The sequence below is a fragment of the Lepidochelys kempii genome, chromosome 1 (assembly GCF_965140285.1).
Source record: "Lepidochelys kempii isolate rLepKem1 chromosome 1, rLepKem1.hap1, whole genome shotgun sequence".
Lineage (NCBI taxonomy): Eukaryota > Metazoa > Chordata > Testudines > Cheloniidae > Lepidochelys > Lepidochelys kempii.
In genome coordinates, this window is record NC_136380.1 from 314,958,711 (window position 1) to 315,030,799 (window position 72,089).

At 42.6% G+C, this 72,089-nt stretch overlaps 2 protein-coding genes across 4 annotated transcripts in view; one reads left to right on the forward strand and one right to left on the reverse strand.

Moving 5' to 3' along the window:
• Positions 1-8,946: 8,946 nt before the first annotated feature.
• LOC140905283 (transcriptional regulator QRICH1) lies at positions 8,947-37,217 on the forward strand. 3 transcript variants are annotated; one of them, XM_073328301.2, is made up of 9 exons: positions 8,947-9,178; positions 11,372-12,366; positions 26,659-26,815; positions 28,143-28,297; positions 29,570-29,684; positions 29,773-29,881; positions 32,631-32,782; positions 35,575-35,659; positions 36,024-37,217. In XM_073328301.2, the coding sequence occupies exons 1-9, from the start codon at positions 8,947-8,949 to the stop codon at positions 36,208-36,210; spliced, it is 2,187 nt and encodes a 728-aa protein (XP_073184402.1). In that variant the 3' UTR covers positions 36,211-37,217. The 3 variants fall into 3 exon arrangements, with proteins under 3 accessions (XP_073184402.1, XP_073184403.1, XP_073184404.1); XM_073328302.2 differs by lacking the exon at positions 8,947-9,178 and adding an exon at positions 9,189-9,426; XM_073328303.2 differs by lacking the exon at positions 8,947-9,178 and adding an exon at positions 10,429-10,768.
• A 22,119-nt stretch (positions 37,218-59,336) lies between these two features.
• The window catches only part of MOV10L1 (Mov10 like RNA helicase 1), an 83,427-nt gene continuing 70,674 nt past the window's right edge, over positions 59,337-72,089 (reverse strand). Inside the window, exons 22-27 of the mRNA XM_073331779.2 lie at positions 67,031-67,204; positions 66,570-66,719; positions 65,205-65,312; positions 63,325-63,462; positions 60,442-60,533; positions 59,337-59,747 (exon numbers count right to left, since the gene is read on the reverse strand). Of these exons, the coding sequence (XP_073187880.2) occupies positions 59,675-59,747; positions 60,442-60,533; positions 63,325-63,462; positions 65,205-65,312; positions 66,570-66,719; positions 67,031-67,204 (735 nt within the window). The 3' untranslated portion in view covers positions 59,337-59,674. The remainder of the gene's footprint in view (positions 59,748-60,441; positions 60,534-63,324; positions 63,463-65,204; positions 65,313-66,569; positions 66,720-67,030; positions 67,205-72,089) is intronic.

Below are 72,089 nucleotides of genomic sequence, written 5' to 3' on the forward strand. Positions count from 1 at the left end.
CCCGCCCCTTGGTTCACTCTACTTCCCTGTAAGCTTACCACCCTCCCCTCCTCCCTTCAATCACTGCTTGCAGAGGCAATAAAGTCATTGTTGCTTCACACTCATGCATCCATCACACAAATAGGGGGATGACTACCAAAGTAGCCCAGGAGGGGTGGTGGAAGAGGGAAGGAAAATGCCACACAGCACTTTAAAAGTTTACAACTTTAAAATTTATTGAATGACAGCTTTCTGTTTTTTGGGCAATCCTCTGTGGTGGAGCGGCTGGTTGGCTGGTGCCCCCCCCCCCCACCGCATTCTTGGGCATCTGGGTGAGGAGGCTATGGAACTTGGGGAGGAGGGCGGTTGTTTACACAGGGGCTGTAGTGGTAGTCTGTGCTCCAGCTGCCTTTGCTGCAGCTCAACCATACACTGGAGCATACTGGTTTGATCCTCCAGCAGCCTCAGCATTGAATCCTGCCTCCTCTCATCACGCTACCACCACATTTGAGCTTCAGCCCTGTCTTCAGCCCGCCACTTACTCTCTTCAGCCCGCCACCTCTCCTCCCGGTCATTTTGTGCTTTCCTGCACTCTGACGTTATTTGCCTCCACGCATTTGTCTCTGCTCTGTCAGTGTGGGAGGACAGCATGAGCTCAGAGAACATTTCATCACGAGTGCGTTTTTTTTTTTTTTTTCCCTCCTTTCTAATCTTCACTAGCCTCTGGAAGGAGAAGATCCTGTGATCATTGAAACACATGCAGCTGGTGGAGAAAAAAAAAAAGGGACAGCGGTATTTAAAAAGACACATTTTAGAAAACAGTGGCTACACTCTTTCAGGGTAAACCTTGCTGTTAACATTACATACATAGCACATATGCTTTCGTTACAAGGTCACATTTTGCCTCCCCCCACTGCGTGGCTACCCCCTCAACCCTCCCCGTGGCTAACAGCGGGGAACATTTCTGTTCAGCCACAGGCAAACAGCCCAGCAGGAACGGACACCTCTGAGTGTCCCCTGAAGAAAAGCACCCTATTTCAACCAGATGACCATGAATGATATCTCACTCTCCTGAGGATAACACAGAGAGATAAAGAACGGATGTTGTTTGAATGCCAGCAAACATACACTGCAATGCTTTGTTGTACAATGATTCCTGAGTACGTGTTACTGGCCTGGAGTGGTAAAGTGTCCTACCATGGAGGAGGCAATAAGGCTGCCCTCCCCAGAAACCTTTTGCAAAGGCTTTGGGAGTACATAGAATATCAGGGTTGGAAGGGACCCCAGAAGGTCATCTAGTCCAATCCCCTGCTCAAAGCAGGACCAATTCCCAGTTAAATCATCCCAGCCAGGGCTTTGTCAAGCCTGACCTTAAAAACCTCTAAGGAAGGAGATTCTACCACCTCCCTAGGAAACGCATTCCAGTGTTTCACCACCCTCTTAGCGAAAAAGTTTTTCCTAATATCCAATCTAAACCTCCCCCACTGCAACTTGAGACCATTACTCCTCGTTCTGTCATCTGCTACCATTGAGAACAGTCTAGAGCCATCCTCTTTGGAACCCCCTTTCAGGTAGTTGAAAGCAGCTATCAAATCCCCCCTCATTCTTCTCTTCTGCAGGCTAAACAATCCCAGCTCCCTCAGCCTCTCCTCATAACTCATGTGTTCCAGTCCCCTAATCATTTTTGTTGCCCTTCGCTGGACTCTCTCCAATTTATCCACATCCTTCTTGAAGTGTGGGGCCCAAAACTGGACACAGTACTCCAGATGAGGCCTCACCAATGTCGAATAGAGGGGAACGATCACGTCCCTCGATCTGCTCGCTATGCCCCTACTTATACATCCCAAAATGCCATTGGCCTTCTTGGCAACAAGGGCACACTGCTAACTCATATCCAGCTTCTCGTCCACTGTCACCCCTAGGTCCTTTTCCGCAGAACTGCTGCCTAGCCATTCGGTCCCTAGTCTGTAGCTGTGCATTGGGTTCTTCCGTCCTAAGTGCAGGACCCTGCACTTATCCTTATTGAACCTCATCAGATTCCTTTTGGCCCAATCTTCCAATGGGTCTAGGTCCTTCTGTATCCTATCCCTCCCCTCCAGCGTATCTACCACTCCTCCCAGTTTAGTATCATCCGCAAATTTGCTGAGAGTGCAATCCACACCATCCTCCAGATCATTTATGAAGATATTGAATAAAACCGGCCCCAGGACCGACCCTTGGGGCACTCCACTTGATACCGGCTGCCAACTAGACATGGAGCCATTGATCACTACCCGTTGAGCCCGACAATCTAGCCAGCTTTCTACCCACCTTATAGTGCATTCATCCAGCCCATACTTCCTTAACTTGCTGACAAGAATACTATGGGAGACCGTGTCAAAAGCTTTGCTAAAGTCAAGATACAATACATCCACTGCTTTCCCTTCATCCACAGAACCAGTAATCTCATCATAAAAGGCGATTAGATTAGTCAGGCATGACCTTCCCTTGGTGAATCCATGCTGGCTGTTCCTGATCACTTTCCTCTCATGCAAGTGCTTCAGGATTGATTCTTTGAGGACCTGCTCCATGATTTTTCCAGGGACTGAGGTGAGGCTGACTGGCCTGTAGTTCCCAGGATCTTCCTTCTTCCCTTTTTTAAAGATTGGCACTACATTAGACTTTTTCCAGTCATCCGGGACTTCCCCGGTTCGCCACGAGTTTTCAAAGATAATGGCCAGTGGCTCTGCAATCACAGCCGCCAATTCCTTCAGCACTCTCGGATGCAACTCGTCCGGCCCCATGGACTTGTGCACGTCCAGCTTTTCTAAATAGTCCCTAACCGCCTCTATGTCCACAGAGGGCTGGCCATCTCTTCCGCATTTTGTGATGCCCAGCGCAGCAGTCTGGGAGCTGACCTTGTTAGTGAAAACAGAGGCAAAAAAAGCATTGAGTACATTAGCTTTTTCCACATCCTCTGTCACTAGGTTGCCTCCCTCATTCAGTAAGGGGCCCACACATTCCTTGGCTTTCTTCTTGTTGCCAACATACCTGAAGAAACCCTTCTTGTTACTCTTGACATCTCTGGCTAGCTGCAGCTCCAGGTGCGATTTGGCCCTCCTGATAACATTCCTACATGCCCGAGCAATATTTTTATACTCTTCCCTGGTCATATGTCCAACCTTCCACTTCTTGTAAGCTTCTTTTTTATGTTTAAGATTCGCTAGGATTTCACCATTAAGCCAAGCTGGATTTCACCATTAAGCCAAGCCACATCCAGGAGAGCTGCGAATGCCAGGGCAAATTAATCCTTTCACATGCTTGCTTTTAAACCATGTATAGTATTTTAAAAAGGTACACTCACCGGAGGTCCCTACTCCACCTGCCGGGTCCAGGAGGCAGCCTTGGGTGGGTTCAGGGGGTACTGGCTCCAGGTCCAGGGTGAGAAACAGTTCCTGGCTATCAGGAAAACCGGTTTCTCTGCTTGCTTGCTGTGAGCTATCATCTCCTTTGTCCCCAAAACCTGCTTCTGTGTTGCCTCCATCTCCATTGAAGGAGTCAAACAACACGGCTGGGGTAGTGGTGGCTGAACCCCCTAAAATGGCATGCAGCTCATCATAGAAGCGGCATGTTTGGGGCTTCCACCCGGAGCGGCTGTTCGCCTCTCTGGTAGGCTTGCCTCAGCTCCTTAAGTTTCACGCGGCACTGTTTCGGGTCCCTGTCATGGCCTCTGTCCTTCATGCCCTGGGAGATTTTGACAAAGGTTTTGGCATTTCGAAAACTGGAACGGAGTTCTAATAGCACGGATTCCTCTCCCCATACAGCGATCAGATCCCGTACCTCCCGTTCAGTCCATGCTGGAGCTCTTTTGCTATTCTGGGACTCCGTCATGGTCACCTCTGCTGATGAGCTCTGCATGGTCACCTGCAGCTTGCCACGCTGGCCAAACAGGAAATGAGATTCAAAAGTTCGCGGTTCTTTTCCTGTCTACCTGCCAGTGCATCTGAGTTGAGAGTGCTGTCCAGAGCAGTCACAATGGAACACTCTGGGATAGCTCCCAGACGCCAATACCGTCAAATTGTGTCCACAGTACCCCAAATTCGACCCGGCAAGGCCGATTTAAGCGCTAATCCACTTGTCAAGGGTGGATTAAGGAAATAGATTTTAAGAACCCTTTAAGTCGAAAAAAAGGGCTTCATCGTGTGGACGGGTGCAGGTTTACATAGATTTAATGCTGCTAAATTCGACCTCAAGTCCTAGTGTAGACCAGGGCTAAAGGTAGCTACAGCACTCAACCCAAGGTTTAAGAATCTGAAGTGCCTTCCAAAATGTGATTAGCATGGGCTGTGAAGCATACTATCAGAAGTCTCAAAAGAGCAACACTCTGATGTGGAAACTACAGAACCCGAAACACCAAAAAAAGAAAATCAACCTTCTGCTGGTGGCTCAGATGATGAAAATGAACATGAGTTAGTCTGCACTGCTTTGGATTGTTATTGAGCAGAACCCATCAGCATGGGCACATGTCCTCTGGAATGGTGGCTGAAGCATAAAGAGATATATGGCACATAAATATGTGCACCTGGCACATAAATATCTTGCAACACTGGTTACAACAGTGCATGCGAATGCCTGTTCTCACTTTTAGGTGACATTGTAAATAAGAAGCCGGCAGCATTATCTCCTGCAAATGTAAACAAACTTGTTTGTTTGAGTGACTAGCTGAACAAAAAGTAGGACTGAATGGGTTTGTAGGCTCTAAAATTTTACATTGTTTTGGTTTTGACTGCAGTTATTTTTTGTACATAAGTTCAACTTTAATGATAAAGAGATTGCATTACAATACTTGTATGAGGTGAATTGAAAAATACTATTTCTTTTGTTTTTTACAGCACAAATATTTGTAATAAAAATACAAAGTGAGAACTGCACACTTTGTATTCTGTGTTGTAATTGAAATCAATATATTTGAAAATATAGAAAACACCCAAAATATTTAAATAAAATGATATTCTATTGTTTAACAGTGCTTTCTTTTTTTAATTGCTTGACAGTACCACTATAAATGTTATCTTCAAAGAAGAAATGTTACCTACACCCCAAAAAATTCTTGTTTTCCTTTAATATCTTCTAAATATCAGCTTCTTATAGTCTCTTCTTTGTTATCCCAACTTTTTTTCTTCTTTTGTTTTGGTGTTTCAATCCTTCTGTTGCTAAAATGGTAAAAAAGCTGCTTCTACAAACCTATGTTTTGAGCTAACTTTTATAAAATGGATTAACCAGAGCCCTAACTAGGCATTTTAGCACTCAGGGTGAGCAAGCATATTTGCGCCCCCTAGGGGCAACATGTGGGAGGGACCCGTAGGGTCATGTTACCCTAAAATTTAGATGCTAATTGAATTACCTACAAATTTGTTAAAATTAGACAAAAGGGTAAACAAGGTTGTGGCCTATTCTAAAGGAATTGCCAGAGTGTTACCAGGGGGCTTGTCTCTGACCTGCAGAGGGCTCTCCAGAGCAAGCTAGTCTTGCTAACACCTGAAAGGACATGGGTACAGCCTTCCAAACAAGAATGAACACACAAGCAGTAATTCTTCAAAAACAAAAGAATACTTTATTTAAAGAAATAAATTACTGTGTATTTAGGAAAGCAAGAAAGAAGGTATAAAGAACAGAGTAAAATGCAATAGAATTACAATTGAAATAATTTAAGCGGGGCAGCAAAATCCAAGACACAGACTACAAAGGATATTTAACACATGCAGGAAATACAATCCTTTCAATGCAACAAGCCTATAGAGGTCCCATACACCCAGAGGCCTTTAGTCTTAATGTTACAGTTTAACCCTATATTTAATACAATGTGATATATGCAGGCCTCTTATAGACACCCATGAGAAAACTAACACTATATTCACAGATTAAAACACTTGTTTATATTCAACATCCTGTAAGCGCTGGCCAGGCAGTTACAAGATGGGTAGGAGAGATCTCATTCAAGACACAGGCATCCAGCTTTATTTACAGGCAAAACCCATACACTCTTAAATAGTAGATAAAAAAGAGATCAGACTTACACTCTTCCTTCAAGTTTCCCTCTGCTTTGTCACAGGGTCCTTCTGCTCTGTCTGAAATCTTTAGGAAGCACAGTTTCTTCAGTTGTGCTACTGCCCCATGGTGGTGGCAGCAGCAATTGCTGGTGGTGGGGCGACTGCTGGAAGGCATATCTCCATTGCCAAGGCAACCTCAGGGTTCTTTTGCTGCTACTTCTTCTTGAAGGTGGCTAATTTTCAGATAGCTTCTTCTTTGCAGATGTCTTGCAGCTTCTGCTCTTCTCCAGATCCCAAACCCACTATAAGTTCAGCCTGCTAGCTGTTGGCCTTATATACTGGTTGTGCTCTCAAGGTCATCTCATAAACATAATTTATTAGCCTAATTCAGCCAATCAGCTTCTAGGTATTAGCATATTTCCTCTTCCTGTCTAGATCCTCCCCTTTTATTAGCATGATGTCACGTAATTAGCATGCTGTCAATCTAGGAGTGCTCCTCCCCTCATGCCATCTTGGAATCTAGGATTTTGCTGAATCATTCCCCATTACTACATCCTCCCTATATCTGCCATCTTGGTCAGCCTTAGTGGATTTTCTAAATGTAAACTATCATTAATTTCTATTTATTTAAAGCCTAAATCTTACAACTAATTACTGTTTTATGCAAACCAAAGTGTCCGGATACTGTCACCACTCTTTTTACGTCCAATTGAGAGAAATATAATGAAATGAAAATTTAAACCCCTTCCGTGTTTTTACTGCAAACCTCTACTCAGAACATTCAAGGCAAAAATCTCTCACTACAACGTGTCCCTCCAGATTTCTGTCTTCCACTTAGCACAAAACTGGCAAACTTGAAGCTGATGGGAGCCGCCAAGCCTGCTCAGGCCCCTGGCTCTCTGCACTGTGGGATCTGGGGCACGAGCCAGCTGCCCGGCAGTCCTCCTTGCCCTGCTCCCCAAGCTAGGCTGTCTCTGTGCGGCCAGCAGCTCCCCAGGCAGAGCAGGCAGCAGAGCTCCTAGCTAAGTCCCTGGCTAGGGTGACCAGATGTCCCAAATTTATAGGAACAGTCCTGATATTTGGGGCTTTGTCTTATATAGGCGCCTATTACCCACCACTTGCTGTCTGGTCACTCTACCCCTGATGTGCTCTTGCCTCTCCCCCATAGCAGCCCGGCACCAGCTGGTGCCACCACCTGGAGCCAGCCTCTGCCCATAGTGCCTGGCTGTCTACAGGGGGCAATGTCAGCAGGTACGCTCTAGGTAGTGGCCTGGCTCAGAGAGCAGGGTATGGAGGGCTGCCAGGCAGCCAGCCCATGCCCATGCTCCCACAGCACAGAGAGCCAGGGGCCTAAGTGGCTCCCCCACCTTCCAATCCACTGGCTCCTGGCAGAAGATGACAGTTTTCAAACTGGGGGGCGGACATCCCCCCCAGTTTGAAAACCTCTGTGCTAAATGGAAGGCAGAAATCTGGGGGACATGTGACCCCATGGGCTCCCTCTATGCCACCCCATTTCTTCTGCTCCCAAGTCTTCATGCCCTGGATGACTACCCCGCATGCCCCGCCCTAGTTATGGCCCTGGAATTACCATCTTGAAGAAGTCATTACATCACTATTTACTATGGTGCAGATCCACAAAGGTATTTAGTCTCCTAATTTCCATCTGCTTTTCTATTACAACCACAAGGAAACACTTATCTATGGTTTCTAAAGTTGAAAACTGCCATCTGAAAGACATCTGGTGTCAAGCATAGCAGCTCCCACACAACCTCAAGACTGTTGAAAATGGTGTGGACAGGGTGAACCAGTTGCAGCACAGATTGGCTTCTAGCACACTTTACTACGATGTTGAACCCAACTGACTGTCCAGTAGGACCGCTGTATCCAGCACTGGCTTTGGGGATGGAGGGAGAAGGAGACAATCCTCATTGAACACATGTTTTTCAAGCGTAGGCACAATTAGGGGGGTTCTAATTATTAGGATGATGGGGTTCTAGAATTAAAGAGCTAAAGAGGGTCATCCTTTTCTTTAGCATGGACCTGACACACATACACAGACCTCACAGAGCTTTCCCCATAGTGTAAATGGTAGAGATGAAAATGCTTCATGATCACTGGCCTACCCAGTGCTAAAAATGTTTTAATCTCTGCCCTTCTGTCGGGAAATGTTCGAACTAATTTTTTTTCCCTGTGTTCTGAACTCCATCTGTGCTGCCTGCTCTTTTATTTCAGGGAACCCAGAAAGGAAAAGTTCTCCCTCCTGCTGTCCTCTTCCCCTGCTCATTGGTCCAGTTAACCACAGTGTAGAACAATGGCAGAAGCAAGGGCGTCTGACTTTGCCTCCAAGCTGGATTTGGCACTTTTCCAGGAACGAAGGGCTGCACATTTCCCCCCCATACAAAAGGAGTATGTCACCGTGGTCTTCACTTTTCATATGAGAATAAGACTCTAAAAGACTAAAGGTCTTAGTATGCCACGTTCCATTTTGGTTTGGAGTATCCAGGCTGCCACATTGCTCTTCTGTACCTATAGTTCCTCTTTGTTAAAGACAACACAAGATTAAGGCAGATGTGGGTCCCACTTTGGGTGCACAATGCAGGCAGTTACAAGGATTCTTCCCACAGATGGCTGAAAGGCCAGTCGGAAGGAACTAGCTAGAAGTCCTAGGCCTGCAGCCCTATGGCACCCAAAGGCACTCTGGCACTCCATTTCCAGAGTGGCACCAGCTGGGACGGGTGATAACAATGCTCTAATAAATATGTTACTCTCTAAGGCGCCACAAGTACTCCTGTTTTTTTTTTGCTGCTGCTCTGAAAACTACTCTAAGCTGTTCCAGAAAGAGGGAGGCTTTGTGAAAATAATAAGGGAGACTTTTAATGAGAAAAATTCTAGCTAGATAAATAGGAGAACAGAATTTCTTTGCACACCGGCCTGAGGCATGCACACCTGCGTACGCACACACCCTGTCCGAGGCATGCACACCTCCAGACACACCCAACCCCAGGCACGCACACCTCGCCTGAGGCATGCACGCCCGCGTAAGGCTCGCACACCCAACCCCAGGCGTGCACCCCCGCCCGAGGCACGCGCACCCGCGTGCACACCCATTCTCAGGCCCGCGCACGCGCCTGCGCCTATCTTCCCCTCAGCTGGACGCACCTGGCCCCCTGGTAAGCGCCTTGTCGCGCGCGCCGGAGCTCACCGGCACCGGCACCTGGGACCACGCTGCCCTGGGGCGGGTCGCCCTCTCCCTGTGGCTCGGGCCGCTGTCGCTCAGCCGGGATCCGGGCGGCAGCCACAGCTGCAGCAGGAGCTCTCCTTCTGCAGCGGATGCGTGAGGGGAAGGCTGCCCCAGAGAGACAAAGCCCGGCGTGGGCGGCTCGGGACTGCCGGTGCCGCGGACTCCCCTACCCCAGAGGTAACGCGCCTGGGGCGCGGTGCAGTGGGGCCAGCCGCCCCAGCTCCACCCCGGCCGCTCGCCCTCCTCTGCCTCTCGCTGCCTTCCCCTGCAGCTGCTCCTCATCCAGCCCCGTCTCGCCGCGCCCCCAGCCCCTCTTCAGGCTCCCTCCGCCCCACCTGCCCCTTTGTCCTGTGACTCCTCTTCGCATCCCTCCCGCAGGGGCTCCGAGCCAGGCAGGTGCCCAGGGGCCCTTAGGAGAGTTGAGCCCTGCTGGGGAGTGGGGTCAGCTGCAGCGGCTGTTGTGTGCTGGGGGACCCGGAGGCGCTGCCCCGTGAGGGGCTGAAGTGCCTGCGAGGATCCGGCAGCGCGTCCAGTGCTGTCTGGTTCTGGATCCCTTGCAGGGTACTCCGCTGGGCAGCCAAAACGGGTGGGGTAGGGACCCTGGGAAAATGACACCGCCGTTTGCTCGTCCTCACTGCTCTGGGATTGTAGGTGTAGCCGCCGGAGTTACGGGGGGTAGAATCGTGCTCACGTGGAAAATATTTTTTAGCGTGTAGTGATTGAGTGCTGGACTTGAGGGGAAATAATGCACCGAGTTAGCACACCGGAGGTTTCTTTTGGTCTCAGAAGTGCAAGTATGTATGTTTACTTCTTGATAAGATAAAGGGGGAGAGGGGATGGGGAAAATTCCCCTACCTATTCTACATACAAAATGACAGCTTCAGGACAGAAGCCGTGTCCCTCTCACTGAAAACGACATCGAAAATAAAAGCAGTTACATGCCTCTTAAGATCTGAAGAAGAGCTTGGTGTGGCTCCAAAGCTTATGTCCCTCACCAACAGAAGTTGATTTGATAAAACATGTTACCTCACCCCCCTTGTCTCTCTCAAGATCAGTCAATTTTACAGTTTTTAGTGTTACCTCATTTTGTAGATAAAATTACAGCTAAATAATCTGTTTAAACAGTTAATTTTGACTAAAGCCAACTGTTTTAGGAATAACTATCTGGTCATTCTTTATTGCAGATATCAGATGACTAAGGGAATAGCAAGGATATAGGGAGCCTTTAATCTTTAGGTTCCTGCTTCAAAAACAGACACTGACAGTAACTAAACAGGTTCCTGCTGACACCTTTTTTAGTTAATGGGACTTGGTCCACTGTTTAGTGGCTTTGTCTAGATTACAATTTGCTTTCTTTTTTGCTGTACACAAACTAAGGATATAGTGGACATGGTGACTGAACAATCCCATCATTTAGAGAGCGTCACACCAGAACAAGGTTGAGGCTTATGATTAAGGCAGTGGTAAAGCTCATATTATCCATCTTGCAACTAAAGCTTTCCATTTTTCCATATAACAGGTACAAGTATTATCCAACCATTCTCTTTCATTACTCATAAACTGAAGTGACTAGTGCAGTAACAATGTTTACTCTGTTGTTTATGTTTTGCACAATGTTTATAGAAATGTTTTTGCCCTCTTATTGTTACTCATGTATAAATATGAACCTATAAACTGTTTCCTCTACACCTTTTTTTGTAGTAGAAAAATTGAAAACTAAGGCACTGATCCTGCAGTGAGCACCCTGCACATAAACCTCCATTGATTTCACCGGGTTCCACATGAATGTCCACATGGCGATTAGGCACGAAATAATTTCAGTTGTTTTCTGTGTTCATATTCTCTCACAAATATAAAGTAGCAAAAGCTTATAGGGAGCAATGTGCATAGGAAAGTAGCTAAGCACAGCCCGGCTGTCATCTTTTCAGGGGTTTGAGGAGTTTCTGACTTCCTAAATATGTAGGTACCTAGTCCAAACATGCAATAATGCTCATTAATGTTGTTGGGAATTATAAATGTCTATTGAATGAAGAGCAACCAGACTCGTTTAGGTGAGTGTCAGAGAATGTTGCTTCTACAGTAGCTCTAGTCTAAACATACATTATTTGCATGACTTTTTCAGTTCTCAGAAGGATGCACCATTCCATCCAGTATGAAGATCACCAAAGTATGAAAGCCCATTCAATACCTCAACATCACATGAAAGTATTTCTAGACTCATTAAGTAGTCAAGGGCCAGAAGAAGTACAGCAATTTGTGCATTCTCCAATCTCGGTATACCAACAAGGAAATCATTATATATACATGGGCAGCACCGATGTATCAGGGCCTTTGTTAGAGTTGGTGCATCCAGTTACATCTCCTCTCCAACATCCAGCACTAAGCTACTGTGGACCACTGGAGCATCAGCATATTCAAGTGTACCATACACAGCCTCAACAAGGCCATCAAATAGAAATGCAGCAAAATAATTTGATCAAACAAGTACAACTGCAGATAGAGGCTCAGCCCTCCCCTGAAGGGCAATTTAATACACCAACTTCTGAATGGGAAAGAAGACTGTCATGTATTTCTCAACCTATGAAGAAAAGGAAAATTGACATGCCAGTAGAAGACAACTACAGTAATAGTCAAAGTTCTCTGCAGAATATACCTATTACTGTACTAACAATGCCTAGCCATACCCAACAGCAGGCTTACAATTCTCTTCAACAAGAACTGCTAACAGTAGATAGCAATCAACTGTATGGACTTGCACCTGCTACAGGAACAAATGGCCATCTGCCTGATGTAGAATCATGGGCAGTTTGTCCTCATGCAATTTGCCCTGAAACTCAGAATATGATGAATACCCCTGTTTATCGGGATGCCTGTGGTATTATTCAGATTGGTGAAATGGCTATGAATATGACTAGCATTAAGTTAGAAGAAAGCAAGGATAATTTTCAAGCTGTTTCAGAAGCTAGAAAGAGTATTCAGGAGAGTCCTATTCCTAGCACACCCTGTTTCCCAGTGCAATGTGTAAATAAGAATGGAAATACACACCTTCCTCTTGCTGTACAGAGTGGAAAGAGGATGTATCAATCAGCTGAATACTGGGATGAGCAACAGGTGCAGGTGAGCACAAATATGAAGCTCTGTGGTGGGATGTGTGTTTGTGACTTCTCTGAGTCCAATTTGCTTCTCCAAGTTGGGTTTCTTATCACTCGTATTAACTCCTTCTCAGGCAAAGGTGTGTTCAGGTGGGATTATGTATTGAGGCCAAGATAGTCTGAAGCTTTAGCTGCCTTTCATCTGCCTAAAATATACATGCACAAAAACTTCCTGAAGAGTTTAACAAGTGTATAAATCATAACTGTACAGGCTTCAGAGATACAATATTAAACATTGCAAAATTAGCTTTTCCTGTTTTGTCATTGCATAACGTACTCTAATAATCAAACTTCCCTATTTGATAGGATATTACCATGTTAAAAGACAAAACATTACACCACCAGGGCATATTTGTCCCAAAATTTGAAACGTACCCATGTAGATTCCCCCCCCCCCCCCTACCTTATAACAAATTTAGGCAAAGTGTTCCAGGTGGATGGTCTTGTATCTGCATGCAGCTCCACGGCCCTATGCTCATATTGAACCTCAGTTGCACTGCACAGGTCGCAATGAGGGCAGACCAAGGTGTGGGTGTGTATTTTGTTTTTGAGAAACTAGGGATCCTTGTCAAAACTGTGGCTTTGGGACTATGTCTAATAAAACTGTGATTCTACAATGTATAAATAGTAGAAAAAGATTTCTCATTCAGGCAACTGCCCCTACTTCTGAGTATTAGACCAAATAATTCTCTATTAACTTAGTTCTGGTATGAACCATACTGAAAAGCAGTAATTACAGTACATATTCTATATTGCAAAGTAACTTGGCCAAAACCAGTGTGTCCTTTAATTAAAAATCTTGTTTGACTATAGATACGTTGTAAGGAGCAAGCTTGTCTTAATTTTCTTGGCAAAATTAGCACAATATTTGTTTACAAACCTTAATTTAGCTGACTGCATGAACAACACTAATCAACCCTACTTGTTTTAAACTTGGTCTTCTCCCTCCCTTAAAATGTAGCTGAATGTAAACCTAAAATTGTGGGATTATGGTAGCATTGTTTTGGGACAGAAATGGACAAGGGCTGTAATAGTAGTAGTTTATAGTCCTAATTTTGTTGTTGTTGCACCCAAAAGTTTTGAAAAAGTTATAAATAAATAAGGGGATTCCAGAGGGATACACCAGTGTAGCAATGAAATGACCTAGGCACAATGGTAATACTCATATTAAAGAATGTAAATATTATTAAAAGAAGAGGTCTGTGTTTCTCTTTCAAACTAAATCTTAAGAACTGAGTAACCTGATCACTTTTTTTTTTTAAAGCCATACATCAGTATAGAGAAGGTTAAAAAACTTCTACTTGACAGATTTGGAGGTTACCCTAGAGAATTACTCTTTCCTCATTCTAGAAGCAAAAGCCTGGTTGAATAGAATGAGTGATCCGCGTTGTTCTTCTTTTAGATCAGATATTGGTCTCAGTGACAACCACATGATCATTTATCATGTGGAGGTCTTGCCAGTTAGGACTTTTCTGTTTCCTTTTTGTCAATCCATCTCTAATCCAAGATGTGATATTTTTATTTAATTGATATTTATTAGGGCAGTCAAGCGATTAAAAAATTAATTGTGGTTAATCGTGCAATTAAAAATTAATAGAATACTATTTATATAAACATTTTGGATGTTTTTTACATTTTCAAATATTGATTTCAATTACAACACAGAATACAAAGTGTACAGTGCTCACTTTATAATAAAAATATTTACATTGTAAAAATAAAAGATAGTATTTTTCACTTAATACATAATGTATTCACTTAATACAAGTACTGCAGTGAAATCTCTTTATCATGAAAGTTGAACTTACAAATGTAGAATTATGTACAAAAGAACCCTGCATTTAAAAATAAAACAATGTAAAACTTTAGAGCCTACAAATCCACTCAGTCCTCCTTCTTTCTCAGCCAATCGCTCAGACAAACAAGTTTGTTTACATCTGCAGGAGATAATGTTGTCCACTTCTTGTTTACAATGTCACCTGAAAGTGAGAACAGGCATTCGCGTGACACTGTTGTAGCTGGCGTTGCAAGATATTTATGTGCCAGATGCACTAAAGATGCTTCAACCACCATTCCAGAGGACATGCGTCCATACTGGTGATGGGTTCTGCTTGATAACAATCCAAAGCAGTGCACACCAACACATGTTCATTTTCATCATCTGAGTCAGATACCACATGCAGAAGGCTGATTTTCTTTTTTGGTGGTTCAGGTTCTGTAGTTTCTGCATGGGAGTGTTGCTCTTTTAAAACTCCTGAAAGCATGCTCCACACCCTGTGCTGATCAGATTCTTAGAAGGCACTTCAGATTCTTAAATCTTGGGCTGAGTGCCATCTTTAGAAATCTCACATTGGTACTTTCTTTGCATTTTGTCAAATCTACAGTGAAAGTGTTCTTAAAACGAACAACATGCTGGATCATCATCCGAGACTGCTATAATATGAAATCTATGGCAGAATGTGGGTAAAACACAGAGCAGGAGACATACAATTCTCCTCCAAGGAGTTCAGTCACAAATTTAATTAATGCATTTTTTTTTAACAAGCAACATCAGCATGGAAACATGTCCTCTGGAATGGTAGGCCAAAGGGAAGGGACATATGGACGTATGGAAGGGACAAACGAATGTTTAGCATATCTGGCATGTAAGTACCTTGCAATGCCAGCTACAAAGGTGCTATGCGAAAGTCTGTTCTCACTTTCAGGTGACATTGGAAATAAGAAGTGGGCAGCATTATCTCCCGTAAATGTAAACAAACTTGTTTGTCTAGTGATTGAGCAAGAAGTAGGACTGAGTGGACTTGTAGGCTCTAAAGTTTTACATTGTTCTGTTTTTGAGTGCAGTTATGTAACAAACCTACGTTTTTTGCACTTTCACGATGAAGAGATTGCGCTATGGTACTTGTATGAGGTGAACTGAAAAATACTATTTTATCAATTTTACAGTGCAAATATTTGTCATAAAAATAATATAAAGTAAGTACTGTACACTTTGTGTTGTGTTGTAATTGAAATCAATATATTTGAAAATGTAGAAAAACATCCAAAATATTTAATTTCAATTGGTATTCTATTTAACAGTGTGATTAAAACTGCGATTAATCACAATTAATTTTTTTTTGAGTTAATCACGTGAGTTAACTGCGATTAATCGGCAGCCCTATTATTTATCCATTTACTTTATCATGATACAGTTTTGTTTTTTTTTTAAATGATTTGGTGAAATGCAAGTATACGTACCACCCTTTTTCTATTACTAGTAAGTCTGTTATATTTTACACAACTATATTAACAAACTTATTGTAGTGGTCATTAAACATTATTCTTCTAAACATTCATATCCTGACCCACTCAATAATTTTTGACTGTGATAAATATCAATATGACAGGCTAGTAGTACCCAGCTTTTTCTTCCCACTCTTCTTACAGATACCATGTTTTCCCTCTTTCTAACTGAGTATTTATGGCTTCCATTAAGTATATGCTGTGAATATGTATTAAAAATAGTATATGCACAAAGACTAAGGGGGAGATTTGCAAAGGCACAAAGTGTAGTTTGATGCCCAGCCCCCATTGAGATTTAGTGAGAGTTGTGCACCTTGTTTCTATTTGTGTATCCCCGCCCCATGTTCTCAAACTAATACTGAATTTATTTGAATAAGCATTAACTTGCATCAACACAGCTTGCTTATGCTAAGTATGAATACATACTGAATATACAGTATTAACTTTACTCTTCTCCAACAACTAGAGAAATATTTTTGTGGGGGAGGGGAGATGGAACTTTCCCCACCTAGCAAGGAGGCTTCAGAACAACTTCCCTATCCCTTATATGTGGGTTGGTCTAGCATCTGCTGTAACCTCAGACAACTTGTGTGGGATTGGATCTGCAAATTGGGCAGACTGCCATGAACAGCCTATTCCTCGATGAGCAGCCATGGAGGAACTCGTTACTCCTTGTTGTGTAGGCTGCACAATGGGGTTTATGATATCTAGAGAGGGTCTTGCATTACCCCCAGTCCATGTATGTCATTAAGACTATACTGGGTGTGAAGGAACCTTGGACTCCCATGTTGGAATCTGTTGAATCTCCCTCAGCCCAGGATACTGTAAACACTTGAAATATTAGCTGTAAATATTTTTCATATTATATAAACACTTGTGCATAGAGATTTTTTTTTAGAGTATGTGACTCTTGGACTGATTATTTTTTCCACTGTTTAGATCCAACACTGCAGTCCTACTAAAACAATAATGCAAGGATTAAATAACCTCATTCACTAGGTATGGTACAAAATAGAAACCTGGGCCTGTTTATATGGTGCAAAGTTGATGCAGGGAGAGAAGACAGAGTGAGTGTGTGTGTGTGTGCGCATTGCCTCCTCTTCCTAGGAGTGTACCTCCTGAGCAATAGGGAAAAATTAATTCATTGTGTTTATAACTTAAATCTTAATGTACAAGTACAAAACATAACGATTGGTAGAAAATACATAGATTTAAACCAGTGCTGTATCCCTCACAGCAGTCAGGCTCTGTCTGCTGCCACCTTCCTTACCCTATGAATCATTTGTTACATTCCTTTACCAAGTACTTGTCTTGGGGCAGAAACTTCCCATAAGGCCTCATTTTGTTCTAGGCAAGAGGTAAAAAGTAACCAACATATATGGCAAAAAATAAATTGCAATTGTGATCTATTTCAGTTTATGTATTTGAATGTTTACAAAAAAAAATTTCCTTACGCTTAAAAAAAGTCTTAACCCAACAATGCCTCATTAAAGGTGTTGTACCAATAAAATAAAAACCAGCAGGATCTTATTAAAGGGAAAAAGGCAAAATACCACATTTATTGTGAATACAGAAAGAATCATAGTAAGCAGTTAGTTAGTTATAGCTATAACATTCCATTCAATCTCATATTTAGTCACACATTCATTCATACAAACACACACACACACACACACACACACACACACACACACACACACAGGTTCTGCAAGGTTGTTATCATAGTTACCAGCCTTAGAGTTGCTCATGCCAAGCCACTGGCCAGGTGGCCTGGACATGAGGAGGGAGCAGGGCCTTGTCAGATGCTCATCTGATGCTCCTGGAAGTTGGTTTGCAGAATCAGACCCCAAAGTTCTCACTTTTTAGAGTCTATTTTTATAGGAATTTCTTCCTATGCCAGTCTATGGGAATTGCTTCATCATGCTGTTGCTGAATCAATCAGCAGATAGCACATTCCTGACGGCTCCAAGATGTTATCTTGTTCTTTGGTTCTCCCATTCTTGAGGCTGTTGGGTGGATTCCAGTCTGCCCTCCGGGGTGGGGGGGGGTCCTCTGGTTATTTCCACTTGACGCTTTCTTCAGCCGACAGACACTGGATTCTTAGGCTGGCACCTCCCTGATCATTCAGTTATTATCCACACCAAGCATCCATCCACATACATCCTCTATCTCTATTTTAATCACAATTGTTAATACAACAAAAGGGCATGAAAGTCTCTGGGTGCTGTTTCTGTTGTTAGAGTGTTGCTTTGAGTCTCTCTCTCTGTGAATTGCTTTGAGAATAGACTCTGTCTTAGAATGTACTAACACAATTAGCAGCTTGCAAGTTTCACACATAGAGGGAGAGAAACAGTACCAAAAACCAAGAGACCTCTTAATTAGTAATACCCTGGAATTTAAACTCTGGGGAATCAAACTCATTTGTGATTTTAATACAGAACTTCTTTAATATGATCCAACAAAGGAAGCCAAGACCAAACAAAAAAGGAGACAAGTGAATCTGAATTATTCAATATCGATTATTCGATAGTGGAACTAATAAAGTTTCCTTAATAGGGCCTTGTTTTATCTTCCAGGTGATCACTGTAGCTACTGAAACAACTATTTTGAGATTCATCTGCACACAAGATTTCTAAATCACCTTTTTGATGTTGCCTTAGGAGCCTTCCTTAGCTGCTTTATGTTAGTGAACTGTGCTGTACCAGCAGAGTCATGTTTGTTGTAAGTATTCTTTTGCAGCTGTACAGTGAGAACTCTTAATGTGCAGTGCTATATTTCAGTAATTAATGGAAATGATTATTGAACTATATCACTTCACGTTACTTAACAAGTTTGTGTTCCTCAAGGATCAGCACTTGTTTCACTCTACAACTATTCCTGCAGGTTCCTCAGACAGTAGCATAAAAAATACGAACTGATTTGTCACACTTTCATGCAGTGTTAGGTTCTTAATGGCTCCACTGGTCTCCTGGAAATTAATATAAACAGCGAGTTGAAAGAATTACCTCTTCTAAATAGTGAAGTTCAGAAACTGAAGCAGTAAATAGCAAGCATGTTCCAGTTAGCTCTACATATGCTAGCTAGTCATTAAAGATCAGAGAGGGCAGACAAGAGCACTGAAGTGAGGCCAGTAAAGGTTGGGAAGGTTGTTTCTCTTCTTTTCTCCTGTTTGTGGTGATGAGGGAGAAATTCTTCTCCTTCCTTTCATTTTCCTTGTTTTCTACTTGCAGATTGAATTCTTCTCTTCTCCCATACTAACCTCTCCCAACTTTTATCTTCCTTCTTACCATTAAGGTTCCCCGATAAGAAGCTTTACACTTCATTGTGGCTTTTCATAAGAACGGCCATACTGGGTTAGACCAAAGGTCCATCTAGCCCAGTATCCTGTCTTCCGACAGTGGCCAATGCCAGGTGCCCCAGAGGGAATGAACAGAACAGGTAATCATCAAGTGATCTATCCCCCATCACCCATTCCTAGCTTCTGGCAAACAGATGCTAGGGACTCCATCCCTGGCTAATAGCCATTAATGGACCTATCCTCTATGAATTTATCTAGATCTTTTTTGAACCCTGTTATAGTCTTGGCCTCCACAACATCCTCTGGCAAAGAGTTCCACAGGTTGACTGTGTGTTGTGTGTGGGGAAAAAAACTTCCTTTTGTTTGTTTTAAACCCACTGCCCCTTAATTTCATTTGGTGGCCCCTAGTTCTTGTGTTAGGAGGAGGAGTAAATAATACTTCCTTATTTATTTTCTCCATACAGTCATGATTTTATAGACCTCTATCATATCCCACCGTAGTAGTTTCTTTTCCAAGCTGAAAAGTCCCAGTCTTATTAATCTCTCCTCATACAGCAGCCATTCCATACCCCTAATAATTTTTGTTGCCCTTTTCTGAACCTTTTCCAAGTCCATATATCTTTTTAGAGATGGGGCGACCACATCTGCATGCAGTATTCAAGATTTGGGCAGACCATGGATTTATATAGAGGCAATATGATATTTTCTCTTATTATCTATCCCTTTCTTAATGATTCCCAACATTGTTTTCTTTTTTGACTGCTGCTGCACGTTGAGTGGATGTTTTCAAACAGCTATCCACAATGTCTCCAAGATCTATCTTGAGTGGTAACAGCTAATTTAGACCCCATCATTTTATATGTATAGTTGGGATTATGTTTTCCAATGTGCATTACTTTGCATTTCTCAACACTGAGCTTCATCTGCCATTTTGTTGGCCAGTCACCCAGTTTTGAGAGATCCTTTTGTAGCTCTTCGCAGTCTGCCTGGGACTTAACTATCTTGAGTAGTTTTGTATCATCTGCAAATTTTGCCACCTCGCTATTTACCCCTTTTTCCAGATCATTTATGAATATGTTGAATAGGACTGGGGACACCACTATTTCTCTCTCTCCATTCTGAAAACTGATCATTTATTCCTACCCTTTATTTCCTATCTTTTAACCAATTACCAGTCCATGAGAGAAGTTTCCCTCTTATCCCATGGCTGCTTACTTTGCTTAAGAGCCTTGGGTGAGGTACCTTGTCAAAGGCTTTCTGAAAATCTAAATACGCTATATTCGTTGGATCCCCCTTGTCCACATGCTTGTTGACCCCCTCAAAGAATTCTAGTAGATTGGTGAGGCATGATTTCCCTTTACAAAAACCATGTTGACTATTCCCCAACAAATTATGTTCATCTATGTGTCTGACAATTTTGTTCTTTACTATGGTTTCAACCAGTTTGCCCGGTACTGAAGTCAGGCTTACCGACCTGTAATTACCGGGCTCACCTCTGGAGCCCTTTTTAAAAATTGGCCTCACGTTAGCTATCCTCCAATCATTTGGTACAGAAGCTGATTTAAATGATAGGTTACAGACGACAGTTAATAGTCCTGCATATCTCCCCTCCATTTCAAGTAATCCTTTTATTCATATTCTTATGAACTCACTAATTCCACACTCTATCTCTTTGATTCCTGCTCCATTTACAGTACTTCTCACTCACTTCATTTATCTCTGTGCTCTTGCTGTGACTCTCTCTAGCTAGGGGTTGCATTTTCACTTGCCACTCTTTGCACTAGGAGCTTTCTTCTTCTGTGAACGGTTTCCTCTTTAAAACTGGTCTCCATCTCTTCCCTAGCTCATGGACTGACTTTCCCAGTAAACTCATTTTGTGCTAACATGGAAACAATGTATTCTAAGCTACAACAATCTAAATTGGTATATTGACAGGTTTCAGAGTAGCAGCCATGTTAGTCTGTATCCGCAAAAAGAAAAGGAGTACTCGTGGCACCTTAGAGACTAACAAATTTATTTGAGCATAAGCTTTCGTGAGCTACAGCTCACTTCATCGGATGCATACAGTGGAAAATACAGTGGGGAGATTTTGTATACACAGAGAACATGAAACAATGGGTGTTACCATACAGACTGTAACAAGAGTGATCAAGAAAGGTGAGCTATTACCAGCAGGAGAGCGGGGGGATGACCTTTTGTAGTGATAATCAAGGTGGGCCATTTCCAGCAGTTCACAAGAACAGTAGGGGGAGAAATAAACAAGGGGAAATTAGTTTTACTTTGTGTAATGACACATCCATTCCCAGTCTTTATTCAAGCCTGGGTTAATTGTATCCAGTTTGCAAATTAATTCCAATTCAGCAGTCTCTCATTGGAGTCTGTTTTTTGAAGTTTTTTTTGTTGAAGAGTGGATGTCATTACACAAAGTAAAACTATTTCCCCTTGTTTATTCCCTCCCTCCCCCCCCCCCCGACTGTCCTTGTCAACTGTTGGAAATGGCCCACCTTGATTATCACTACAAAAGGTGTCGTCCCGTGTCCCCCCACGCGCTCTCCTGCTGGTAATAGCTCACCTTCCCCCCACCCCCGTGCTCTCCTGCTGGTAATAGCTCATCTTTCCTGATCACTCTTGTTACAGTGTGTATGGTAAGACCCATTGTTTCATGCTCTCTGTGTATATAAAATCTCCCTCCTGTATTTTCCACTGTATGCATCTGATGAAGTGAGCTGTAGCTCACGAAAGCTTATGCTCAAATAAATTTGTTAGTCTCTAAAGTACCACAAGTACTCCTTTCCTTTTTTTAAAATTGGTATAGAAATTGAAACAATATCTCCTTTGCAAAATAATCCTTTTATAATCTCACTCTTCTTCACTCCCCAGAAAAAAAGCTCAAGTAAAACGCAATATTAAAAAATATATATTGATAAAGACGACCACTATTTTTAGAGGCCCATGCTGTGTGTCTGCAGTGGGTAATCCTAATAAAACTGAGACAATTGGATTGTTCCTGATCTGGAGGGTCAATTGTTTTAAATTACAAACATGTAAATCTTTAGAATAATCTTTCTTAGCTTCTAGAGTACTCACTGCCTTGGCAATGTGATACAAAATAAAAATAAGCAATACAGTGCTACTGACACTTTTAAATAATACTATTGCCCACAAAAACTATATTAAAATAACATTATTTAGGTTGCAAAGTCAAGCACTCAAAATCTGGGAAATGCCAGATATATGGTTGCCTCTTCAGTTTTAGTTCTGTGCCCCCTCCCCCCCCCCCGTGTGTATAATTACATAATAGTATAGTGCATACAGATGGAATGGGGGGGCAAAACTAAGGTTTCTGAGGCAACCATACAACTGGCATTTCCTAGTTTTTTGAGTAATTGGCGTTTTGTGTGTAATTGTCTTGGACTTCTTAAGAAAAAGGGGGAAAAACAAATTTTATCATGTGATTCAGTAACAAAATGGATAATATAAAATGTTCCCCAACCTAAAGATAGGGGGATCTGGTGGCACCCTCTATAATAACACAGATGAAAACTTTATCGAGTACTAAAACCAAAAAATGAGTGCTTTAAGCTTGTGCTCTGAAGGCTGCCAGACTTAGACTCTAGGCTGGGGAATGAGTTCCCAAGGTGAACACCCTTTACTGGGAACTCCGCTGCTAGTCCTGCAGAATTAAACTCCAGGAACTAACTGTAATGATCTTGGGGTTCATTAAACAAACCAAATAAATGTGAAAGGAATAAAACTGGAGAGCTTCTGTGGTAAGCTGCTGCACACAGCCCTGGTGGTCCCAACCCCTGCTTCCAGGGCACAACTCCAAACTCCTATATTCATAATACTGTCCCTTATGAGGGACCATCTCTAAATTATAATCTTCTACAAACACATCTCTACATCTTCCCTCTTAAAGAAAAACAAATTAACTCTTATATATAAACAACTAGCCATGCTCCAATAACACATTCTCAACCCATCTAGTACATTTCCGAAAACGCAATGTGTCTACTACCTAGAGAGGAGAGGTTACCAGCACATCATTCTTGAGTGAGTCTTTACCACTCACTTTCCTCAAATACCCACTATCCAGGCAGGTTAGCAAGCCTCTCTGAGGCTGTGTCTACACTGGCAACTGAACGACAAAACTTTTGTCTTTCAGAGGTGTTTAACCTCCTCTCTCCTCTCCCACCCCCCCAAAGAGGAAAAAAAAGACAGACAAATGTTTTGCCATGACAAGCACCAGTATAAACAGGAGCGCTCTCCTGCCAGCAATGCTAACGCCACTTGTTGGGGGTGGAAGTTTTTTGTCGGCAGAAGAGCCCACAAACCGTGGCTACACTGTGTGACTTTTAGTGACACGGCTGTAGCAACACAGTCTTGTCACTAAGAGCTGTGTAGTGTAGACATACCCTTAGTCTTTCAGGACGTTTAGTCTCCCACTCTCATCTTCTGAGTATCATCCTCTCATTACCATGTGAGTTGTTCTCTCGTTCCTTTGTGCGTTGATGATAAAGGATCAGTCAGATGGGAAACCATAATCCACGTCAGCTATCAATGTGTTAGAACTTTCTGGGATTACTTGTAGATCCCTTCGATTACATCGAAATGTGTCTTCCTGATCTGTCCGGACTACATAAGGCCTTGGATGCAGCTGTTCTTTAATAATACCCCTTTGGCCGCAAGTATTAGAGGTGTGATTCCTCAGGGGCACACACCATCACCTGGGTTAAGAGATGGGAGATCACAGGCCCTGTTTTCAAAATAATAATTCTGCTTCCATTTCTAATTTTTTTTGTATTCCGCATGGTTTCATTGTTATGTGATTTCATAAAGTTATCAGAAATTGGTAAATTAAATCTGATCCTTCTTCCCATTAACAGCCGAGCTGGAGAAAAGCCCGTTCTCCAGGGATGAACTTCAGTAAACCAGTAATGCCCTAGATAAATCACCCCCCACAGTCAAAAATCTTTTTCATAAGGCTCTTTACTGTCCCTATAGACCTTTTCACAAGTCCATTTGATTGGGGGTAATTTGGACTTGATGTTTTGTGATGAAAATCCCATCTATGGCAAATTGCTCAAAATCTGCACTGGAACATTGCAGCTCATTATCACTAAAGACAATTTGGAATTCCATGTCTGGAGAAGATTCCCTTCATACTGGCTATCACAGACTTACTGTTAGTACTGTGCAGTGTGCAAATATTTGGATACAGAGAATAATGTGACTATAAAATAACCCTTTGATTGCCAGGTAAATAAGTCAGTGCCTACCTTCTGATAAGGCCTTTGTGGAACTGGATGTGCTTGACTTCTCTGCATTTTGGATCTTCAGCATTTTGCAAAATGATTATTTTCCCCACATTTGTGACAGTGTCTTGCCTTTGGAAAACTGTTTGGGGCCATGCTGTGATCCACACCTTCCACATATAACCGTCTGTACCCAGTCTTCCCCCTAGCAGTGGTTTTCGTAGCAAGTGGTTCCACTCTTTGATTTGACCTATTCTGGCTATATTCTTTTGTATTCAGTACATACCCTTCAGCTGTTTGGCTTGTGCTTTCACAGTTTCTGCTGCCTGCATATTTGGAGAGCTTTTTCTAAAGTTAAATCTCCTTCATGGAGCATTCTCTCTCTTAACACATTGTCTTTAATGCCACAAATGATTCGGTCTCTGTCAGATCACTAAAGTCACAGGTTTTACTGAGTTTCCTTAATTCTGTGACATATTGCTCTGACTATGGTGTCATCAGTTTTTTGCATTCATGTAAAAAATTCATCTCTCTCAAAGGTTTCATTCGTTTTTGGCATGCAGTGTTCCTCAAATTTAATCAGTATTTTATTTGTCTTCACTCTTTCACCTTCTTCAAACTTAAAGTTGTTTATAAATGTCCAATGCTTCCTCCACAGCAACATGCAAAAAGATAGATGAATTCATTCTATCGCTTTTTTCCCCTCTGCCCACTAAATACAATTCAAATCTCTGTCTGAATTTTTTCCAGTTCTCTGCAGCATTGCCTGACAGTTGAAGACTTGAAGGAGGTTGCAACACATCCATTTTTGGCTTTCCCTGTCCCCCTTTTTAAGCTAGTCAAGCTACTAGTGTACTCAACAAATACATGCAAAAGCCTCTGTGCCTAGGGCTCTACATGCGTCTCTGGTGCCCCCCTTTGACTCTGCTTTCTGTTCCAAACACAGGAGTTAACTTCAAGATGACTGTAGTTTCCTTCTCATTTGGCTCTTCTGACGCCATGTAACAATCATGGGGTTCATTAAACAAACCAAATGAAAGAGAGGAATAAAACTTTTCTGAAAACAAACTGGAGAGCTGCTGTGGTGAACTGCTGCACACAGCCATATGGTGTTCCCAACCCCTCCGCCTCCAAGGCACATCTCCAAATTCCTGTGTTCATAATACTGTCCCTTATGAGGGAATGTCTCTAAATTACAATGTTCTACAAACACCTCTCTACACTAGCAAGATCACCTGGAATGCTCTTAGATAGCTCTGGCTGGGTATAAAGTGGAACACTCAAGTTGCTGGGTTCCAAACTATTCAGACCTTTAAAGAGCATCACCAATACTTTGAATTGACACTAACAGGTCGACAGTAACCTGTTAGCTGTTTAACGGTCCATCAGACTTAGAATACGGGCAGCTGACTTTTGTTCTTTCTGAAGCTTCTTTCAGTTGCACCATTCTGTTCGGGTTTGATGCTGTAACCAATTACTATTATGCAAAATGACCTGGGACTTGCCTACTTGAGAGACTGCCTCTCTGTGATATTGCCAAAGATGTAGTCAGTGGAGGCACTTGAGATCAAGTACCCATAACATAAAAGAATGGTTAGTGTAGCATTCCCATTGTGGGTTCCTTGGCTTTGCTGCTCACTCTCCCTGCCTCCTTTGGTTAGAAATATCTCTTAATTTGTTCTTCAGGGCATGCTGAGAGGTTTTGATGCAGGTGGCAAGGGATATGAATTAAGGTATTAAACTCTGTTTGGAGACAGCTGTTTTTGTAAACAAATGAAGCTGATTGGGATAGGGATTATACAAATTCTACAAGATTAAATAATGGCAGAGTGTACAGAGCTGGGATGGGCCCTCTTAAACATGTATCTTTATAAATTGAAAGAAAATAAATAAATTTGGCTTGAAATCACTTGACTGGAATATGTTAAGCAGGGGTCCCTGTCTGTGCACAATAGGGCCTGCTTCCTAAAGGCAGTGTCCTGCATATGCTTCAGCACTTGGCTTTTGTTCAATGTATTGTTATGACACAGATTCAATAACTGCTGCAAAATAGTAAAGCTTTAAACGTAAAGACATTAACTTCTAAAAACCCTTTCTCTGCCTTAAAAATTTAAATAAACTTCCCTAATCACTGACAAAGCATTCTTCAAAATAGTGGCCAAAAAGACTTGAAACAAGGCATCAGTATTGCCAGATAGTATTGTAAAGCATTTTGGAGAAGGATAATCTTGTTTTGCATATCTAAAAGCAGGTTGTAAAAACTGCTGAGATTATACAATTTATAATGGAAATGCTAAGAGAACTTAAATACTGTTAAGTACAATATCAGCATATACTTAAGGTTACACTCTTTCTTTGCCTATAATACCAAACTTCTTTTTTCTCAAATGGCTTATTTTTTTTTCTTCTGGTTACACAGTGTTCTCAATCACTGCCACACTTGCAGATACAGACTGATTTACATCTTCCTTTCAAACTCAAACCAGAAGAAGGAGCTAATTTCTGGAAGAGCTGGGCACAAATAAAAAATGAGGATGTATGGAAAGATGCTGGAAAGAACCCTCAGGGATTTGGAAGTATGATTTTTAACTTACTTTTCACCATTCACTGAAAAGTAATTTTTTTCCACTGAATGCATCCGATGAAGTGAGCTGTAGCTCACAAAAGCTTATGCTCAAATAAATTTGTTAGTCTCTAAGATGCCACAAGTACTCCTTTTCTTGAAAAAAAGATGTCCTTGTACATCATCTAAAGATTCAGGGCCTGATTTTGTTCAATAGTATCTTTCTTCACAAGTCATCCCATTGAAATCCATGATTAAGGGTTGCAGAATTAGGCTATTAAATATAAAACAAGGCTCTGTGTAAATCATGATTTCACAGACTGCACAGAAATGGTGAGATTAGCTCAATACTGTGACTTTTGCAACAGTGGGGAGGCGGAAGGAGGCATCCCTGTTTCTGCCTCCCCTCTGTTGGAAAAATCAACGTATTGGGTTCAGCTACTGCAGTTGGGGGTTGGAGATTGAGATGTCTCATCATGTGGTGCTAGCTGTCTGGCCTAGACTGCTACTGTTACTTTCTGTCTGGCCAGCAGGGAGACGGGAAAGGTGCTGACAATGCATGGGGATTAGGAGACCCTGGGCTGGCCTAACCTACGCCACAGGAGTCCCTGGCTGGCTTAGGGGAGACACCGCAGGAGCCGAGAGAAATTTTCTGCTTGGAGCATGAGCATGTGTGTGAGGGGGGCCAGAGCTGGGATGGATAGCACCATGTGATGACACACACCCTGCCCCAGTTTGCCATGTCCACTCCCACCACTGGCCCACCACTTACCTGCCCTCCCCAGGATGTGATCAACCTACTTAGCCCGCCCATAAGCAGCCTCTGCCTCAGCTGGGAGGTGGAAGCTGGGATGCCTGCTTTCTGCTGTTGGAAAAATTGCAGCAGTTCAGCGGGGCAGGGAACTCAGCAACTGTTCATATTCTGGTATTCCATGAAATTCCAACACTTACCCCTGAAGCTGTTGTGATTTAATACAAAAAAAATACAGTTTACACAGAGCCTTAGTTGGAAACTGCTCATTCAGAATATTTCAACCTATAGCAGTTTCCAGAAACAGTACCAGAGCTCTTTTCTAGCAGTGTACTTGGTTATGTAGTGGTTTGTCACTTATAAAACCCCCAAACTTCTCAGCATCAAAAATATCATGAAAGATTTCCTCTTCATTGAAATCACACACGTATTAGAGAGAAGAAAGGTTTATGCTAACTTGACAAAGAACAGGAGAAAAATAACTTGGCGTAAACTTGGCTTTGAGCAGGGGGTTGGACTAGAGGACCTCCTGAGGTCCCTTCCAACCCTTATATTCTGTGATTCTAAATATGCTCTTTTCACATTATAGGAAGAAAACCAATGACTTTTAGGGAAGATGTCCTTTCAGTGCCAATAGCAGAACTGAATTATGGGCTGTGCCTAATGATCAAAGAAGCTAGAAAGCAAGATGGTTCCTCTTATGAAGCAGACATGTTGTATTATTTATTTCTTTGTATTCAAAAGGTAAACATAAAATTCATATTGGCTGTTGGACTCTTACTGTACACGGAGAATTAGATCTTACATGAAAAGTATTGTTTTCCCCTTCAGGACAGAACCCATGAGAGCTAGTTGCCAAAGAAAATTTGAGAGAGCTGATTGTAGATACTCATGCCGAGTTGAAAAAGCATATATTCCCTTTCCTGAAACCGTGTCACTAATGCAGAATGTAATGTGTTCTGCGCAATCCCATAAAATAGTTTGTTAAAATATAGAATTAAACAGTGGAAGCTTAAAATTTTGAACCTGAGGATGGTGGGGGTTGGAATTGGAGGGGTTTGGGGAAGGGCACAATTTGGGCTTTTTCAGGCATAATAGGATTCCTCAATACTCAGCATACTAAAGCTTTCATGATAAGAGATCCAAAATAGTTGGGTGGCTGGGGGAGGGTGGAGCGGGAATGGGAATGGGACGACCCACAGCTTGTTGTTCAGTCCATCCTTCAAGATGTGTTGCTAAGCGAACTTAGTGTGGAGCAGGTTTTAGCCTATAAAATAGATAGGGCTCAGGTGCAGGTAGTGTTAACAGCCATCAGTTGAACTGTTAGAACATAGGTATTAATTTTGTTAGCGTAGACGAGGCCAGTGATAGTAAATTTGCACACACTGTTCCAATAAGTCTTAAATACCTGTATTGCTGATACCTGATCAATAGGACTAATGAGCTTTATATTCTTGAAGTGTTTCTGAATTCACTGTGTCCTTGCAAAACTCACTTTCCAGTTTATTGTTCAGATGACTAAAGTCTAAATGGAGTAAGTTGATGTATATGCTTGTGTCACAGGCATTATTGAGACAGACTATTTGGGTGGAAGGGAATCTGGTTTCATTTTTCTCCCTGTAATAATTTAAATAGAACAAACTTAAAATCCAATTTTTTAAAAATGTACTAGTTTATGGGAATGGCGCTCTCATGCAAAAGTCAGTAGAACTTTGTCAGTGGTTCATTTAAAACATGAGATGATTGTAAAAAAAAAAAAAAAAAAAAGAATTTAAATTCCAACATGCTAGGCCAATCCACTAGGGAAAATGTTAGTGTGAAATGATGAAGACTTACTGATGTTCCTGTTCTTCTGTACTGAGTGAGTAATGTTTTTGTAGAGTTTACATTCTGAGCCATTTTATGGTTGAGACGACACAGAGGTTAACTAACTTTGTTTTACTAGATCTCATTTTATAACTAAGCTTTCATTTCAGTTGTTATCCTACCAACATCTGTTTCTTTTTTTATTCATAGTATATGTTTGACAATGACAGAATTGACAACATTTTTGCTGATCTTTATTATGTGAAGTTTTTGGAAAGGCTTCATGGCGTGATGAAGGGATGGTGTCCAAGAGTGAGCCCCTCTGGTAAGTGGAGAAACATTGGGGGGGAAATGAAGTCTGTACTTGACTATGTTCTGACATGAATTTATTAGTATCAGTATTTGTTTTCCAGGGTATGTTCTGTCTAGTTGTATCATGGAGGAAATGTTATGGGACTGCAAACAACTTGGAGCACATTCTCCTGCTACTCTCCTGTTCACACTGATGTATTTCAACACTAAGTAAGAATGTTTTCTATAAAAGTCTTCCATGTCTGAGTTTATGTAGCCTACCAAATGGCTTAGTTTTTGTAACTTGCTGAAAAAGATTTCCCAAACTCCTTCTATCCCCTGCATACCAAACAGATGAATTGGTAAATATACTTTTAATGCTTGCCAAAACCTTACTATTTGTGTTTTGCTCAAATTCTCATGATCTCTTGATGAATAGTGCACACGGTGAACTGAAGGGGGCGGGGGAGTAGATAGTGCATGTTGGGAGTAGTCATTCGATTTCGCGGTTCACCGTTCCTGGCCAACGGGAGCTGTGGGAAGCGACGGCCAGCACATTCCTGCAGCCCACCGCTTCCCACAGCTCCCATTGGCTGGGAACAGCAAATTGTGGTCACTGGGATCTGCATGGGGCCATGCCTGTTGATGGTCAATGTAACCAAAGTGTCTTATGGCCTGCCAGCGGATTACCCTGATGGGCCACGTGCCGAAGGTTGCCAATCCCTGCATTAGTGTCTTAAGCTTTTACACTTCCCTCCCTCCTCTTCCCCCCACCACTTGCTTACCCTAATAGTATAATTTAGAATTTTAATGTACTTAATTACATTGGCATTGAATTGTTCATCTCAAATTGGAATTTAACTTTCTAAAAACAGGTTGGAATCCAGAAGTCCTATAATATATGTTGACTTATTCTTCCTTTGTGTAAATATATTCTTTCTCTGTATAAAACTAAATATTCTGATATTTATAAGGTAGATATTAAATCAATGATTCTTCCTGACCGCATGCTGGTTGTATTCAATTATATTACAAGATGATCTTTGACTCTATTTAGGATGTGTATTGACAAAAGCATTAAGATAAACATTTACTAAAATTTTAAAGTAACTGTTTCAATTCATGTTGGTCTGAATTTGACTTCCCTTTAAAATTATCTGGTAAATAATATCCTCTTAAAATATTTGTTAGTGCCTTTACTTTAATAAAAAAAAAATCACTGTTCTGTGCAAGGCAAGTTTTGTATTTTTCCTCTGTTACTGCAGTTAACAAAGAAATACCATTCCTAGTTTTTTTAAATAGTTTTTCTTTCTGCACCAGAATCAACAAAAACACAAAGCAGTATTAACATTAATTACAAGATGTGTCCAAATATTAGGGGGTATAGAGACTTAAATGTTTTGCCAAAAACAGAAATTTAAAATAAACTTCATTTTGCAATCTCATAAAAGACAGCATTACTCTTTTTATAGTTGAAATGAATTTCAGTGTGTAATGATTTTAAACAGATTGGAATTAAATAACATCACAATAGAATGTGCATTCCTAGGTCACTGTTACGCACTTTTGATCTGTCATTAGGCTAAAGATTAAGGCCCCAGTTCTTCAAAGCACTTAAGCACTGATCCAAAGTTCAATGAGGTAAATGGAAAGACTTCCCTTGAGTTCTGTTGGCTTTGGATTATGGTTTTAACCATGTGCTTAGCTTCAAGCACATACTTAAATGCTTTGTTGAATAAGAGCTGGAGAGTATGTCTACACAGGGATTAAAGACCTGGTTGGCCTAGGTCAGTTGCCTCAGGCTAATGGACTCAGACTGCAGAGCTAAAAATCGCTGTATAGATGTTCAGTCCCAGGCTGGAGCCTGAGCTCTGCGACCCTCCCCCTCACAGAGTCCCAGAGCTCAGGCTCCAGCTCAAGCCCTAACATCTAGGCTGTGGTGTGTTTTTTTTTTTTTTTTTTTTCAGCCCCAGAGCCCAATTCAGCTGATGTGGTCTAGCTGTAAGTATTTTATCCCTGTGTAGACATACTGTAAGTGCCTTCAACTACTGAAAAGTGTACCAATATTTTAACCTTCCTCTCATTCCCCAAATAAAAAAAGTTTGAAGCATTCAGAACGCGTTTATTTTGAAAGATTATTCTGTTTACTATGCCGTAATAAATAGCTCTCAGAATCTGATTTTGGGTTGTTACAATTATTTTTTAGTCTGTCTTCCTGTTTCTCTTTCATGTTGATTTATGTTCCTTTTATTTATGGTGGTGGAAGGCAGAGCTGATTATTTGCTATTAGAGATTCTTTATAATGTTGCTTAAGACTCCTTGGTACAAATTAGGAGTATACAGCAAGTGGAGTAAGATCTCAAACAACCCTTGAGTTTTCACTAAAGCTCCAATCCAGCTGAAACTTCAGTGAGACGACTCACAATGTGTAAAATTAAGCATGTGCATAAGTCTTTGCAGGATTAAGTGATGTTTTCTAACATAGTATTGGATCCTGCAAATACTCACTTTGCTCACATGAGTAGCCCAACAGAGTTACTTCCAGGATCAAGTCCATAGATTAACCTCCAAAAGGAAACACCTGTATAGTGAGATATTAGGGAATGTTTCAGCTGTCTGCCCTCACTTCTGGTTTTGGTACAATGCAGAAGTGACCTTTTTAAAATTTGATGTGAGGTCTAGATGAGCTCAAATAATTAGTTGAAGTCAGAATGTGACTTTGAATAGATTGGATTATATTCTGAATTCTTGTTGTGCCATAAAACAGTACTAGTGAATCCAATTACTCTGGGTTTACACAGGTATAGCAGGTCAGGATTTGGTCCACAGTCCAAAGCTATACTTTTTATTGAGAATCTGGAAAGCCTTTTAAAAAATATTTCTCCTCACTTTTTTTTTTAAGTACTCCCTGCCGAGTCTGCCAACTCTTTCTCTCTCTCCAAAACTGAGTTATAATTGTTTTTCTCTTGTATGTGAGTAGGTATTTCATATTGAAAACTGTGGAGCAGCATGCACAGCTAGCCTTTTCCAAAATTCTGAAGCAGACCAGGAAAAATACAGGCATCGGAAAGGACAAATGTTCTATAATACGATTCCTGAGGCTTTATGGACAGATTCTGGGAGGACGAAAAGGTTTGAACTCATTAGACTAGGATAATAACCTTTAAAATGATTGTGTACCATTGTTTGCCACTAAGATTGTGAAGGACATGACAAAAAAGCCTTCTTGGCAATTTGTTTGGAATCTGAGCACTGCTGTTAGTGTACATATATGCTTAGACCCTGTTCCTGCAGAGATAACTGTAGGTGAACCCCTCCAACTGTGCAGAGCCCCATTTAAGTCAGTGGGGTTCTTAAAGGAAGCAGAGGTTAGCTGGTGTGGAGTCAATCTCAGGACTGGAGCTTTAGATTGTACTCCCCAGCCCTAGTGATGCACATCTGGGTTGGGACCCTCAAATGCACTCATTATTGGCCTAACTCTGCACCCACTGAAATCAACTAGAGCAAAGGTAGGCCAGCGCTAAATACAGGGTATTCTTAAAAATTCCAACTTTCATGTTTTTGGAGATAGTAGATTTTTTTCAACTTTTATTAAAGCTTTTTTCCTTTCTCCTCTCTCCCTTCATGTTTTTTTTTTTCATCTTTTCTACATCTAGTTCTTTTAGAAACCCAGACATAGGATTTCTTTCATAGATGGCGTTACGCTATGTATATTTTAGATCACTTATGCTCAAAATGCTTGGGCCATTTCCTTGCTCCCTGAACTCCTCCTAATTTACAAACATGCACACACACCTCTGCCTTGGTGAAGCATATCTGCCCTCTTCAGTGTGTGTGTGTTTCTCTCCTTAAAACTATAACCTGTCATCAATCTGTGTGTGGAGTTCACATTGACAGTCTGTAGGGGAGAGGATTTTTGTCTCCAGCATACTGGCAGGCTATTGTCCCAGACATTTTCCAAAATGGCTGGAGCCATGGAACTAGCCTATTTAGAAGTTTAACAAACTACAACTCATTCTGTGCTCTGAACTGTCAAGTGATTGGCTTCATTCTCCAGTTACTACAGGTCTACTTTACATACGCTCTGCCCCATAATGGTTGAGTATCTTCTCTGTGGCCATAAGGCATAGTAGATTGCTTAAAGAAACAGCATCAGATATATGCTCAAATGAAATCCCTGCGTCCACTGCCTGAGAGGATTGTGCATGTACAGATGAACTCTTGAGGTGATTCCTAAGTTATAGAATGAGAGGGTACATTCAGACTCTACAAGAGCATCAAACACTGGTTACTATAACTTTTCTGAATAGAGTTGGTCTCCAGAAAGGCTGGATGCATATTTTATTCTTTTGGGCCACTTTCTGCAAGTATTGAACAGCGCATGGCTTTCCATAAAACTTTCTTTATGCTGCAAAAGTTTGAGGCACCCCTATTATATGCTTTGTGGGAATAACTTGCACAGCTTCCCTATGTTACCATGTGATCTTACTGACATTTCTTTCAGGTTGCTTGGTGGTTGCTTGTTACAGCTTGTCTTAAATTGAGGCAGGGACCCTCATTTTTTTTGTTTGCCTGGGGCTGCAACGCTGATTGAGGCCTCTCAGTGCGACTTTAATATAAACCAGTAGGCATCCTGTATACGACAGTCAAAAATGCTAACCACTTAAGTTTAAGCATTTCAGATTATTAATGAAAATGAGTTTGAATAGTTGGGTTGCAGCTATTCCTAAAGAGACTATGACTTGGTTTCCAGAGGGTCTAAATCAACTTAAATGTATATATATATTAGTTAGGACTTCATCCAAAGAAATTGTATAGGATTTACTTAAAAGAATGGAGGATTTGGAGTCCTTAGGAAGGTTGACAGTATTGCCTCTTCTCTGTCTCCCCCTCATCTCCTTTCTCCTTCTGCCAGTTTGGGGAATGACACTTTGTCTACTTATCCAGTGGAAGCTAAACACTACCCACCAAGACATGCAACAGAATTTTTACCTGTTTACAAATCAGTCCCTTCCACGATGCCCAGGCATTCACTAGGCTAGTGAAATGGCATCAATCCTAGTGATCCAGCTCCTGGAGCCGTTGAGCGGATTGCAAGGGAAAAGTCCTGTCTCTTATACACTTCTTTTTGCAAAGCATTTTAAAATGGTTCCTAGCTCAGAAAGCATATGTAATTTTTGAAAAGGATTTGCAAAATCAAGTAATTTAAGAAGCAATCACTCAGTCATAGGTTGTTTTAGTGGATTTTCAGAGGTGCATGTATGCCCATAAAGTCAGACTGCTTTAGACTGGATCTGCAACACCTATGATGGGGTTCTGCAGACACAGTGAATGAAATCCTGGCCCCATTGAAATCAATAGGACTTTTGTTGTTGACTTCACGGGGGTCAGGATTTCATCTGATACATTCAGAAAACTCATCACTGGTAAATAACTTTTTACATGAACAGTTTGTTTATATTAGGTTAAATTCTTATGTTTTAGGTCAGCCATATGACTCGCAGTATACGTTTTTATAGCTACATGTTTTTAGCTGCCACTGTCTGCCGGGAGTACTTCACTGTTGCATGAGCTTCACCCTCTGTTTCCTATGATAAAAATTGTGCATACCGATAATCAGTATGGCTGACATTTATCTGCTAGTACAACATACCAGATTGGCTTTATTTTCCTAAGCTGTCAATCATTTATCCACAGACTAGGTCAGACATTGGCAAGAGCAATACGTTTCTTATACTACAATAATGGTGTGCCTGTTGTTGAAATATTTAGCTGCTATAAAAACATTTTTTTTAAATGTTGAAATAAGACAGTTTTTGATCAATAATACTATTTTAAACATTCATCAGTAAAAATACTTTATTGAAACTAAATGCTGTATTGTGAACATACTGCACACTATTTGTCTCTTTTTTGATTTGCAGATGAGACTTACGTGGAACAACCTGAAAACCCGGACAACCCTTTGCAGTGCCCCATAAAACTGTATGACTTCTATTGCTTTAAATGGTAAGGCTCTAAGGACTTATTTTCTACACTAGTTTTAAACATTTGATGGCTTTCAACACATTTCATCATACTAGCTATAACAACTTCAGCAGTTCACAGGGAAAGATTTTCTCTTCTATAATGATTGACTTCCCTCATTTAATACTTGGGCTTCACACCACAACAAATACCTATTCCAGTCTGAGTTTGGCAAGAGAGGATCACTGCTAATTCAAAGAGGGATGCCTAAAGCTAGCAACTTTTTATGTGTGGGAGCAAATATATCTTATTACATAATAAAGAAGAAAGTCAGTACTAATTTTACGCTTAAAAGGAGTATAACTAAGTAGTGTGGTGCTTGGTATAATTCAAACTTTCCTTATAGCCCCCAAGGTGTCAAAGGGCCAAGTGATGCCTTCTATCTGGTCCCTGAACCAGTCGTGGCACCAAACAGTCCTATCTGGTACTCTGCTCAGCCTGTGAAAGTGGATGTGATGGAGCAGATGTTGACTAGAATTCTGGTGGTCAAGGAGGTCCAAGAAGCACATGCGAAGACCCATATATCAGCATAGCAACAAGGACAAATGGATAAGTTACAACAATGCCCTTAATATAAAATTGTAAATACAATTTTTTTCATAAGGCATGGAAGACTGTCTGTAGCTAATGCTTTCTTTTTACTAGAAGATGACTGAATGCTATGAGTAAATAGCCTTTAACAGTACCAATTTGCTAAATTCCACAAAGTGGATTTCCTATTTTGTTCATATTTGTCTAATTATACTCTCATCTAAAGAGGGACAGATGTGGTTCTAGTACTAATACTGTGAAACACCAGCTAAATCAGAGTCCCAAATGTGTCATTTTGATTAATTTATAAGTACATAGCTCTTTAAACTGAATTGACAGTGGGAAGTGTATACAAATTCAGTTTTTATCAAAGTCCTCAATGGAAATAGTGGTTACTGAATTATATTACTTTACACTGTGACTTACTAATAGTGCAATGCAGGCATAATTTTCTCTATAAAATGAGTGACTTTTACATTTTTTTCCTTGTTAAAAGGATGCTACCATGACTAGTCTATTTGCAAAGGATAGACTTTGGAGAAATAGTATTTTGAGAGGAGTAGGAAATCTAACTGCCTTAAATGCCTTGTGGCCAATATTTGTATAAGGTTGGATAGCTTACATTAAAACATTACTTTCTTTAGTCAGCAGGGAAAGAATTTACCTCACTTTCAAAAGCTGGGGCAATAAAGACACCTGAAGCTCTGAGACTGTTCCTAATTCTAGGTTGTGGGTATGTGCATCGATAAATATCTCACTACACCCTTGACACTTTATTGGAATCAACTGTGTTATGCGAGCCTTCTGTATGTACACAGATCTATACAAATTTACCTCAGTTCAGTAATCTAGTGCCTTACCACAACCCAGCCACTTAAACATTGTAGCAATGGCTGTAAAGTATCTTGTTGACGTAAGTTCACCCTTTCCAGGGAGATTTTGTATATTTTTCACATTATAATACTGTATAGATCAACAGTAGGAAAAATGGAGTTTGTTAGTGGAAGTATTATAGATTATGCTATGTTATCTTATTTACAAACTCAATACTAATTGTCTTGAAAATAAACTTTGCTTTTGATAGTGTTGTCAAAATTACATTTAAACATGAAGCTGAAACAAATGAAGTTGACCCACTATTTTTGAATAGCTCACTAAAACCAGACTCGGATCATATTGTGCATAAACAATAAATGAGTTAAGATCACATCTCTTCAAATGCTTATCGACTGAAGAAGAATGCTGCTAGTTTATATTTGTACTATGAGTGGAGGAAGTAGTTTTTGATCCAAGATGGGAAATGTTACTATTGACAGTGACAAATATCTATTGCAGTGCATGACACCTTGTGTCAGCATGGTTGATTTAAAATTAAAGAGGGATGGCATTTGATCTGGTTTATACCAGTATGTGCATGTTTCTCACTCGCTCTCTGGATATACAGACATACAACCTGCTGTAAATATCCAGAAGAATTTAAATGAACATGTTGCAAATTACCATTCTGAACATATTTTTCTCCTCTCTTTACTATGAAGAGAGAAGGTGAGATGGGTAAAACCTAGTAAATAACCCAGCCCATCTCTGCCAATAGAGGCTTGTTCCTATAGCCTTCTCTAAACTCATTTTCAATTGAAAATGATAGGGCTTCTTCCTCTCAAGAATAGCCTCCCTTGTGAAGTGATGAAGCTTTTCCTGCTCAGCTTAAATTTTCTTTCCTAATTTTCTCTCTTCCTTGTTATGCTTTCAGAATTCCATCCTTTAAAGAGTCAGATATCTCTCCCTTTAGTCTTTTAGTTAAACTGTCACAATCAGTCCTCCCACCTCCTTCGGAACTGTTTTTTTTTTTCTCAGAACTACCTCTAGTTTGTCAAATTGCACTATATGATGCCCAGAGCATCGTAAATGCGGTTGTCAAGAGCAAGTAACTGGGATTAGTTTTTGCTGAGATGAATAGGCCAATAGATACTTTGTAACTGGAGTCAAACTAGTATGGTAAAGACATGATATCAATAACTGACAAACATAGAATAGGTCTTAAATCCAGTAACTCTAAAGGGCTTGGATCCCGGTTGTTGCAACTACTTGCATGACCTCCTACTGCTTGTTCTTACCAAGGGATTTTAATTATCTTTAGGTTGAGCTAAGGCACTTTACACAGCATTTAGAGTATGTGATCAGCAACCTCACTGGAAGATTGAATGCTGCTATTGTGGCTATAAAATTATCATCTATACTGCATCTTCAAATCATTCATAGGGAGTATATGCATACTGTAAACATAAACAGAGTAGGAAGAGATTAGGATTCATCCACTCATTTCTGACAAACAATTAACCTACAACTTCCACACCCTTCTTGACTGCTAAGACACCAGCACAGGAAGTAAATGTTTGAAGTGCATCTTATGTTACTAAGTTTACTATGCAATCAAAATTAGCCCAGCTGTTTAACTTAGACATATGAACTATTGTAGATAAATTTTCACTTCCAAATGATACCCAGAGAAAGGTAAAAGTGCTGTAGAATTTACAATTGCGGATAATGTGAAAGCTGAGCTTATTTAGTCTTACAAGGCAAAGTTAAATTTTAATTGGTTAGGATGTCTAGAGTATGTAACTGAGCCTTCATTCTTAAGATCCATCCCATTTTGAATGAGCCTTTCTCTTGTTAGTGGTAGATATGATTCAGCTATATGAAAGGAAGTTCACAGCCCAAGTAAACAACCTACCCGGTTACTATTGTCACAATTAATATAGTGGCATAACTTGGAAGTGGATAACTTGGTTACAAATAACAAGGTCTGGTACAGATGCTACAGTAGGATATGCTACAGTACATTTTGGCAAAGCAGCAGCTCTGCTTTAGTTAAGGCAGGGAAGCCCTTTCTGTTTAAAGGTTGACTGAGTGCTCTAAAAGCCCCATGTTTATTTGAATTGCTTTGAAATTTGGTATGCCTCAGAGGATGGCAGGTAGAGTTAGTGATCCAAAGTTGGAGTTATCTGAGCAAGGAGTTTCTGAGATCCAGCATTTCTTAAGGTTGACATTCTACCAATGGCTTTGTGTAGACTGGGGAATCAAACTATGGCTCTGATCGTGCCCCAAATGGTCTGTCACTCAAGATTTATCCTAGCTGCTGTATAATACCTACTAGCCATTAAGGGAAGTAATATTGAAAATGTTATTCAAAAAAGTTAAGCCATTTAGATGTGTGCTAATGCCTTGCCACAGTAGTGACAGCTGCCAACCTACATAATGGTCACTTAATAGATAGTTATTGACTCAACAAAAACATTTTTGTTTAAAAAAACCCAAATGGATATTTACTGACGAAATACTTCATTAACACAGTTAGGGTTGGCTTGTGGTATTTCATGCCCTTCCAAAATAATGAGTTTTGTGCACTCTAACCTCTGAAAACCAGGAAGTGAATAGTTATGGTATGTGCTAATGCTCAACTCTTCCCACTTTGAATGACACCCCAATACACCTATTATCCCCCTGCCTCTCACCCCCCACATTCTGCCTTTAGAAATAGTGAAGAACAATCAGGGAATAGGGCATATGGACACTGAAAGACAGAGTATAAGGCAGATTGCCTCATATCACAATCCTAGTTCTTTGAGATGTGTTGCTCATGTCCATTCCATGTTAAGTGTGTGTGCTCACCACATGCACCAGTGCCAGAAGTTTTTTCCTCAGTGTTAGCTGTAGGGGACTGGCTCTGGTGCCTCTGGAGTGGAGCACATATGTGCTGATATAAGGGGCGCCACTGGCTCCCCACTCCCTCAGTTTCTTCTTATCGCCAGTGATGGTGCTGGAACATCTCCTTGCTTCAGCAAGTACTCTTACTCAGAGGTTCTTCCTATCATTCATTGTGTAAATAGTTTGTTAGGTAAGTAGTTCTTTTTGTTCTCTTAATAGTTAGCTAATAGACTGTAGATAAGTTAGACAGTCCCCTAAGAGACTTAGCCCAGAGATGGGGCATGCCCCAGTCCCCGGGCTTCAAGCCTTGTGATCACTGCAAAAAGCCTATGCAAACCAGCGACCCTCATCAAAGCTGCTTGAAGTGTTTGGGGAAAACCTATGTTAGCGATAAGTGTCACATCTTCAAGAGCTAAAAGACCAGAACTAAAAAGGAGCGGGACATAAGACTAAGAGCGTTCCTCATGGAATCGGCCCTTGTGCCGGTCGCAGAGATCGGACTCCGTACCAATGTCACTGTGCTCAGGGCAAAGTGCACTGCTGGCACTGGCCTCCCAAGGCCGGTCCCCGCTAAGAAGCAGAGAAAGCACACCGGGAGACGGCATTCCCTGACATCTCATACTGAAAAGTGAAAGTCCAGAGAGCAGCATAGGCCCAGGCGGGGCAGCATGTCTCCGGAGCCCAGCCAGGTACATGCATCGCTGGTGAGGCTATCCAGCCACACTGGGTAGTGGCGGAGGTCCCATCCACGCCGGAGGCCTTCCAGACCGCAAAAGATGACATGTCTTTGCCGTTGCTACCGATGCCTCGTCAAGACGTACCCATCTCTAGAGGGAAGCCAGCACTGGGGCCCCTGTAATGGGCTCTGTCTGTGTGGCATCTCTCCCCAGCACTGTGGTGGTTGACGTCGAAGCAGCGATCCTCAGGAACGTGCTTCCACACTGACTGGAGTTCCCAGCACCATTTGCTGGACTCTTGGCACTGGTCCCCCAAGGCGTGGCATCGCTCGCCCAATGGTTGGCGCAGAGCAGTAGCACACCACCAGTCCCTGAAATCATGGCACCGGTCACTGGAGCACAGGCATTGCTCCTCAGGGCAAAGAAGTTCATTAAGACCATGCCGCCGATCCCTGGGACCATAAGACTGGTCTCTGGTGCCGAGATGCAGATTGCCAGACTCATGGCACTGATGCCAGGGGTGGAGGTGGCATTCTCTGCCGTCTCATTCTTTGTCGCCGGACTCCCACTGCCATTCCCAGAGCTTTAGGCGTTGATTGCTAGTGTACTGTTGCTGATTCGCCGAGCTCTGCCCCCGGTCTCCGGCCAGGCGGCACAGGGACCCCGAGCCCCAGCCACAGATGCTGGGATGGTAGGCGTGGAGGTGATATGGACATAGCGTTGGCACTGCAATAGTCTCCAAGGCAAAAACTTTCCTCCTCCTGGCTTGGAGGCTGAGGAGATAGCAGGTCCCTCTTGCCAGGTGTAACTAGCCAGATCCGGGAGGGGGGAGGAGGGGTACTCATCCAAGGCCACCAGCCAGAGCAATGGGCCATCCTGTGGTACTTTTGGAACCCATGGGGGTTCCCCAGGCATCAGAGACCCAGATGCAGCGTTCAGTGTTGGGGATTCAGGTGGGGGATCTACAACCCATATTGGACTCATGAGGCATCAACAACTATCTCAAGAAGTTGAAGTTCTGCATGGTCTCCCCGGTCTCCATTATCCCCTCCCTGGAAACTGGTATACTGCCCTCTACTTGAAGGATGCGTATTTTCATATTTCCTTTTTCCATGGACACAAGGTTCCTGCGGTTTGTAGTGGAATACATCCACCACCAGTTTGCAGTGCTTCCATTCGGCCTGGCTACTGTGTCAAGGATGTTCACGAAAGGCTGCGACCACCGCCATGCATATCTGAGGTGCCAGGGCATTCAAATCTTCCCATATCTAGATGATTGGCTCATCAAGGGTCATTCACGGGCACAAGTCCAGCACAGCATCTGGTTGGTGCAAGCCATGTGCCAAGCACTAGGTCTGCTGTAAACAAACTGTACCCGAGCCAGCGCCTCTCTCGCAGAACCCAGATTCAAGGCAATGTCAGGTCTCATTGCCCAACTCACCAGCCACCCTCTCACCACAGCCACGGTATGCCTCAGGCTTCTATGGCACGTAACGGCAAGCACTTACGTAGTTCAACATGCACAACCACATCCCAGACCATTCCAGATGTGGCTAGCATCAGACTATAACCTAGCCACAGAGTCCACACAGTTCTGCCACAAGTACTTACTGCTCTGGAGTGGTGGTCCAACCCTGTAAATATATCTGAAGGAATATTGTTCGCGACCCCGAAACCCACAATGGTGCTAGTGTTGGACGTGTCTGACTTGAGCCTGGGAGCCCACCTTGGATCACTAAAGACCCAGGAGCTGTGATCCAGGGAAGAGCTGGCAATGCACATCAATGTCAGGGAGCTCAGGGCCCTCCAGTTGGCTTGTGAAGTGTTCTTTTTGCAACTGTCCTGTCAGGTGGTACAAGCATTGATGGACAATACGGCCTCCATGTTCTATGTGAATAGACGAGGAGCATGGTCATCAGCCCTCTCTCAAGAAGCCCTTTGACTGTGGGACTGCATGCCATACACATCAAAGTTCTACATCTCCCCGGTGTCTGAAACATGCTGGCAGATTGCCTCAGCAAGTGCTTCTTTTCTCACCATCAGTGGTCCCTCCACTCGGAGGTCGTCAGAATGATCTTCTGGGGGGGGGAACTCCCCAAGTGGACCTGTTTGCCACCAGGTGGAACAGGAAGTGCCATCAGTTCTGCTCCTTTCAAGGGCTCAACAGCAGATCACCATCCTCTCTAGGCTCGCTGGCCTTCCCTTTGAGCCTCTTGCCTCCTGTTCTTTCACATCCGTTGTGGAAGGTTGCTTTCCTTGTGGCTATCACTTCAATCTTGGAGACTCGCCTCACTGAAGCCCTTAGGTTGGAACTCCCATACACGGTGTTCTACAAGGAGAAGTTTCAGTCCACACCCTGCCTTCCTGCCGAAGGTGGTGGTGGTGTCTTTTCATGTTAGCTAGGACATTTTCCTCCTCATATTCTGCCTGAAGCCTCACTCGTCCACTGAAGAGAGGCACTTACACACCTTGGATGTCTGGCAGGCTCTGGCTTTCGACTTAGAGCATACCAATCCCTTCCTTAGATGACTCAAACTCTTCCTCGAGGTGGCTGACAGGATGAAAGGCTTCCCAGCCTCTCCTCAGAGGCTTTCGTCTTGGATTACCTTGGATTACTAACTGTATCTGTACTTGCTACAGTTGGCGCAGGTCGTACCTCCAAAGATAGTGACAGCCCATTCAACTAGAGCTCAGGCAACGTCTGTAGCCTTCACAGCACAAGTCTCTATCCAGGACATCTGCAGGGCTGCAACGTGGTCGTTGGTATACACCTTCACAACCCATTACACCATTATTCAGCAGGCCAGAGATGATGCTTGATTTGGCAGAGCTGTGTTGCTATTGACACATCCATGAACTCCTACCTGCCTCCAGAAATACTGCTTGGGAGTCACCTAACATGGAATGGACATGGGCAAGCACTCAAAGAAAAAAAGCCTTCTATAACCCCTGTTCTTCGAGATGTTGCTCATGTCCATTCTATGACCTGCCCTCCTCCTCCTCTGTCTGAGTTCTAGTGAGCAGGAACTGAGGGAGGGGGGAGCCTCGTATGCTGTTTCATACACGTGCCACTCCGGAGCCAGTCCCCTGTGGATACCACTGAGGGAAAAACTTCTGCCAGTGGTGCATGGGGTGAGCACACACAACAGGGAATGGATATGAACAACACATCTTGAAGAATAGCTATGGAAAGTGAGAAACTTGGCAGAAAAAAAATGGTTACTAAAACTAATCCCTCCATTCATCACAGCTATTCTTAACAGTGAATGCATCTGTAGTGCATGCAGGTAATTCTTAGTGGATATTGCCAGCTCCAAGGGGGCCAATTAAGGGTGCATTGGCATATTCCTATACTTTGTGTTTTCTGGTTCTTCGAGTGGTGGTCCCTATGTGTATTCACTATGGGTGCACCTGCATTCCGTGTGCCTGAGATGAATTTTTCACTAGCAGTGTCCATTGGTCTGCACCTGCTCCTCCTTATGCTCTGAACCGAGGGCTTGAGAGGCAGCATAGATTGACCTTCTATCCAGTTTCTTTCTATCACTTGTCATCTGAGACACAACTTCCTCAGTGTCCACCAGCTTTCCTAGCATTCCTGCTCTTAGGTTTAGCTGTTGTGAATAATTGCTCTTTAGATATTTTTTAGTAATAGTGTCAGGGCTAGGGTTTCCCCATAGTACCTGTACAAGTCTGGGCACTTAGTATGCCCAAGTTTCCTCACTTCAAATCCTGCCTGGGCTGCCCCCGGGCTCTTCCGAGTTAGTGATCCCTACAAGAGCTGTTTATGCTTTTGTGGGGAGACCCACCCTTTGAAGTGCAAGATACGTCATTCTTTCCCTCAAATGTGACAACGCTGTAGAACCTCGATGGAGCCTTTCGTATGGCCCCAATCTGACCCTGGGTCTTCTGGCTCTGCAATGCACTGGATGGAGCCACCGCCTAGTGCCCCTCTAGCCCCTGCGCTCCTTAACTCTGCATCCTCAGAGGTCAGACCCAAGGACTCATCCAAACTCAGAAATGAGGAGGGTAAAGGCAAGCACCCTGATAAAAAGTAAGAATCACCACCTCTTGCATCCTCTAAGAGGAAAGGGCTACCTCCCCCATAATTTCAGGCTCTGGTATGGGTGTATCTGGAGCTCACAAAGAGCATGGTTCCCTTTGAGTTGTTATCTGATATGATAATTCGGTTTACAAATGTACTCTGCGTTCAGCTGTAAAAAGTGAGTAAGTTCATAAGATGTCACTGTAACCTATAACAATACATGTTGCTAGGAACAGGTGCAAGAAAACCAGACAAACTGAATTAGTCCAAACAAAAAAGCCTGCTAATATAATTCAGACTCTAGTGAGATCATATTTAATAAACAAGCAAATGTGGATCTGGAAATTAATTAACCAAATTGGTATGTTGGGTGTTAGGACTAACTTGTGGACAGAATGACAGGATGGGCTATTCTACTTACCAAACCCTTTAGCGTCCTTGAGACTTTGGGGACAAAATAACAGATGGAGGCTATTGCTGTGAGCTTCACCATCATGGTTGCCATCCCTACCATTTCCTGTGACCCTGAGTGGTCTTCATCCTAATCCTGAAAGATCTCCCCATCAGACCAGAGAGAGGGACTCAGATAACATTGCCACATCTACTAGCCGTAGCTGAATCCTAGCAGCACTTGGCTGAAATGGGATCAGACTTGAACAACAGTAGTTCCAGCCCACCTCAACTATCTTTCTCTCTTTTCCCCAAAAGGAAAGTTATCTCTGACAAAGGGGTTTTCCTTCTAAAAATGCTCTCCTGGGAAAGGGAAGAAGGGATGTTAAAAAATAAGTTTAATGCTTTACTTTTCAAATGTTAAATTTTTTCTTTTATCTTTAATAAAATATTAAAAGGATGTTTAGTTGTATTTGCCATAGTACAAAACAGCCTGAGGTCTCTGTGTACCAAACCTCAGACCTTGTTTTACACTGTATAATGTGATGGTGTCTAGTTAATATCTTTGGCTCACATACTCCATCTAAACAAATACGTGTCGCTCTGGGTGCTCCACCATAGGATTTGTGCACACTCAAGCACTCTTGGAGATTTTAATCTGCAGTGTCTGAGGGTCTACACCAGTGTTCCCCCTAATTTTTCCCACCCATGTGCAGAATGAATTTTGTTATGTGCACCAATATGGAGGTGATGTCTGACACATCACCTTCATATTGGTGCATGTAACAAAATTCATGGGGTGGAGTGGGGCCAAGGGGTTCTTGTGGGAGGGTGCAGGGGCTGGCTGGGGTGTGGGCACTGCAGCTGGGTCCAGGCCGTTTTGGGGTCAGGCTGGGTCTATGCCACTCTGGCCGTTCCTGGGCCTGATCTGGCCACACCTGGGTCTGTGCCGCTGCAGCCGCATTGCCCCAGGCCTCATCTGCCCGTGACAGGTCTGGGCTGCAGTTGGGGCTGTGGGAGACTGGGGGAGATTGGTTCCCTAAGCTCCTGCATGGTGCTAAATAGGCTGCTGCATGGCCATGCAGTTTACAGGGAACTTAGCTCTACACCTGCACTCCATACATCCTCATGCTCTGGTGCGAGAGTATATAAAGAGAGACTCATTACTCCTCCAGTTCCTTCTCAACCATCCTCAACTCGAGCTAGAGCACTGCAGTGTCTGCTGCTAGTTATCAGCATCCTTTTATAAGTATTTAAATTTCATTCCTTATTATTTTTACTTTAGCATATGTTTGTGCTTTTGAGGGTAGGGAGTGTTTTCCAGCTGCCCCTTTCCTTGTGCTGCTGGGGCCTCCCTGGTTGGGTTATGCCAAACCCCTCAGGTTTCAAAGCCCATCAGCCCTGCTACAGGTCTTCATCCCTCATCAACAGGCATTCTAGCCGAGTCAGGGAGTGTCTCATCCTGTGAAAATGGAAGGTCTACACCTCATTTAAAAACAGTTCTTGCAAGCTGAGAGAGCTCCTTCAGGCTCACGGAGTCTAATCTGTCCCAGTACACTGGCCTCACATGCTTAGGTTATAGTGGTGTCTTCCACAGACCTTGGAGCAGTTTTGGAAACTAACCATTCAAAAAGGAAAACCAAATTCTTGCAGAGAGACTCCAAAAGAAGGGGAAGTTGCTGTTCAAGACTGGAAATAGGGAGAGCTCATGCTCTGGTAATGGGTACTGCTATTGGCTCTGGTACCAAAGCACCAATACCTACCAAGACTTGTGGTATACTTGCACCAAGAAATCTTCTAGCAAATCATGCTGAGAGCCATTGTTGTCGCTACTGAAGCCAAACCCTCTAGCCCCAGAGACTTCTCCAGGTGCTATGATTCTTAAGAAGCTTTCTTCTAAGGTTCTGGTATCGCCCCCTTTAGGTCACAGCCACAAGAAGTGCATGGACCATCCCTCTGCACTGTCTCTGGTATATTCCTCCTTGGGGTGTATAACTATGGAGTGCATGAATTGTACTGCTGCACCCTCTCCCTGTCTCTAGCTTCCCCACTACTGTCCAGGTTCCTCTCTCACAAAGACCTCCTGCAGAGGAACTGGAATCACCCCTATGAAGCGGTATTGAGAAACTCTTCCCCAGTATTGCTAGAGAACTTATCCACTTGTACTGCATCCCAGCATAAAATCTTGACTGCTGGTACCAACACCATTACCAGCCCCACCTTAGCCTCCAAAATGGACATGGTTCCTGGTACCACTTCCTAGAGCTCCTCTACCGGAGGCAAAGAAGAAACCTCCTCCGACTTGGACATTTCTGTCCAGGACTGCACCTCCATCCCAAACCCACCTTCTTCGCTGTAGGTGTTTCCAGATGTCCATATCACTCCTGGCAGGAAAACCCCAAGGACCTTTTCTCTATGCACAACTGTAGTGGATCTTCTGAAACCCCATGACTCCTTAAAGTGGCCAGTATTGTAGGTTAGCTTCGTGTAGGAGACCCATTTTGGACTAGCAGCTACTAGTACCACAATAGCCTCCCCAGGAAGTAGCCACACACGGGCAAAAAGATTCATAGATACTAAGGTCAGAAGGGATCATTATGATCATCTAGTCCGACCTCCTGCACAAGGCAGGCCACAGAATCTCACCCACCCACTCCTGTGATAAACCTCTCACCTATGTCTGAGCTATTGAAGTCCTCAGATCGTGGTTTAAAGACTTCAAGGAGCAGAGAACCCTCCAGCAAGAGACCCGTGCCCCGTGCTGCAGAGGAAGGCAGCAGTTGAGGCAACACTTCCATCTGTTACCCCAAAATTTGGACCCATGGCACCCTAATAATGGTCTGTAAACCAACTGTCAATTTGGCCCATCGAAGTAGGCCCTCCCCTAGAAGAATTACCCACGTTTTACCAGGGAGTTTGTCTCAAGCAGTAATTCTTTGAAAACAAAATGATCATTTATAACCATTATATAATCAAGACAGACGACAATATAACACAATACAAGCTACATAGCAATACAGCTCTCCAGATGCTGGTGGTGGTGGGACCCTTGGAACTGACTGGCCACCACACTGGCGGGGATCCCTGAGCTGCCAAGCCACCAGTGGTGGTGGCAGAGGAACCCAGGAGCTGCTCAGTGGCCACGAGCAGCCACCCCCCGCCCTGCAGTTCCCAGCCACCTCTGGCCATGACAGAGGGATCCCGGAGCTACTCAGCGGCCATGGGAACCCGTGCAGCTCCCCAGCTACCACCGCTGGCCAGGGCTCCCCTCCCCCCCGCAGCTGCTCGCCACCGCAAGCAGCTGTTGCCCGCCTCTGGCCATGGCAGAGGGACCTCAGCAGCTGCTGGAAGCCCCCCCTCCTCCAACCAGCAGTGGCAGGGGACCCCTGCCTGCTCCAGCTCCACGGGGACCCTGCTACTCTCAGCTACTGTAGGTTGGGAAGGGGGGAAGGGTGGTGGACCCTCCTCCCTCCCTCTTTTGTCAGGAATGTTTTTAATAAAAGTCAGGGACAGGTCACAGCTTCCATGATTTTTTTTGTTTCTTGCCTGTGACCCATCCATGACTTTTACTAAAAACAATGACAAAATCGTAGCCTTAGTAATAAGGTGGTGGCCTGCCCTAAAGGAATTGCAAGGGTAGTACTAGGGGGTTTGTTGCTGACCTGCAGAGGATTCCCCAGAGCAGGCTAATCCTGCTACCCCTTGGAAGAACATGGATACAGGCCTTTGCTCAAAGGATTGACATGCAAACAGTAATTCTTCGAAAACAAAGTATCATTTACTTAAGGTGTCAAGGCTAATTCCCCACTCTGGCACTTTTAGTGCAGAAGGTGGAGGCCCACAAGGATTCTAAAAAAATAATACTGGCCACACTAGGCTTGTATTAAACTCCCAAGGTTACCAATTCGAGGTCAGAGAAAAGCTGTAGATACTGCCACCACCAAAGTGCAAAAAAATCCCCCGTCTGAGAACCCAGGAAGGCGCACTTGAGAATTCCTTCCTGTGGGGTACCCTCAAGCCCTTTCATCCCCCTCCCCCCGCTGGGAAGAGCTGAGAAAGGCCAAAAAGGAAATCAGCTCTTGCCACAGACAATTAAACAACGTGTGCACAAACCTCTTAAAACAAAAATCCAATTCTGTTCTTTAAAAAGGTAAATTTTATTAATAAAAAAGAATACATACATCCGGAAACTCAGGCTATTGCTAGATTTTAAAAGAGCAACTACAAGAATTAAGCACCAAGACTAGCTTTCTTGAGGTCCAGCTTAAAGGTTACAAGCAAAACAAAAGCACCTCAGGTTAGCACAGAGGAATCCACAAGCCATAACGAAATAAAAGGAATAAAACTAATTGCATCTTTCTAGACATTCCTGATCTACTTAGATATCTGGGGTTTTAAACGAGTAGTTTCTAGGTATGATACTGAGGATTTTTTCATACCTGGCCCAAGCTTTTACAGCATAGCTGCTGTCCTCTTTGCCCCTCCCCAGGAGGGCAGAGACAGACAGACAGAAGGGGAGTCGTCTTTTTTTTTCCAATTTAAAAAAGCTCTAGCCTTCCCATTGGCTCTTTTAGCCAGGTGTCCACTCCCTTCCTTTTACCTATGCATAGCAGTGAGACTTTTTATCCCTTTACAGGTAGTGCAATTAGAGAACAGTTACTAAGAGGGATTTTATAGCTACTGGCTGGCTGGGTGTCCATAAAAGGAAGCTAACCCCCCTTAATTTATCACAAAAGGAGATAAGCAATGACAATATATTTAATAAAGCAAGAAAAAGTATATCATATTCTACAAGACATAACATTTAAAATGGCATAATAAAATAAGACAGCATAGGAAACATAGCATACATAAGTCAAATGGCAGTTACAATGATGATGATTAAGGCGCATAGAGATCTCATACACATGCATAGAGCCCCAATACAATGGTATATTGCAACCCATCATAACAAACAGAGCTTCTATGCATGTGTACAACAAAACATTATAATACATTAAAGAATCATTATTTACAGTAACATTCTGTGAGTGGTGGCCAGACGATCACAGAATGGGTGGGGCAGATCTCACTCAGGCAGGCATCTGGTTTTTATTTACAGGTACACCCAGTCATTTTTAAAAAAAATTTTGATGGAAAAATTAGAGACTTACACACTCTCACTCAAAATCCCTCTGATTCATCTCAAGGGGTCCTTCTGTTCTGTCAATTTGGAGATATCTGCTCTGGGGATGGCTGCTGCTGCTGCTTCACAAAGCTCCCCTTGCCACCTGCCCGGAACCTGCTGGTGCTGCTGTGCTGCCTTAGAAGCTACTTGGAAGCTTTGGTTGCCTGTGGGTAGCTGCTTCCGGAAGCCTCTGCTTTTTCTTCAGCTTTATTCCCTTCAGCTCTGCAGCTCAGGTACCCTACATGCCCACACACTTAAGCCTGCTGGCTGTCAGTCTTATATACTGGTTGCTTTCTCAAATCCGGCTTATTAGCATAATCTTTCCTGCCCAATTAGATCCACTCAGCCAATCAGCTTCCAGTTATCATAGAGGCTCATCCTCCCCTTCCCCCCCTTTGCTGCATAGATCTTTCCCTGGAGGTCAATATTAGCATAGATCCTCCCCTTGAGGTCTTGGGAGACATGCCGGGTCATTCCCCATTGAACTCTATCTAAACCTATGTCCTCCACAGAGAGTACTTGCAACCACTATTTTGGTTTTCTGACTCTAAACTATCATTAATTCCTACTTATCTAAAGCCTTAATCCTAAAACTAACTACTGTTTTATGCAACCAAAGCGTTGATACTGTCACCACCACTGTCATGCCAAATCTGGAGAAATACGATTTTATGATGATTAAGCCGCTTTTTCAGTTTTTGTCTGCAAGTCTCTATCCAAGGTGCTGCAAGGCTTTTCAGAGCAGCTAAAAGCAAAATCTTTTGTTATAACCCCAGTTACCTGTCTGCTACTGGTCAATTCAGCCTAAGATCACCATTTTGATTTTTTAAATAAAATCATTATGGCTGCCACTTTGGATTTCTAGCTAAACCTGCTATAAACTATCACTATCTAATATTTGTAAAATTAGTTACATCTATATTTTATGTATGTCTCAACATTGATACTGTCACGATTTTTGTTATGCTAATTGGAGCAGGTAAAATTCACTAAGTTTTTCTCCTGCTCTGCCTGCTTCCAGCTGTGTGGGACAGTGCTCTCTCTGGTACTGATTTCTTTACATAGGAGTTAGAACAGCTTAGAAAACTTACCGGATGTGATACAAGAGGCTGTTATCCTGCCTTGCTGAGGGGGTTATGCCCCTGCCCCCATACTCTGCTGCTGAAGAGATTAGACTCCCTCTGGTCCCACTGGAGAAAGTCAAGGAACCGCCACACACTTCCTGGTGAACTTTCTGCTTCCTAGGGCAAGGCTGTCTTACCCTATTAATAGATTTACTATCACCAATCTACTGTATGGCAGACACCTGTCATCAGCCCAGCCACGTGGAAGAGGGCTGACAAAACAGTATTATGTCCCGGCCAAGGGGATGGAGTTTTTTTCCTCCCATCCTTGGTAGTAGATTTTTTTCTTCCCATCCTTTTTTCCTACCAGCTCCTTTGTAGTGGAAGCAGTAAAAACAAGGAGCCATCAACAAGCTTATTCCAAACAGATTCTCTCAGATAAAGAGCTCAAGTGGCTGGAGCTTCTGGGCCAAAAGAGCTACTCCTCTGCTGCTCTGCAGTTTAGGGTCATGAACTATTAAGCCTCGACAATAAAATGTACATGTTTAATCTAATAAAGCATATTTCATTGACTACCTGCTACAAGACCAAAGAGTCATTTTAAGCTCTTATTTGAGAAGGCCAGATGATCATGAAGGCTCCCTAGATTAGATAGCAATCGCTATCATTCGGTGAGCCTCTTGGCTATAAAACCTCCAGCATTCCCAGGGAGGTTCAGAACACAGTGGAGAACCTTTCTTTTGAAGCTCTTCAGTAGCGACACCAACTGTTCACTTCGCTCTCAAGAATTCCAGGATGACACTGAATCTCTCAGGATCTATAGGCCTGCAACAAAGAGACGATTTAGCAAACTGCAGCCTGCTCAACAACCGTGACCCTTTCAATACCAGACCTATAGAAGTCCTGTAGACCCCTCCAGAAAGAGGTCCAGACCTCACAAGAAGGGGGTCTCACCCTTTACGTTTACCTCCCAGTCTGCACCTTCCTTTAAACAGCCATTTTGACAGCTTGGTCCTCCCATGCAAGACTACAACTTAAATACCTTCAGGACCGGCTCAGGACTGTTTACACGCCAACAGACATAGTCTATCCAAACAAGTGACCATATCTCAGAGTTCTCTGCTCCCTCAACTGGTGCAAGGATCTTTTCAAAGTCTGTGTGGAAGTTGCATTTTTTTGCATCCACCCCCCCAAAGGTTCATTACCATGGATATTTCCCTGCTGTGTTAGGATGCCCATCTCCAAGGCTCTGTAGGCCAGGGCAAATGGACTCCTCAAGAAGCTTCTGTCCACATCAACATTCTCAAACTCAGGGTGTTGCCCTGAAAAATGGATTTTTGGCATCCCAAGCCTACTGCCTCTTTATCTGTCTTTCCTGAGGTATCAGTTTCTGGAGTTGTTACAGAAAACACTAAAGGACATGGATATAACCTTCCAATAAAGTAATTGACATAGGCACTACTACTACTACTTTATACTTCCAAAATAAAGTATTTTATTAATGTAGCTAATAATCCCTAATACAATATGATCTAAAAATCTTAAAGAAGGCACAAAACCCCTTACACCAGCAGTTCTCAAACTGTGGGTCGTGACCCCCTTTGAGTGGGGTCGCCAGGGTTGGCTTAGGCTTGCTGGAGCCCGGGGCGGAAACGCTGGCCAGCAGGACTCAGGTTGCAGGCCCCCTGCCTGGGGCTGAAGCCCTTGAGCTTCAGCTTTGGCTCCCCCTCCCCGGAGCAGTGGGGCTCAGGCTTTGGCTCCCCCACCCAGGGCAATGGGGCTTGGGTGGGCTCAGGCTTCGGTGCCCCCTCCTGGGGTCATGGAGTAACTTTTGGTGTCAGAAGGGGTCGCAGTGCAATGAATTTTGAGAACCCCTGCCTTACACTAATTCCTTATTACACGTTTAAAAGAGCATTTAAATTATGACAGCATATAGTGTAAATGATTCCAAGCAAAGCGCTTTGCTACAAATCGCCAGTTTGTAAAAAATCATGGACAGCAGTTCTTGAATTTGTTCTAAAATTTACACAGATAAAGTCTCAATTAGTAACAGTACTTTATGCATTCTTAGTAAAAAACCCCACTCCCGCTATATTCTAAGTTATAGTTAAAACTAACAGGCTTACTTTATAAATCCTTTAGTATCCTTCTTTGATTGCTGATGCTTGCTGCTGAAGTGGCTTTTCCCAACAGTATTTTACCAGGAAGCTTGACCTTCATGGAAAGGAGGGACAGAGAGCATGAAGCCAGTGGGTCAAAGGGTGATTTAGTCAACGCTGAGAGAACAAGGTTGAAGTCCCACTGGGGACAATAGGTTGTGTGTGTGGGAAAGTCCTGAGACGCTTCCAAAATCTGGTAGTCAACGGGTGTGTAAATATGGAGTGCCCTTCTACACAGGTGTGGGGGATGGAAGACACTGATAACCAACTGCTATAGAATTGAGGGCAAGTCCAAACGTCTTCAGGGACAGAAAGTCTAAAAGAAGGGGAATGTCCACTTCCACAGGGGTGAAGCCCCTATCTGCTGGGTCCAGAGGGCAAAGCGTTTCTACTTGGGCTGATAAAAACGCCTCATGGACTCTTTCCTGTGGCTTAAAAGGATGTCTTGTAATGCCAACGAACATTCCTGTTCTAGAGAAGATGCCTATCCAAATACCAAGCTCTCATGTGAAATGTCTGTGGATCAGGATGTCTGATCCTGCTGTTGTGTTGCACAAGCAGTTCCAAGAAGAGGGTAAGGGAATTGGGGGACGGGCCGACGTGGAGAAGTGTGGGAAATCAAAATGGCGGGACCGGAACAGGGCTATCAGGACAGACCTGGCCCTCTCCCGTCTGATCTTGTGGAGGATTCATGGAATAAGAGGGAGAGTGGGGAAAATGTGTAGTTGATCTGGTCTGACCAGCAGAAGATGAGGACATTGCCTTGAGAGTGGATACCAACACCTTTCTGGAGCAGTATGTGCTCTATTTGTTGCTGATGTGAGAAACAAAGAAGTTTCTGGTGGGAGTCCCCCATTGGCAGAAGATGTCATTCACTATGGAGTTGTGCAGCTCCCATTCGTGATCAACGATGAATCTTCTAATTAGAGAGTCTGCAATCATGTTTTGAGTCTCTGGAAGATTACTTCCTGGTCAGCAGCCTAACTGAATAGAAAGTCGTGCCCTGATAGGTCCAAGGGATGTGCTCTATTGCACCCCTTTGTAGCAAGAAGTCCACTTCTAGGGTGAGGATATTGTCATTAATATGGTCCCTGAAAAGGGATCAGGGCAGGGGACATGGATGAGGTAGCGTAGTGAACTCAATTGTATAGTCATAGTGGATGACATCCAGGACCTATGTGTCCACTGTTATTGCACTCCAAGCTGGTAAAAAGGAGTGCTAGACGACTCTTGAAGGGAGAGGGTTGGTTGCATGGTGGTAGGCACGGTGATGGTTGACGACTCTCTAGTGGCACTCAAATATCATTTTTGAGAGGTTTGAACATGAGATGAGGAACATTGTGAAGGTGGGCCCCGAGGATGGGATCCTTGCGTCTTCTGGCACTTATGAGGAGTTTTATATGACCTCTGGTGGAAGAACTGGGGAGTCCTGAACCAGAGTCTAGGCGGTGGGCAGTAGAATTTCCTTTTGGGTGCAGGTGTATAGCTATCCAGTGATTGTAATGTGGATCTGGAATCCTTGAAGGAATAAAGGGAATCATCGGTCTTCTGATTAAACAGATGTGACTCATCAAAAGAAAGGTCCCCAATGGTTTTCTGCACTTTCTGGGGAACCTGGATGAGTGCAGCCATCAATCTCTCCTCATGACAATACCAGTGGCCATTGAGTGAGACAAGGTATCTGCTGCATCTGTAGCCAACTGTAGCGCCATTCTAGCCACCAGCTTGCCCTCCTCCAGGATAGACTAGAAACATGCTTGGTCTTGCTGAGGCAGCTTGTTGGCAAAGTCCTCCAATTTACTGTAGTTAAGAAATTCATATTTGGCCAGCAAGGCCTGGTAGTTTGAAATCTGAAATTGGAGGCTTGCTGAAGAGAAAATCTTGCATCCCAGAAGATCCAAGAGTTTGCCCTCATCTTTCGAGGTGGAGCATGTATTTTGCTGTCTGGATCGTTCTGTTGCTGCTTGCACCACAGGGGAATTGGGTGAGGGGTTAGAGAAAAGAACTCTGACCCTTTAGCTGGAATGTAGTATCTCTCCTCTGCCCCCTTGAGGGTAGGCGTGCAAGTAGCTGGGGTATGTCAAACTGTTTGAGCTGGTTGGAGAATGGCATAGTTAATGGGTAGAACAACCCCGTTTGGTACTGAGGAATGAAGGATGTCCAGGAGCTGATGCTGCTTGTCCTGTACTTCCTCCAGTGGAATATACTGTTTGCCTGCCACCCTTCACAGGAGTTCCTGAAACTGGAAAAAGTCAGCTGGAGGTAAGGGGGAGGCTGAAGGACTGCAGCACCTGGAGAGGATAATGAGAAACACTCCTGTTCCGCTGGTACCATCAGAACTGGACTGAGTGGTTCATCCTCCATAGCTTGTTTGGAGCATCTGCCTGAGGGTGCCCTAAATAGAGATAGGAGCTAAGCTTCCTTCGTAGAACGAGTGGGTTCCAAGGGTGGGTACTGGGGCCAGGACCCTCAATAGGGCCAGCAAGACTGATCTGGCAGATGGTGCGGAGCGCCACATGGAGAGGGCAACCAGCAGCTTCCATGCTGCTGAAGGGGAGGGTATTGCCACACCACTGGTGGACCTTTCATGTAATTGTACTAACAGCAGTGAACAGGTGGCTCTTGTGCCCTGTTGGAATCAGCCGACTATAAGAACTCAGATCCTGGATCCAGTGGTGGTACTATCGAAACCGATGGAAGAAACAGTTCTGGGCAAATTGTCAAAACCCAAGATGTTTAGAAACAGTCCCAGGCCCAAGATGTTCCTCTTTCCCCAGTTCTTGTTTATACTGCAACAGATACATTTCAACAGGTACATTGTCATGGCAATACCCCCAATGCTATTTCCTTATCTGGTATTTCTCCATCTTTCTCATATTTTTCACAAACAGCTCTGGATGGCTTAAAACCTCAAATTCTCGTTTCGGTTATCAACATGCAACTCGGGTCAAACACACTAGGCCTATAACATATTACATGGATATATGGATTATGTATGGATATATGTATCCCAACACCTTGTGTCAACATTACCCATTCTATACTGAAGCGGAGCACTGTCCCCGAACCGGCGGATCCCTGATCTTAAGGGAGGCTGACACTGCAGGTGTGCATGGCTTGGTACCAGCAGATCTGTTGGTCTGTGCAATTTTTTGTCATGTTTGTGTGCCTTGGAATGCCGCCACTTCTCTGTGACTGGAACTCATGGAAGGCACATCATCGTTTGGCTTGGAGGAAGATTTACTGCCAGGCTTATGTGCATGCTTCCTTACCTCCCAACTAGGCTCCAGCACGGGGTCTGTAGATGCAGTACCACTGGAGCTGGAATTAAGCTCTGCAGCCAGAGAAACACTCCTGAGTTTATCAGGCCAATGTATGGGGTGGGGTGTTCCTTGGCCTGGTTTTGACTTCAGACTCGTGGCAACCTCCATGAGGTGCTTCTAGAGGTGATGAGCCTGGTCTTCCTGGGTAGGGCTTGGGAAGGACTTGCAGATATTGCACCTGGATGAAATGTGGGCTTCTTCCAAGCAGCAGAGGTAGCATTGGTGCGTGTCACTGACTGAGAATGAACGTGGACGGGAGGCACAGATCTTGAAACCTGGCATCTTTGTCATAATCTGTGTGTTGGTGCTGGGGAGTGAGTGGGAGGGGGAAGAATGGGAAAACAGATTCCCCCAAAGTCCAAATCCTACTAAAACTGCTACTAAGAACTAAACTATGAAGAAACAGCAAAAACAGTAGACTAAAACTAACTATATATAGAATTTCTAAACTTCTTTTCTTTAAAAGTGCATCAAAGAGGAGAGGACACTAACAGTTCCAACTCAGACCATGCAGCAGTGAGAAGGAACTGGAGACGCAGTGACTCTCAAAAAGAATTGGTGATATGGTGTATAATCCATGGAACATGATCTCCCAGTGTGATGCTGTGGCCAAAAAGGGCTAATAATGTGATTGTGGGATATATAAACAGAATAGAGTTGGAGTAGGGAGGTTATATTACCTGTATTTGGCCCTGGTGCAACTGCTACTGGAATTGTGTCCAGTTCTGGTGACCACTTTTCAAAAAGGATTTTGAAAATTTGGAGAGGATTCAGAGAACAGCTACAAGAATGACTGAAGGATTGGAAAACATAACTTACAGTGAGACTCCAGAAGCTAAATCTATTTAACTTATCAAAGGGGGAGACCTGCTTGCAGTCTGCAAGTACCTACATGGGACAATAGACATTTGGTAACAGATGGCTCTTTAAACTAGCTGACAAAAGTATGACAGATCCACTGGTGACTGCAAGTTCAAGCTAGACACATTCAGACTAGAAATAAAGGTGCATGTTTTTAACAGTTAGGATAATTAATCACTGGAACATCCCACCAGGGGTTGTGGTGGATTCCCCGCCACTGCAGATTTTAAAATCAAGACTGGATATTTTTCTAGAAAATGTGCTCTAGTTCAATCACAGCTATAGGACTTGAAGCCAGAATTATTACAGGGAAATCCTATGGCCTGTGTTATGTAAATCAGACTAAATGATCACAAAGGTCTATTTATGAAACCTTAAAAATCAAAAACAGTGTCTACATGCTATGCTCTGGTTTAGCCAAGAGTTATTGGGCTGCATGCAGAAATTAATGGGTGAAATTCTGTGGCCTATCGGACTGAAAGATAGTTGTCCCTTGTGGCTTTAATCTTATATGAATTTCAGATTTTCCCCTAATGTATTATATTGAAAAGCATGACATAGGTCACTGCCTTGTAAAGGGCCATCAGATTGCATGAACCACTGATCAGATCTATTATCTATTATAGCAAGACTGCCAGCTGTTTGCTTACTGAAGTGGGAAACAAAAATAAAACAACCCACAAATTTTGGTAGTTTAAAAAAAATTAAAAGAGAACAGTGAGGTGACTATAAGCCTTGTACTGCTTGTTATGGGAATACCTTTAATCAAAACCTTTGTTTAAGGTATATGGGCAGTCAGAAACCCAATAAATGAAACTGTAGGCAGTCCAGGCTGGATCATATTGTTGCTTACAGTATTTCTTAATCCTGAAAGGAGCTGCCCCACTAAGTTTTCATAAAAATCACTAGATAGCTACAGTTGAGGTTATTTTTGTACACCAGCCTTTATTATTTAAACATTAGTCAGTAAATTTCTAAACACTCTTTATCTCACTTATACAGGAAAATAAGCCATATATATGTTCTCATATTTTGCCTGTAAAAAAAAAAAACTTAATGCAGGTCATTCTCATAGGGATGGATTTTCTGAACACTGTTTTTCCAAAACAAAAAATTAAAGGTTGTTTCTTGGCATAACTGCTGCAGTGTTTTTCCACCTTTATTCTACAGTGTATAACTTTTATCGCTAAGTAACCCTTGTAATCTTTAGCTGACATCTTCCAAACTACATTCTAATTTCCTAGCCCCAAATCATTAAACTGATCCTTTCTGTGAAAGTGCACTAGAAGCCATCTAGGTTATCTGCTTGCATGGGATTATTGGCTGTATTAAAAACAAAAAAAAGTTAGAGGTTGCCTAAAATGTAATGCTTTATGTCACCACTTCCTTTCTCTCATTAATATGAGAACCTGGACAAAGCCCAAGTGCAGCACAAAGCTATGAGTTTCATAAATATAGTACCTCTATTATAGGTTTTTGTGATATTTCAGCCCAAAGAGGCTAAGTCACCTTCAGAAGCTACAGATTTGTTACAACAGGTGAGAGCAAGGAAAAAAGCCTTTTAGAAACCAATAGCTTTCTTCAGAGAAAAATGCCAGAGACTAAAGAGAGGGGAAGAAGAAGAAGAAACAGAAATCCTTGAAACATTGTAAAAACTATTCTTTTGATATAAAACTTTCTCAGAAGTCTGGATTGAAATACTTGCCTGGGTCTGAACCGATACTACATGAACTCAGAGGATTGCAGGGCACTGAATAAAAGACATTACAAAATCGTAGACTATTACAGATACAAAATTAAACGTCAGATGGGAGAAATTCAACATTAGTTCCTGGTTCTTTTTAGCTTCTGTTTTGAGAAGCCAAAAGGATAATGGTACATTACAGTATGCATAAACTTTAGGTATTTATACTCGTTTGGTACAAGACTGAAGTTAGTATAGCAACTTTACCTTGACGCACAGGATTTTGAACTTAAAGTTGTTTGTAGTTAAATAAAAAAAATCCCCTTAAAGTTTAGGAATACAAACTATTTAGAAAACAATGCTGAAACTAGAGGTTCTGAGTTTCTGTTTTGGATCAAATGCTTTTCACACATTCACTTTCAGATGGAAAAGTCTTCGGGTCACGCCCTGAGCACTGGAAGTCGTATCTATGGATTAAAGTTAAAAAGTAAAAGGGAAAAATAATTACAAATGGTGAAGTAGATCCAACCACCCTCCTGTGAATAAGAAGGTGCTGGTTTAGATAAAAAGTTAATTCCTGTGTAGTAAATCTAGTATCTTGCTTAAAAGGGGCTCAGTTAGCTTAAATCACATTCTTTAAAAACTGTTCTCCCTTAGTTAAGTTGCCATCATCTTAGAAACCTTAGAAATAGATTTTCAAATCAGATTTTTAAGTTATTGGTATGAATGCTCAACAAGCAGTCAGCCAATTTGTTTTGATACACAAAGCTCTGTTTGGGTGCTTAGCTTTTAGGCACTCATTGGAATATAATGGCCTTGGTTCACTTATAATTTTTTGATGTACCTTTTCCTATTTGTAGGTCTCCAAAGGCCATACTTAATGACTTGGAGGAAACTTAAAAAAAAAAAAAAAAAAATATCTCTAGTTCCCCAAATACATGTGCACAATTTTGATAAGTTACAATATAGTCTATATAACTTCGAATTTGATAATTAACACATATGGGAAAAGAAACGCTTATATCTCAGTAACAACACCTTCTGAATATGGAAACAGATGTTCCTGTATTTATCATACCCTTATTAGAGTCTGTATCTGTTTAGAAACACACACAGTAAGTTGCCCCCACACTTAAGCATACTGAAGAAGCAGGCACTCACCGTTGCAGAGATTTCAATTCAGAAGGCAAATCGCAACCTACATAAACTCCATTTGCTAGGCTGTATTCCAAAAGAGCGCTGAAACAGGGATCCTACCAAAAAAAAGTTATGTTTAAATACAGTAGTGCAGTTAGAATTAATTTGTGTATTTCAGAGAGTATTAACAGGTGATGCAAGCGTACAGGAGACCTAAATTTATCTGAATAAATTATTGGTCAAAAAATAGAACCTGCAGACTGGTTAACAGAAGGTAATTAAATAATGTTGCTGTCTTTAGCTGGAATTTACATTTTTTACAGATAGATTCGTATGTGCTCCTAAAAGTATTAGAAGTTTCTGAAACACTGCATTCTGGAAAGGCACACTAACCTTATTTTTTTGATTCACTATAAATGATGAACCTAATACACACAGGAAGATAGTGATTCTAAATACACAGAATTCTTATTAGCTGTAGTCCTCCTCATTTCCTTACCTGGAAATGAAAGTGTTTTGGTCCATCCTCTCATCTTGGTCAACATGGATTTACAAATCACTATTTTGTGGGTAACAATCATGTTGTTTAGGTGTCAGAGTAGCAGGCCGTGTTAGTCTGTATTCACAAAAAGAAAAGGAGTACTTGTGGCACCTTAGAGACTAACACATTTATTTGAGCATAAGCTTTCATGAGCTACAGCTCACTTGCATCCAATGAAGTGAGCGAAAGCTTATGCTCAAATAAATTGGTTAGTCTCTAAGGTGCCACAAGTATTCCTTTTCTTCATGTTGTTTAGGTTGATTTGGATGCATTGTTAATAGCTTGTTAGATTCCCTTTAGGCTTAGTATTCCCAAAATAATCCAAGGACTCTTAGGGCTTGTCTATACAGTGCCTAAATCCACACCAGCTGGGGTGAGAACTGTAATACGCACCAGCTTGTGTCATGCACTAACTGACCTGTGTAAACTCTGCTGGTGTGCACTAAAAGTTCTATGCATGTTAATGCAATTCTGTTCAAAAATGGGACTGGTGTGAACTAAGACACACTATAGATAAGCTCTAAGAGCACTCGGATTCTTTTGGGAAGATTAAGCAAAAAGAGAATCTCTCTAACAAGATTAACAATGCATCCAAATTAACCTAAACATCATGACTGTTACCTACAAATATATTGATTTCTAAATTATAAATTCATATTGACCAAGATGAGAGGAGGGACTAAAACACTTTCATATCCAGGTAAGGCTGCGGATGGTAACTTAAAGAATGATGCTTCACACGGATTTTCTCCATCTAAACAAATCTAGAGTTTCCCTATATGGTAGGGAAGATTGTCAACAGGATGGCTTAGACTAAGAAAAATTCTGACTGTCCTACTTCTACGTATTTGCTTACTCTTAAGTCCTTTAGAGATGCAGAAGACATGGACAAAAAGAGCTAAATATTCTAAAGACATGTAAGTGATATCTAAAAGTATTTTGACATTGTGGATGACAATGCCCATTGTATTTCTTAGGACATGGAAGTCAATAGCTGTAGTACTAACATATAAAGAGTCCCAGCGCAACTGAAACCACAAGCTGAAAAGTCAAAAATATTGCATATAAATTCCTTTCTCTAACTGTCCCTTTAGTCACAGATAGGAACACAAATTTAAATAAAGGAGATGGCTGTGCACTGAAAAAACTAAATACAGGAAACTAGAAACAGTATGCCAAGGTTCCATCTTGGTGGCATCTCTGGTTTCTAGGTGAAATTTACTCAGTTTACAAGTAAAAACTCCTTCCTCCCCCAACCAGGGCCGGCTCTAGGCACCAGCAAAACAAGCAGGTGCTTGGGGCGGCACATTTCTAGGGGTGGCATTCCGGCGCCAGCCATGCCGCCCCTAGAAATGTGCCCCTGCTGCCCCAGCTCACCTCCACTCCGCCTCCTCCACTGAGTGTACCACCGCCACTCTGCTCCCCCCTCCCTCCCAGGCTTGCCGCCCCCCCCGCTCACCTCCGCTCCGCCTGCTCCCCTGAACGCGCTGCCTCTCCCTCGCCTGAGAGGGAGGGGGAAAAGCGGAGCGACGGCATGTTCCGGGGAGCAGGCTGAGCGGAGGTGAACTAGGGCCAGGGGTTGTATGGGGGGGGCGGGGGCCAGGAAGTAATGCAGGGGGGAATGTGGCACGCCCGGGGGAGGAGGCGGGGCCGGGGATTTGGAGAAGGGATGGAGTTGGGGCGGAGCCAGGGGGGCATGAAAAAAAAAGCAGGGGCGGCCAAAAATTTTTTTTGCTTGGGGTATAGCAAAAATCCTAGAGCCAGCCCTGACCCCAACTGCCCATCCTCCAAACTCCCTCTGGGATCTGAAAGTCAGGCCAGACTCTTTCACACTTGTGCATCACCACCATCAGTAGGAGATTATACATGCCAAATTCTGACTTTATTTTACAATTGTGCAACCCTACTGAAAGCAACATCCAATGGAACTTCTGCACATGAGAGCAGAATTTGGCTCCACACTTAAAACAATAAATATGCTAAAAGAGAATCCAGCTCACAAACCTAGCACTGCAGAACAACGCAGCTAACATGAGTAAAAAAAATTACTACTTGACTTTTAGTGACATTTCACTAAAGTCAAGAGATAATGTGCCAGCTATGCATAGGGACAGGTATGTGTTAGGTAAGAAGGTGCCATTTTAATCACTTTTCAAACCAGAACTACACTAAAAGAAAGCAGTGCTCAACACTGTTTTGAAAAAGTTTCATATAAAGGAGAACAAAGAGTCATTGTTCTTCACACCAAGTAAATAAAAACTCAAAAAAAACCCCACAGTTCATAGCCCCCAAATACCATACAAATACTGCATACACACACTTCTGTTTTTTTTTTAAACAGCGAAAAAACAAAAATACCACCTTACTTTTACAAGTACATGAGGATTTCCCACCATAATAAGCAAAGCCTTGGGTCTGGTAATTGCCACATTAAATCGTTTTGCATTAGAGAGGAATCCCAAGTAGTATCTATCATCATCAAATGAACCCTCATTCGATCGTACCTAAAACGAATAGACAAACAAAGCAACAGTCAATAAGTGAGACGGAAACTCATCAAAATATACTGCAGTCAAAAATTGTTTTCTTTCCTACTGTAGTAAGGATGGATCAGAGAAAACATAATAAGTACAACTTCACCCCGCCAACTATGTTGCCACTCTAAATATCCCCTACACAAGGCAAGTTCTCCAGATGAGACTGCTCAAGGAGAATGGTGTGTAAAGTGGCCCCAGTGAAGCAGCAATCAGGGGTGCCAATCCTAATTCAGAATGAGAAATTAGTAGTACATATCTTAATGAAGAACGCCATCTTAGAACATTATTTAATTTTATTGGTGAAGGTAGGTAATGCTCCAGAGAAGTTCTAATTGATCAACCCACAGACTAAGCTACTGTATTTGTACATGGAATAGTATTGCACGCTTCCTTACAATGCCCAGACATGCTTCAAACCTAACATGGAGGGACCACCTTCTTCAGACAACTGGTACTCTGGGACCACAACTTATCACACTTCATGTTGTTTCCTTGTTCTCTCCCAGTATGTTATATCCACCTATTGTCTCCTATTTAGATTAGGAACACTTCAGGGCAGAGACCTTCTTCACCTGTGTGTGCACACACATGCACCCAAGCTCAATGGGACCTTATGGTTAGGTTCCTAGCATGGAACTCAAGAGCTGGGTTCAAATACCTGCTCTACCAGACTTGCTGTGGGCAAGTCACTCATCACTGTACCTCAGTATCCTCACAGGTGTGCTGGGAGGATAAATATGTTAAAGACTGTGAGGCACTCATACTACAGTAATGGAGCTAAGATCAAGATAAGTACTATCACAATACAAGTAATATGGCCTGGAAGCATTAGATTTTTATCGGTAAATGTTGATAAACGTCGATCTCACCATACAGAAACCAGTGAAAATGTATTTCCATCAATAATTGACAGTCACAGCTTGGTAAAGAAAGAAAAAATGATGCTTGAGAAATCAGAGTTTGATTTAAGGCTATATACTTTGCATATTTTGACATACGATCCTGAAATCTGTGTTTTAATGGTTACGAGGCTTTAACTTTCTGAATCACAAAATCTACTGTCATTAAATAATTATCGTCTGATCCCCCTCATAATTTTCTGCAACTCTGAAATTTTAAATTGATAAACATTAAAAAAATGCTTAAAAATAAACAGATTATTCATCAAAACTATAAAAAAAAAATCAAATTCTGCCAAGCCTACAAATTTACAAGGTGATAAGATAGTTCAGTCTCCATTCATGTTTGGTGTTGGTGCTTTTGGATAGACTACCAGCAAAGGTATCAATTGAGGCAGTGACTCTGGTCATGTGCACTCCTCTCATTAGGAAGCGGGCTGAATGTTAATTTTCATATAAATCAAATAGCTGTAGACAGGTTCATTATCACAGTGATTAAAAGTTTTCTCCTCTATAGTTACTAGCTTAAATTTACACAATTTTCAATTCCCCAATTTATGTTTAAATGTACTCGAAGTTTGAAGTAAAAAAGTCATACCCTTGTGTAAAATAAATGAGACAATTGTTACAATATAAACGTAAATATTTACCAACTACTACAAAATGATATCTGACATACTGCAGTATTTGCCTGTACTTAGAAAATGAAGTAGTATCTTAGGTGCTGTGATACATAAGTGGTAGATAAAAATACGTTGCCTTTTAAAATGGTGATTACTGTTGTATAAAAAACATTGCACTTTTACATACTGTCGATATGATGATCACCAAGTACTCCTGCCCTTGAAACTCCTCTACAGAACCAACTTTAATATCCATCAAATCAACATTTCGCAGAAGAAACCTAATTTTTTCTACCTATAAAACAAAAATATTTGAAGGAATTTGTTTTTAGATTAAATAACTAGTATCTTTCATACAAAGTGTATCAAAAATAGAATCTAATGTAAAAATTTTTATACCTCTCAAAGTGTTTGCATCTGGATTGAGAGCAAATGTTCTAACTGGGAATGATTAACAAGAGCTTTTAGATTAAGTACAAAGTTCATATGGGAAAGTGTCATACCTGTTGCCAAACTAAGGGTATGTCTACACTACAAAATTAGGTCGAATTTATAGAAGTTGGTTTTTTAGAAATCGTTTTTATATATTCGAGTGTGTGTGTCCCCACAGAAAATGCTCTAAGTGCATTAAGTGCATTAACTTGGCGGAGTGCTTCCACAGTACCGAGGCAAGCATCGACTTCCGGAGTGTTGCGAAGTGGGTAGCTATCCCACTGTTCCCGCAGTCTCCGGAAATGAGATTAAAAAGTTCGTGGTTCTTTTCTTGTCTACTTGGCCAGTGCATCTGAGTTGAGAGTGCTGTCCAGAGTGGTCACAATGGAGCACTCTGGGATAGCTCCCAGAGGCCAATACCATCGAATTGTGTCCACAGTACCCCAAATTCGACCTGGCAAGGCCGATTTAAGCGCTAATCCACTTGTCAGGGGTGGAGTAAGGAAATCGATTTTAAGAGCCCTTTAAGTAGAAAAAAGGGCTTCATAGGTTTACATCGATTTAACGCTGCTAAATTCGACCTAAAGTCCTAGTGCAGACCAGGGCTAACAGGTAAAGTACCCAATAACACAGGTACGATTAGTTGTCTATGGTATTAGGTACGATTAGTTGTCTATGGACAAAATTAATCTCAACATTTTAACCAGCAACTGATATTTTTTCAGTTTCAAATTAGTTCACACTTCTTGGCTTTTTCCTCACATTAATATAGTTTCTAAGAAATTTTGTAATGTTGAAATTCTTATGGTGTATTTAGCTACTATCCAGTCTCTCCACAATTTTCTTAACTGCTTCTGTAAGTAGGCAGAAGACCAACTGTGATAGATCTGGGGACATTAACGTGGGGGAGAGAAGCAGAATGTGTCCTTTTTCATTACTGCTAGCTTTTTATCTGATAGTTTAATAGCATATTAAATATGATTGACAGTACAATACATAATGCGACTAGGAAAGCAGTCCAAAGTTTGCAATAGTTTCTTGCAATAAACAGGACTAGCAGTGAATCAAAAATATGAGTTTAAATTCAGAAACTTATCACTTATAAGCATCAGAATCAGACCTGTTTACGATATGGTGTAATCACTCCAATATCAGTCACCGACACTGCATTGTTAACATGTTTTGCAAGAAGGCAACAATAACGCATTACTTGAACTGCTTCTGTAGGATTAAACCAAGAGGGGTTGTGTCCTTCACGTGTTTCAGTGCCCTGCATTAGGAGAGAAGAAAATAAAGATCAGACACAGAGTTGTTGCAAATTTAGTGATAAATACCTGCTGATTATCTTCTTAACACTTAGGAGTTGGTTTGGAAAGAAGTCAAATTATACAGCAATGTCGGCTAATTTGATTAAATGTATCTACATAGTCTAGAATTAGACTGAGGAAAAACAAACAGGTCCTTCTCCAATTACTGCACTTCCAAGCATATGAAATTTATGTTACTGAAGAAGAAGAGTCTCCCACCTATCAAATCTCCCTTAATTCCCCACCCCCATTTTAGTAAGAATATTTTACATACCTTTATGCCATGAAAAATTAGTGGAAACCCCTTCCTCGGTAATTTTTCCCAACCCAACAAAGAAGTTACAACGGAAGTGTCTGCACAAACTTCCAGCTCTTTATGATAAAACAGTTTAGAGGGCAACGCAAGCAATGTAGAATGTGATCTGTAATTCTTCAAAAGTTTTGTAACCTGCAAGGACGAAAACTCAAAATCCATGAAATGAAATTGCACGCATACCACATCCTGCAATTCTTGTCTCCTTCTCCCAGCACAGAGAAGATTATTGTCTGCTCTTTTCTCTAACCCCTTCACCTGCCCCAGTGACCCCATCACCTGATCTCCTCCACACCTACTCTCATCCTCTCTCTTTTCCTTAATCCCTCTCCCTCACATCTAACTCTTTTCCCCGACAATACAACCATACTTAAGTCTCTCCCATCTTAAAAAAACCAAACCAAACAAAAAACCTCTTAACCCCATTTGCCTCTCCAACTACCCATCTCCCTTTTGTCTCTAAGTTCACTGAATGTGCTATCTACAGTCACTGTCTGGAGTTCCTCTACTTCAGCTGTATCCTAGACCCTGTTCCAATCCAGCTTATGCCTCTTGTACACCACTGAAACCACTCCTCCTAAAACCTCTAACGGCCTCTTCCTAGCTAAAGCTCAGCACCAATACTACATCTTCACGCCCTTTGGTCCATCAGCCCTATTTGACATTATCTACCACACTCCTCTTCCTGAAATATTGTCTTCCCTGACTGTCTTCTCTTGGTCCTCCTCCTACCTCTAATTGTTCCTTCAGCATGTTCAAGAATCCTCTTTCTCCCTCCAACTTTCTGTGAAGGTTCCACAAGGCTCTGTCCTTGGTCCCCTTTTCTTCTTCTACAATTTATCTGAGTAATCTCATCCACAGACACAAATTCAGCTACCATCTCTAAGAAGACAACTCACCGATTTGTGTGTCTACTCCAGACCTGTCTTCTTCTAGCCATATTAAAAAGTCAACCTCTCTCTGTGAGATCTCCTTGTGGATGTGTAGCTGCCAGCCCAAGTTGAATATGGTTAAAAACAGCTTCTAATAATCCATCCCAAGCCCTTGCCACTACCTCCTCTCTCAATTACTGTAGACAACTTCACCATCCTCTCACTCACATCAATAACCGGTGTATGATTTTTTACTCTGCCTTTTCTCTAGGTCCTCATAGGTCGTATCTATATCTTATCTAAGATAAGGACTTGCCTATTCATCTACACAGCCAAAACTCTTGTCCAAACTCTCGTCACCTTAAATCTCGATTACTGCATTAAGGTTCTTTTCCATTAAGAATGCTGCTGCTAAGATCATTTTCCTAGACCATAGCTTTCTTTTGCGCCCCTCCACTGGCTTCCCCTTCTCTACTGTATCAAAAATAAGTTTCTTGTCTTCACTTTCAAGGACCTTCACAGTCAAACCCCATCCTACCTATCATCTCTTATTCCCAATCAATCTGATGCTCCTCCCGAATTGGTCCATGATGCCAGCTTCCATCACTCACTTGTTAAATTTTCAAACAACCACCTTCATGCTTTCTCATGTGCTATCCCTCGGGCTGCACAAACTACTCCATCATCAACCTTTAAATCCCTCCTCAAAATGCTCCTTTGCTGCGATGCCTATAGAAAACTTGACTATGGTTAGACTGCTGATGTGCAGAGATCACTGCCTATCACACCAACTCCTTGTACTCCCCCATCTATCTACATCTATCTGTTGTCTCATCTTATTCTTAGATTATAAGCTTATGAGGGCAGGGAGCGGTTTGGTTTGTACTCCACTTTGATGAATGGGGTCCTGGTCTATGACTAAGGCTCGTAGGCACTATAGTAACAAACAACACTATTTCATCTCCATAGCACAGCAACAATTGTTGACTGCTCTAGTGCAGGCTCTACAAACTCATGGATCTCTCGTGCTTAAAGAAGAATATAGCTGATTTTTTTGTAGTAAAAGTTCTACGACAAGATTTATTGTAGCTTTTTAAAAAAAATAATAAAAACTGGTTTCATTAAATATATCCTTCTTCCCAAATGGTAAAATGTAACTCCCAGTAGACTCCATAATATTTAGACTCAGCCAAAATAGGCCTTAATGAAAGGGAATCAGTTATGGGACTTTTAACTTTGCTATTGAAGCATGAAAAGGGGACAAGCTCATTTTACGTGCATACAGTTATACAGCCAAAAGCCTAGACAAAATGGTAAACACAGTCTTCTTGCCCTTCCCTCTCATCTCTGTGGCCATTATTATCTGCTGTGACCCTGTCTGATCTCAGGATAAGTAAGGGTGGGCTAGTTCAACCTCTTGGATGGGATAACTGCTGCAGGAAGTGGTACTGGTGATTTATTAAATATTTTTCTTTCAAGTGAATCAGTACAACCAATGCTTCAGAATGACTTTAGTGGACACTGTGCTACTTTGGGCAAAACGTACCACAGGCTCAGATCACGTGTGTTACTTAAATATTCTTTGCCCTTTTTGAGAAGAAAGCTTGCACATCTGAGTGAATTCCAATTCCAGTAATCATAATCTGTTTAAGTTCTCCTGCTGTTTCCATTGAACAGACTATTAGAGTTTCTTTTTGTTTCAGCTCTGTGGTGAATGAAGTAGTTTTACAGCTTTGTTATACAGTAGACAATATTTACATTCACTTCTTTCCAGCAATTCTATAAAAGCTTATTTTCTGCTGCTGCAATATTATCTTTCCACCTTTTATGTGGAAAGATTCACAGGTTTATACCTTCTATGTTAAACGGTGGCCTAAAATTGGGAGGTGGGGCAATAGTGCCTGTGCGGCATCTTTATGGATAGATGAATGTCTGAACATTTTTCTTATGTTTGTTTACATTAATATTAAATACGGGGGAGGATTTCTGAGTTGCTTTTTCTACTAAAAAAGCAAGTCCTGTTTACCTCTGGAGTTTTATGGAGGACTGAGGAACTACTGGAGTTATGAAATCAGAGGAGACTGAAGCCCTGTCTACATGAACACTTAGTTTGCAGCAAGATAGGATGTAGATCTGCCCTGCACTACCCTAATGCACAGTAAGTGTCCATGTGGACCCTGCTGCCATGCACTAACAGTTTGCTAGTGCAGGGGTTCTCAACCCTCTTTCGTTGAGCCCCCCTCAACATGCTATAAACACTCTAGGGCCCAGGGAGGCTTGGAGCTTCAGCCGCAGGGGGGTGGTGGTGTGGTGCGTGTGTTTTTCTGGGATTCTGGCCTGTGGGGCACAGGGTCCAGCTGCTGGACAGTGCACTTGGGCATAGGCATAGTTTGACTTCTATTTTAGGGAGCAGGGCCAGATGGGGCTCAGGCCAGCTCCACACGGCAGGGTCCAGGAAGGGAGCACCACACTCCACTTCTGATTCACCTCAGCAAGCCACCCAGCCTGTCAGTGTTGGGGGAGGGGGGGAACAGGGAGGGGGGAAGCAACTAAAAATCATAACTCAAAGGGTATGCTCAGCTCAAAAAGTCTGAAAAGCACTCGCGGTGCAGGGAGACAGGTAGCTAGGGGCTGTGTGCAGGAAGGGGGATAGCAAGGGGCTGTGTGCTGGGAGGGCTCCCCAGGTCCACCCCGTGGTTGTTGCTCCCAAAGGGCTCTGCTGGCCCTGGAGCCAGGTACTCCCATCCAGGCTGCTCTTACTGGCTGCGTGGGTAGTCAAAGGGGGATGGGAGCTGAGGAGCAGCTGTAGACCCGGACACCAGGAGGAGGAGGAGGAGCACCATGGCTGCCCGCTCCATGGCATTAGTCAGAGGAGCAGCCATCCTGTACTGCTCAGCTCTGGCTTCCCATTTTTGACCTGGGCAGGGGGGTGAGGCCTCGGGAGGGGGCATGGGGGGGAGAAAGAAGAGGTAGAGGGAGCGTTTGGAGCTTCCCCTGGGACTGCCCCACTCTGGTTAAGGCACTACAGTTTGGGGGTGGGTGGGGGAGAGACTCTCCAACTCTGCCCATAGGCTCGGGGCTTGTGCCCCACAGGGTGCCGGGGCTCAGGGCTCACAGATCCTCTGAAACCAACTTGTGGCCCCCAAGGGGGCCATGGACACCTGGTTGAGAACCACGTCCCTAGTGCACTTTGATCTACTCCCAGGAGTAGATCAAAGTGCACTAGCGGAAAAAATGTTTACTTACCTGTTCTGTAACTGTTGTTCTTTGAGATGCAGTTGTACACATGTATTCCACTCAATTATATGCGCAACCAGGATGCTGGAGCCAGAGAGTTTTCTGCAGCAGAACCCATTGAGGCAGTGCTCATAACCTACACATCCTCAGACCCTCTCCCCCAAGACTATGTAAGAATAGCACCACTCAGACCACCCTCAGATCCTTTGCATCTGAACCTGGAGAAACAGGACTCCGATGCAGAGTGGACAGAGGTTGGGTCATGGAAGACGTGTGCAACCACATCTTGAAAACAGTTATAATAAAGGTAAGTAACAGTTTTGTCTTCGAGTGGTTGCACATGTGTACTCCACTCAGGTGAGTGACAAGCAGTACCATTAGGAGGCAGGAATCAGAGTTTATTTAAATAGCGACTATAACACCACTTTTCCAAAGTTTGTATCAGATCTTGCAACTGTAGTGATGGTGTAATGATGAATGAAGGTATGCACAGAGGACCAAATAGCTGCCCTACAAACATCCAGTATGGGTATGCCCTTTAGAAAAGCTAGAGATAGCCTGAGATCTCATTAATGGGCTGACAGTCTCTGTGAAGGAGGGGTATTCACTATCTCATAAGCTGTCATGATACAGGAAGTAATCTGGAAACTGCTTGCTGTCTTACTCTGTCAGCACACAAAACAAAGAGCTGAGGAGACAGCCTAAAAGGCTCAGTCCTCTTCAGACAGAAGGCTAATACTGGCTTTACATATAAAGTATGCAGATGAGCCTCATCCCTATTTGAGAGCGGCTTTTAAGAAAAAACACAGGTAAATATATTAAAAATTTTGGATGTGCTCTCAAAGCTACTTGGATCTTTGATAAACAGCATATATAGAGGTCCTGCTACAAGACCCTGATGCTCACCCACT

Bases quoted from the DNA above. Each gene is read 5' to 3' on its own strand.
- LOC140905283 (XM_073328301.2), top strand. From the start codon at position 8,947: ATGCACACCTGCGTACGCACACACCCTGTCCGAGGCATGCACACCTCC. The intron at 9,179-11,371 runs GTAAGCGCCTTG...TGACTTTTTCAG, and splicing joins TGGACGCACCTGGCCCCCTG to TTCTCAGAAGGATGCACCAT. The intron at 29,882-32,630 runs GTAAGAATGTTT...GTATGTGAGTAG, and splicing joins CTGATGTATTTCAACACTAA to GTATTTCATATTGAAAACTG.